The following is a 72,089-nucleotide window of genomic DNA, read 5'->3' on the forward strand; positions in this document are numbered from 1 at the left end:
GGTACATATGCTACCTCTGTTTTAATGGTTCCCTGTGTTCTCACTGCCATGCTGTGTCAGGCTAAATTTTGGGATGGTTCATATCCTACCACTATTTTAATGGTTCACTGTGTTCTCACTCTCATGCTGTGTCATCCTAAATTTTGGGGTGGTTCATATACTACCTCTATTTTAATGGTTCCCTGTTTTCTCACTGCCATGCTGTTTTAGGCTAAATTTTGAAGTGGTTCATATGCTACCTCTGTTTTAATGGTTTCCTGTGTTCTCACTGCCATGCTGTGTCAGGCTAAATTTTGGGGTGGTTCATATGCTACCTCTGTTTTAATGGTTCACTGTGTGATTACTGCCATGCTGTTGCCCAAAATTTGGCGTAATGGTGCGATTAGGCAGCCTCAGAGGCATCCATGCATGCTGCCCCTGCTTTTTGCTGTCAATTTCCGTGGTTTTTCCATCATTTTTTGGGGTTGACAGGTTTTCCTACAAATTTCCCTTTGCCAAGCTTGGGTCCCCTTCAAAAATGCTCGAGTTTCCCATTGCCTTAAATGGGGTTCATTACTCAAAACAAGCATCCAAGTATCGGGAAATATTCGTCTCGAGTAACGAGCACCCAAGCATTTTAGTACCCACTCATCACTGATGCAAACACCCAGGGCCGGACTGGGACTTAAAATCAGCCCTGGCACTTGAACCCAAGCAGCCCACATACTATATTCTCTCCAATATATTACGAACAGCATTGCCATGCTGCAGTGAATTCTGCTTCACTACTCCCTTAAATATGTGGGAGTAAGATATAACATAACCTTCTGTGGATTTAATGTTATGTACCGATTAAAATCAGCAGCATCAAATCCGCAATGCATTAGGTATGAACATGCCGTTAGTGAATCAGTGAGGTCAATACCAGGTACACAGCTGTATATCCTGGCATACAGGTGTGGGAGATATAAGAGATAGGGCCTTTGGTCCAGTTTAAACTTTTGTATTCATCCTTTTCCTTACTAGCTGAAGTGTCAGGGAGGCGGAGCCAAACCACAGCAGCACCATTTGCCCCCCCATGCCCCTTTCTGCTGTGACTGACTGACATACAGGATGGCGCTGTAGCTGTCACTATGACACTTTAGCTGTTAATAAAAAGGATTATTATAAAAATTTACACTAGACTAAAGGTCCTGTCTTTTATATCTCCTCCACACCTGTATGCTGGGATCTATAGTGGTGTAACTGGTATGTACCTCACAGATTCCCTTTAAGGGTACAAACCCACTTGACGTATTTGCTGCGTGAATCAGTCTTAAAAATAAGCAGGCAAAACGCAGGTTGGCTTTATACAATTGTTCTGCGTTAAAATACGCAATTGCGTATTTTTGAAGCATGAAGCTACATGCGTTTTTCACACAGGTTGTTAACAACTGATGCTTTGCTAACAACAAGCTTCATGCTTCAAAAATACGCAATTGCGTATTTTAACGCAGAACAATCGTATAAAGCCAACCTGCGTTTTGCCTGCTTATTTTTAAGACTGATTCACGCAGCAAATACGTCAAGTGGGCTTGTACCCTTAGGGTATAAACCCGCACACCGTGTAAGCAGCGTATTTACTGCTGCGATACGCAGCAAACACGCAGCAAATACGCAGCAGATTAGATCTAAATAACTGAACACAGCATCAAATCTGCACCAACAAATCTGCTGCGTATTTGCTGCGTATTTGTTGCGTATCTGCTGTGTATACGGTGTGTGGGTTTGTACCCTTAGGGTACAAACACACACACACACCGTATACGCAGCAGATACGCAGCAAATATGCAGCAGATCTGCAGCAGATTTGATGCTGTGTTCAGTTATTTAGATCTAATCTGCTGCGTATTTGTTGCGTATTTGCTGCGTATCGCAGCAGTAAATACGCTGCTTATACGATGTGTGTGTTTATACACTTAAGGGGAAATATATAGCCACTTTCTGCCAGAAACAGTGCCACTATCCTCTTCAGTTTGTGTGCTGTATTGCAGCTCACTTCCATTGAATTAAATAGAGCCAAGTAGTAATACCACACACAGCAGGTATGGTGCTATTAGTTTTGGTATGGTGCTATTTAGTTTTGGTAATGCAAACATTCAGTTTTGATGTGAAATCTGTTGAGATACTGTATGTGTGAAGCTGGCCTTAAAGAGAACCAATCATGGACGAAATTTTAAAAAATTTTATTCCTTAATTAGATGCAAATCATAATTTAATTGACATTTGCAAATATAATTAATTATTTTTATTGTCACGTTTTTGAATTATTCCCTTTTTACTTTCCTGTCTCGAGCCGGCTCTTTTCAAAAGAGCCGGCGCGAGACAGGAAACTCCCGTCATGCAGAGTGGCAGGAAAGGTTCCCATGATCCTTTGCCTGCCGCTCTGTTAACACACAGTGATCTCGCGCTATACAGCGCAAGATCGCTGTGTATTATCTAAAGTCCGTCTTTTCTAATCTATTTATGAAGATACAGACTGCCTCTGCAGTCTGTATCTTTATACTTTACCAGATCCTCTGTTCCCTGGCTGTTCCGGCGGCGCCGCCATCTTGATGACGTCACTTGCGTTCCAGCTGTGCGTTCCAGCGTGACGTCATGAAGATGGCGGCGCCGCCGGAACAGCCAGGGAACAGAGGATCTGGTAAAGTATAAAGATACAGACTGCAAAGGCAGTCTGTATCTTCATAGATAGACTTCATGAGGATACAGACTGCATTTGCAGTCTGTAGCTTTATACTTTACCAGATCCTCTGTTCCCTGGCTGTTCCGGCGGCGCCGCCATCTTGATGACGTCACGCTGGAACGCACAGCTCGAACGCAACTGACGTCATCAAGATGGCGGCGCTCACCGGAACAGCCAGGGAACAGAGGATCAGGTAAAGTATAAAGATACAGACTGCAAAGGCAGTCTGTATCTTCATGATTAGACTTAGGGAGAGATGTACTGTCATAATAGGGACAGTTATATTTAGGTGATTGGTTCTCTTTAAGAGGCTGTCTGGGCAGGACAATTATATATCAGAGAATTGAGGGGAGAAGAAAGGGGGCAAAAGGCCTGCAAATCCACAGACAGGCCTGTGATGTCACATCCCCAAACGTGAAACTGGCCCAAAGCAGCATAATACATAGTACAATACAGTCTCCTTTAGGAAACTGATCACTGATTATACACCTGTATATTCACACACAGAGAAATGCACATGATATAAATATGCAGACACACACACACACACTGCAAATGAGTGCACATTGAATGTGTACCTGTATATTACACAAATATGCACAATACATTGATATACAAAGATATAAACACGCACACACACACACACACACACACACACACACATATACAGTGCACACAAATGGACAATACACAGAGCACATACGCACACAGTACATAGTACACGCACATATGGACCATACATACAGTACACACATGGACCGTACATATATACATACAGTACACACACATGGACAGTACATATATACATACAGTACACACATGGACAGTACATATATACATACAGTACACACATGGACAGTACATATATATATATATACATACAGTACACACACATGGACAGTACATATATATATATACATACAGTACACACACATGGACAGTACATATATATATACATACAGTACACACACATGGACAGTACATATATATATATATATATACATACAGTACACACACATGGACAGTACATATATATATATACATACAGTACACACACATGGACAGTACATATATATATACATACAGTACACACACATGGACAGTACATATATATATACATACAGTACACACACATGGACAGTACATATATACATACAGTACACACACATGGACAGTACATATATACATACAGTACACACACATGGACAGTACATATATACATACAGTACACACATGGACCGTACATATATACATACAGTACACACATGGACCGTACATATATACATACAGTACACACATGGACAGTACATATATACATACAGTACACACATGGACAGTACATATATACATACAGTACACACACATGGACAGTACATATATACATACAGTACACACATGGACAGTATATATATACATACAGTACACACACATGGACAGTACATATATACATACAGTACACACATGGACAGTACATATATACAGTACACACATGGACAGTACATATATACATACAGTACACACATGGACCATACATATATACATACAGTACACACACATGGACAGTACATATATACATACAGTACACACATGGACAGTACATATATACAGTACACACATGGACAGTACATATATACATACAGTACACACATGGACAGTACATATATACATACAGTACACACATGGACAGTACATATATACAGTACACACATGGACAGTACATATATACATACAGTACACACATGGACCATACATATATACATACAGTACACACACATGGACAGTACATATATACATACAGTACACACATGGACAGTACATATATACAGTACACACATGGACAGTACATATATACATACAGTACACACATGGACCATACATATATACATACAGTACACACACATGGACAGTACATACATATATACATACAGTACACACATGGACAGTACATATATACAGTACACACATGGACAGTACATATATACATACAGTACACACATGGACAGTACATATATACATACAGTACACACATGGACAGTACATATATACAGTACACACATGGACAGTACATATATACAGTACACACATGGACAGTACATATATACATACAGTACACACATGGACAGCACATATATACATACAGTACACACATGGACAGTACATACTCACATACATACATACTTTTGTACACACATATAGATTTACCCTTTCTGCAGGGAGGGCCCACATAATGAAACCTCTTCAGTTCCAGGCCCTGCTGACATCTGCTGACAGTCTCTCCTCCTCCTCCTGTGTCCCGACACAGGGAAGAAGCATAGAGTGCAGGGGGCTGTGTGTGAGGACGCTCAGGGGTGGGGGAGGGGCGCTGCTTTTCTCCACAGTACAGTCTCCTGTCTGCCTGTCACGTGTACCAGGGTCAGGGACCATAACTCCACATCTACATCCCCCCCCCCCACACACACACACACCAAGTGCCCGGCCCTGCTCCTTCCTGGCCACCTGTAACACCAGCCCTGCCTCATGAAGAAAAAGCACAGCAGAGAGGACAGGTGTTTGCAGGGAGGCTGGCGCCCCCTGCTTCCCCCCTCACTACGCCATCTCCCGTACTTACAATCTCAGCTCCAGTGCACAGCAGCTATTATCTGCTGGAGCTGTCGGCATCCCCCTCCTGTGATCTCCAGGCTCCTCTGCGGCGCGGCCGGAAGATGACGTCAGCCGTCGGGTAGGGTTCAGCAGACGTGCCTGCGCGTGGCACGTCTGCTGTACAAACGATTTTAAAAGGGCGGAGCGGCCATAAAGCGGCAGCGGCCCTTAGGTGTTCTTGGGGGGCCGTTGAGGAGGATTGGGAGGCCGGGACCGGACCGGAACAGAGGCTGAGTGAATAGTGCGGCGGCTGGCCGCTCTGTTCACTCGGCCTCTGCAGAGGGCCGGTGCAGATCTGCGGGGGGACAGGCGGCCCACTGATTGGTAATCTGAACGGCCCAGCGGGCATTCGCCCGCTAGGCCAGATTACCAATCCGGGCCTGCAAACACCTCTGGAATGCATGGAAAGCAGGGAAGCAGTATTACTCCACTATCACAGGGAACTGTATTACAGGCATTAGAGATTCCCAGCGATAACACGACATGGAGAGAGAGGATCCCCCAGCAATAATAGCACTCCCTGTAATAGGTTATTAATATAAGAAAGCTATTTTCCTTGTAAAATAGCATAATTAAAACAAATAAATGCTTTTTCAATTAAATATACTGTTAATAAAATAAATAAATATATAAATAAATGTATATATATATGTATATGTATATATATATATATATATATATATATATATACTGTATATATATATAGAGAGAGTATATCTAATTGAAAAAGCATTTATTCATTTTAATAATGTTATTGTAAGAGAAAAATAGATTTCTTAGAACGAAAATTTGCTTTATTAATTAAATATTAAGTATTACATGGAACTGTATTAATCCCGGGGATCGCTAATACAGCTCAATATAATAATTTAGATTTAATTAAAACAGCAAATGTTTCTTCTAATTATGTTTTTTTTTATCACAATAGCAACATTTTGAAACTTTTTGTTTTATATGTCCGCCCAGCTTGCCTGGGCAGACATATAAGGAGCCTGAGCCGGCACACTGAACTCATGAAGAAAGAAGACCTCGGAGGGTGAGTAGAAAGCTCTCCCCTGCACTGTACCCATCCCAGCAAGGAAGGGGGGGGGTCACTTAACCCCTTCCTTGCTGGTATGGGTGCGGTCTGACATTAGTCTGGCCCCAAAGGGGTTAAGTGGGGACCCTTACTTAACCCCCTGGGGCTCAGATTGTTCAGTATGGCACCCAAAAGGGTGCCACACTGTAAGCAGCGATCTGTAAAGATGCTGCATACTGTAAGGTGCAAAACACCGCTCACAATGATGGGTGTTGTGCACCTGTTTGTGTTTTTCTCCCTTTTTGTTTTTCAGACATTGGTATCCTATGGATTACGGCGGATTCGGTGGACTATGTCGATGACCGGCTGTTGTTGGGATTTTTTATATAAAATGGTTAACAAGGGGTGTGGGGATGTTTTTATTTGAATAAAAAAAATCACTTGTGTCTTGTCTTTATTTCTTTACTATATAGACTAAGTAGTGGAAGCCATCTATTAGACTGAATCCATTACTAAGTCGGGGCGTTAGTCTTTGCTGGTATAAAATGGCTAACACTAACCCCCCCATTATTACCACAGTACCCAATGCCACCAGGGGTACTAGGAAGAGTCAGGTGCCAGTGGTCCCGGAGCATCAAAATTGGCGCTGCTGGACTGGGCGGCAGCAGGCTGGTAATATTAGGCTGGGGAGGGCAAAAAAAATGGCCCTTTCCACCCTGGTGTTACCAGGCTGCTGTTGTTTGGTTTTTAACCCAGCTGGTTATGAAAATAGGGGAAATCCTATGCGTTTTTTTTTTTTTAAATAAACAAATAGTTAAAAAAAAGCATAGGGTAACCAGCCGGATTAAAAACCAAACAACAGCAGCCTAGTAACACCAGGGTGGGAAGGGCCATTTATTTTGACCCTCCCCAGCCTAATATTACCAGCCTGCTGCAGCCCAGTCCAGTAGCGCCAATTTTGACGCCCCGGGACCACCGGCACCCGGCTCTTCCCAGTACCCCTGGTGGCATTGGGTACTGGGATAATAATTAGGGGGGGGGTGTTAGTGTTAGCCATTCTATACTGGCAAACACTAGGCCTCGACTCCGTATATTAGACAGCTTCCATTTCTAAGTCTATATAGTATAGAAATAAAGACAAGACACAAGTGAATTTTTTTTTATTCAAATAAAAACACCCCTTGTTGACCATTTTATATTAAAAAAAAATCCCAACAACCGCTGGTCATCAACGTAGTCCACCGAATCCGCCGTAATCCACAGGATACCTATATTTGAAAGACAAAAAGGGAAAAACACACAAAACAACACACAAACAGGAGCACAACACCCATCATTGTGAGCGGAGTTGTGCACCTTACAGTATGCAGCTTCTTTACAGATCACTGCTTACAGTGTGTCACCCAAGGGGTTAAAGGAGGATGCAGTGCATCCCCTTTAACCCTTTGGGTGCCATACTGAACAATCTGGCATCCAGGGGGTTAAGTAAGGGTCCCCACTTAACCCATTGGGGGCCAGACTGATGTCAGACTGCATCGATACCCGCAAGGAAGGGGTTAAGAAACCCCCCTTCCTTTCTTTTAATGTTGCTATTGTGATAAAAAAAAAAAAATAGCATAATTAGAAAGAACATTTGCTGTTTTAATTAAATCTAAAGTATTACATTGAGCTGTATTACCGGCATTAGCGATCCCTGGCATTAATACAGTTCCATGAAATACTTAATATTAAATTATTAAAGCCAAATTTTGTTCTTAGAAAGCTATTTTTCTTTAACAATAGCATAATTAAAACAAATAAATGCCTTTTCAATTTAATATACAGTAAATTTAAATAAATATATATATATATATATATATATATATTTTTTTTTTTTTTTTTTTTTATTAAGAGTATATTTAGCTGAAAAAAAGCATTTATTCATTTTAATTATGCTATTGTACAAGGAAAATAGATTTCTTAGAACCAAAATTTGCTTTATTAATTAAATATTATCTATTACAGGGAGTGGTATTATTGCCAGGGATCGCTATTGCTGGTAATACCAATCTCTGTGATAGTACGGTAATACTGCTTCCCTGCTTTCCCAGGGAGCATAAACTTTATTAAAACAGCTAAACAATTGTTTAGCTGTTTTCGTAAAGTTAATTTATATTTGAATATTCAATCACATATTCGATCGAACTCGAATCTTTCAAACAGTGCAGTATTCGAATAGCTATTTGATCGAATACTGTTCACTCACCTCTAACTATGACAGTGCCACATTTTAATGAATCAGTCAAAAAATATGGGAACAAAATACACACCAATCTTCATTAGAAGAGTCACACACATTAGACCCCTTATGTCCTCCATAGACTTTATGCCGCTGATATAACAATGTCCACTGCTGTCCAAAACAAAAATTGATTTGTTTTAAATTTTACATTTTCCCATTTTTGCCACTGCCACAAAAACAGCTGTTGTACAAAATATTTCTTTGTAATAGTCCAACTGTTTTATTGTAAATTTGAACAAATATTCTTGTGAATTTTTTACTGCTGTGCTCATCTCTGCTTATAACTATAATTCCTATCCAACATTAGAGACCATGTGTTTGTTTACTCAGAAGAATAGCACATTGGTTGAACGGAACAATATTAGTTTATTTAATAATATTATTTTCTGCCTTTTATAACATAAAATATATGATGAAGGGTTAGGTAATAGTATTGTGGTAAACACCTGTATCATAATCGATTTAAACTAGATAGTGAGGGAAGGGAGGGCAACTACAAATGTAGTGAACAAGAAGTGCAGGCTAACCAACGTTTGAGGAACTGCTTTAACTAGCGTAATTTACTGTAACAGGACAATAACATAGCCCTTGGCTGCGCCTATAGCTCGCTTAAAGTTGTAATTGTTATAGGTATGTACCGTGTCCTGGTGCGCTTAATACTGGTGTTGAACAAGCCAGTGGGCTCTGGTGTTTTGGGGTGACTTGTCACAGTGGACAGGAGTGGTAACACCCTCCCTCGGACACATAATAATAATAATAATAATAATAATAATAATAATAATAATTTTTATTTATATAGCCCCAACAGATTCCGCAGCACTTTACAATTCTGGGGGTACATACATAGACAGAAATCAGACATTACAGAGATATACATATACTGTAGTTATCCATGCAATAGGAGTGAGGTCCCTGCTCGCATGCATGAGCTTACACACTATCGGGAGGGGGTTTGAGACAGTATGGCAGAGGGGCAAAGTGCATCATTGTTCTTATGGTCCGGCCATCTTTATAAATAAGGCAGTGCAAATAAGGGTGGGTGAACCTGTCACCAGCCAATGCCTGCATGCACAGGTCTAAGTGCTTAAATGCTTGGTGTGTGTGTGTGTGGGGAGTTGGGTTTTAGGGTAGCAGTCAAAATTAGGGAACCTGGTAAGCCTGCTTGAACAGATGAGTTTTGAGGGCACGTTTGAAGCTTTGTGTATTGGAGGTGAGCCTGACAGTCTTGGGTAATACATTCCATAGAACTGGTGCAGCTCGGGTGAAGTCCTGGAGACGGGAGTGAGAGGTGCCGATCAAGGTGGATGTTAGCCTTAAGTCGTTACAGGAGCGTAAGGCACGGGTAGGGCAGTAGACAGAGATGAGGGAGGAGATGTATGGAGGTGCAGCACTGTGGAGAGCCTTGTGGGTGAGCAGGAGGACTTTGTATTTTATCCTGTGTTTAATAGGGAGCCAGTGTAGTTACTGGCACAGGGGGGAGGCATCTGTATAGTGGATGGACATGGAGATGAGCCTGGCCGCTGTATTAAGAATGGACTAAAGAGAGGAGAGTTTAGAGGAAGGAAGGCCGATTAGTAAGGAATTGCAGTAGTCTAGACGGGAATGAATAAGAGCTACAATGAGAGTTTTAGCAGATTCGACAGGAAGGAAGGGACGGATTTTAGAGATGTTTTTTAGATGCAGATTACAGGAACGTGAAAGAGATTTAATATGAGGAGTGAAGGACAGATCCGTGTCAAATATAACCCCAAGGCAAGCGGGCTTGTTCTGTAGGGGTTATGGTTGCACCACAGACAGAGATGGAGATGTCAGGTGGGGGATGGTTAGCAGAGGGGGGGAAGACAAGAAGCTCAGTCTTAGCAAGGTTGAGTTTAAGGAATAGGGAGGACATAGCGTTAGAGACGGCAGACAGACAGTTACTGGTGCCTTGGACCTTTGGTAGAACTCGTGTAAGGGGGTCGGGTGCAGTGTCAGAGATGACCACTTCAACAATTCCTAACTGTACTTAACATTTTACAAACAAAAGACAAAGTTTTCAAAGAAAACAAGTGATAATCTGTTTAACTAGTTGACAATTTTATTTAAAAGCAGCCAAAATTTCAATATTTTATCAGTTTAATTATAATGCTGAAGACGTCTAAAAGAACCAATTCTGGGGCTTGTGGCTCCCCAATCAGTGTATCTTCTGTACTCTCCAGGTCTCAGATAAAACTGACGTCCTCTATAATTGGGTTCTTCATAAAACATCCAATATCCATCATATACTTGGCAAGAATAGATATCATGGTGGCGGAATCTCTCATACACATGAGGACAGTCATCATGGAAATCCATCATCTGACCTCTGAACTCTTCTTTCTCATAAATTCTGATTCTGAATGATCCTTGATGCTGTTTGAAGAAATATACTGTTACCATGCATAAATCCTTTTGGCGGAAAGTAGAAAATCTTGATTTTCACACTTAGAGGCAATACACACTTGGTGATTGCTGTTACTTAAAGTCTTATATTAGTGTAATGGTTACAGTGTGTAGAAGTAGACCCTTGGTGAAGTTTCTCCGAAGGAATGCTCTTAACCATCCTAGCAATACCCTGACCATCCAATCACATATCTCCAAACTTGCGCACCAATGGCACTTGTCCCTTTAGCATAGTCAAATGATAGTTCCACTTCTACTGACTTAATTGCAACAGAAGGATAATTACAGATACTAATCCTGTATCTGTAGCTCGCTCACAATCTCTGAGTGATCTTTCTGGGAGGATCTATCTCCAGATCTCATCTCACACTTTCACATACACACTCTTCACATGGTACCCTACTGGTTATCAACTTGGCCTTTCTCTATCTCTTGCAGCCAAACCAGCATGCTCCTCATTCACCTCCCAGACTACTAGGCCTCCACTTATTCTTGTATTAAGTCTCATTTTATTCTTGCCCTTGCACACTTCCACGAGGTGCCATACGTACATGGTTATATGGACACACCTCTGCCCCACCAAGATGCCTTGCAATGCTTTTAATGCTCCAACGTCCATTGCCAAGTCATACATAAGGCTTTACAAAAACTACTTCCCACCTAGCACCTCTTCCTTCTGCAGGATTCTGGAAACACCATTATTGGTCTTAAAAACAATTTGTGGATAATGTTAACGGCATGAAAAACGGCCGTTGTATTTAGATTGAGTGTCGAAAAACGGAAAATAGAGAGTGTCAAACAGCGGCCGTTGCTGCACTAAAAACAGCATTGATTTCAATGCACTACGGCCGGAAATAATTGACAGCCGTTGTTCAATACACTGTGTGCTTTGATTTAAATGCAGCACATTATTTTATGACAAGAACTGCTTTTGTTTTAATTGCTAACGTTCTTTTCATCTAAAATATGTTGCATGAACTTAGCCTAAAAGTGTACCTGTTGTTATACAAAACTTTTGACATGTCATAGAGACATGTCAAAAGTTTTGACCGGTCCAGGTTTTCATGTCAGACCCATACCGATCAGGAGATAGAGCAGGGAGAAGACGTGCGTCCACTCTCCACTCTGATTTTAAAAAAAGAGTTGGACTGATAATGGACTCCTATAGAGCCCAACTCTTTTCTTTAACTCAGTGCTGCAGCTGCGGTCCTCTCCCCGCTCTATTGATCAAAACTTTTGCAGAAGAAGAAAGGGTTCTCCAAGCTATACTACCCTTTTAGATCAACAATATTTGTAACATTTTGGTTGGCAGAAATTTATATTCTGATCAAATTATAGTCCAAGGATAAAAATTTCAAGAGACTGACCTGAGGGCTTATACGACCAGACCTAATGGAGTCATTATAACCCATCCACTGCTGGAAGTCAGGATATTCTCCTCTATGGAGATAGTACTGGTGTCCTCTGTAGTTGGGATGTTCATACAGGATCCAGTTTCCACTATCTACACGAATAGAGTTACACCGTCTGAAGTATGAGGACAAGTCGGAGCATTCAGAGTTACACTCATAAGAGCGGCCCTGGAAATTCCTGTCCTCATAAAAGATAATCTGTAAAATTAAAATGTAATATAAGCATAACAATAATTCAAATAGAAGCAATCAGAATTAGACCAATTAGACCATGAATATGGCTATGTTCACCCCACGTTTTTTCAGCTCTGTTTAAAATGACAACCGTAATTTTGAGTCTAAAATAACGGATGTCATTAAGCAGCCTGTCCTCCCCTTAGTACAATGATGGCTGTTGTTACATTATTCTAGTTTGGGTTTACTAATTGTCCTTTGGATGTGGCTTAATTGAAAAGTCCATTGAATTTAATAGTAAAAACGGAGAAAGAACGGTGTGTGAACAACTAAGAAAAAACCTCCGCTGTTTGCTAAAGAAGTCCAAAAATAATGATCATGTTCATTATTTTGACGTCCACAGTAAAAACGTCCGTTATTCAATACATTGTGCACATTGAACGTTCGTCTTTCCATTGACTTCAATGCATTGCCATTACAGTCAGTTAAATAGCGGCAATAACGGACTTTTTTTAAATATCAAAATCAGCCACCTTTTCTCTATTTTTGACGTTGTGTGAGTATAGCCTAATAAAGCAAACACCAATAATTTGATACATTAACCATGTCACTACTTACTGCTTACATAAAAATTCTACACCATATTGTAAAAATCATTCACATGTTCTGTAGTTGCCAATGCTATGCATAAGCTCATATTTCTATCATATTATTGCTTCACTTTGTGTTGACATGGTGAACTGTGAACATGGAAAACAGTAAAAGTGTCATGTACAATTTGAAGTGGAATCTTAAGACATATACAGGGGTTAGTCGTCTTAAAATTGATAGCTTTACTCCTTTCTCCAGGCCATCTATATGAGATTGATGAGGATCTGTTCTGACCACCAACTGCTAATCAACTATTTAAAATGTTTACTACCTGTTTGACGTTTGCTACTGCTCGCCATTGCACTCTTCATGGTGTTAGTAGCAACAATGCCAGGTACCTCAGTGCTAGCCTTTGGTTATCCAGTGGTTATCCAGGATTAGAAAACCATAGCTCCTTTCTTCCAGAAACAGTACCATACCTGTGCTCAGGTAGTGTGTTTTATTACTAGCCAGCTTTATGCAATCCAATAAAGCTGAACTGGATTACCACACAGAAATTCATGATAAGGGCGACTTCTGCTTAAACACAAGGTGACCAGCCTAATGAAGTACTGTAAAGAAGAACTGTGCAACATCCTTCTGTTTTATATAAAACACTACTAAATACTACTACTAGATAATTTCTTACCTTTCCCATTTTGTTTTACGTGTTAGCTGATTCTGTTCAGTCTTCTCCGGTAACTGGCAGAGGTCTATATATACCTCCCCTATTGTATAGAGAACTTGCTGACCTTTTGCCAACTAATTGGAATCAGTAGCTGTGTGCCCCTAACTGAAGTTTTGTTCGTTAGGTCTATTGTAGAATATATGCTTACTAGAGATGAGCGAACACTACTTGATCCAGTAACTATTTGGTGGAGTATTGCATTATTCCATAGATTGGTTTTCGATTGAATATCCAAACGAAGATTTGAATCTTAACGAACTGCATTTAACAAACTGAACTTATATTAAGTAAATATAAACTAAAAGAGGTAGTGGTAATAACGATCGCCAGCAGTAATACCGCTACAAAGATTTACGCATCGGCTGTTGTTATTAACATCCATACAGAACAAGGAATATTGAGATGATGAATTGTACATCAAAACTGTGGGTGATAAAGTTGTGCAGATGTACATAATTCATCACCTCAATATTCCTTGTTCCGTATGGATGTTATTAACATTATGAATGACAGACTGGAAAGACAGCGTGCACCCGTCAGCCTACATCTACTAGTTCTTCTGTCACCAACCTGTCTATGCTAAGTCCTCACTAGTTTGGCAGAACCCACCATCCAGCAGGCCTGCGAACTCCTTACCAGATCGGCAGAATCCACCATCCAGCAGTCAGAGCACAAGACAGACAGCAGAGTGTGGTGAGAGTTAAAGGGGTTATCCAGTGTGGGGACACTTTCTGGGGGGGACCGGGGAGGAGGTGGCTGAAATAAAAGACGTCCACTCACCTCCCCGGTTCCAGCGGCGGGTCACTCATCGCGGCGCTCCGGTCCCCGGTTCCTGGACGCTTCCTGGTGTCTGACACCGCCCGAGACGCTACGTCTCAGGGCCGCTCAGCCACTCAGTGAAGGAGGCGGGATCCGTTTGAAGTCCGCTCAGATCCCGCCTCCTTCACTGAGTGGCTGAGCGGCCCTGAGACGTAGCATCTCGGGCGGCGTCAGACACCAGGAAGTGGCCGGGAACCGGGGACCGAAGCGCCGCGATGAGTGACCCGCCGCTGGAACCGGGGAGGTGAGTGGACTTCTTTTATTTCAGCCACCTCCTCCCCAGTCCCCCCCAGAAAGTGCCCCCATGCTGGAGCACCCCTTTAACCCCTTAGTGACCGCCATGCTGCCTTTTCACGGCGGCCACTAATGGGTTTTATTCCGATGCGTACGCCTTTTAACGGCGGGCGCATCGGAATAAATTACCGCCCGGCGGCGGCTGCAGGACGGGGGATCAGCGGTCAGTGTGACCGCTGACACCCTCCTGTAACTGCCCGGAGCGGAGGATTCTCCGCTCCGGGCAGTTTAACCCGTTAAATGCCGCTGTCAAACCATGACAGCGGCATCTAACGGGTCCCGTTGGATCCCGGACGGCGCCGTGGTTCACTTACATGATCGCGATGTCCCGCGGCGCCGTCCGGGGTCCCGATGTCTCCATGGTGATTCCGGGGTCCTAATGAAGGTCCCCGGGGTCACCATGGAGATGCCTCATGCTGACAGGGGTGGCCGCGGCTATTGCCTGTCAGCATGAGGCATGATACAATACATTGCAGTACATCAGGTACTGCAATGTATTGTATCAGTGATCTAAGTATTTTACACTAGTGTACAGTAATGTACACTAGTGTAAAAGTAAAAAAAAGTGTGCACCAAACACAACACAGCCCCCCCCCAGCCCCCCCCAATAATAAAGATGCATTACATTCCCCATACACTATAAAACATTACATAAAAGTGATCAAAAACACAAATCCTATACATATTTGGTATCGTTACGTCCGTAACAACCCAATCTATAAAACTATATCAATAATTATATCGCACGACACACGCTGTAAAAAAAAAATAAAAAAAACAGTACTAGAATAGCTGTATTTTATCAATCCACTTTAGAAAATACGTCATAAAAGAGATCAAAAAGTCATATACATATAAAACTTGGTATCAATAGAAACTACAGATCTTCCCGCAAAAAATAAGCCCAAAACCAGCTCTGTCGCGCAAAAGATGAGAACGCTATGGATCTTGCAATGCAGGGACAGTTTTTGTGGGTTTTGGCTAGGAAGATAGTTTCTATTGCGCCAAAGCGGTAATAGTTAAAAAAAACTATACAAATGTGGTATCGCCGTAACTGTAGCGACCCAGAGAATACATGTATTATGTTATTAGTGACCGCCGATACGGATTTTTACGGCAATCACTAATGGGGTCTATTCTGCTGCCATCAGCTCTTTATGGCGATGGTGCAGAATAGTGCAGCGGCGCCGGTAATGCCTGCAGCCCCCTCCTCTCAGCTATCGGAGGTAGCTGAGGGGTTGGGGGAGAGTGTGGGGTCAGTCCCGGCCAGTCCACTCACCGGTGATCGCCGTTATTATCAGTATAAAGGCGGCTACCGGTAACGGGCATTGCCAGCGCAGCTGAACGCTTTCATCTCTTCTCACCGTGAATCCACAGTGAGAGGAGATGAAAACATGTCCCCCCATCCCCAGAATTAACCCTAGTGACCTGGCCACTGACCCTCCCCTCCCAGGGCGGCCATCTGATCCAAGATGGCCGCCGTCATCACTGTGAACAGACTCTGTTCACAGTGATGGATTCCTAAAAATGATCCAAGCTTCATTCTCTCCACCACCGGAGGTGGCGGAGAGCATGGGGCAATGATCGGTGACCACCCGGTGTGGTCCTAGTACAAGTGATCAGCGGTATATACTATATACCACTGATCGCTTGTTCCAAATGGTGCCGGCACTTTTTTACGCCTGTCACCAAAGTCAAGTGCCCTGGATTACCCGTAACCACCCTGGATTACTTGTAACCACCCCAGATTACCTGTAACCACCCCAAATTACCCATCACCACCCCAGATTACCCGTAACCACCTCAGATTACCCGTAACCACCCCAGATTGCCCGTAACCACCCCAGATTGCCCGTAACCACCCTAGATTGCCTGTAACCTCCTCAGATTGTCTGTAACCTCCCCAGATTGTCTGTATCCACCCCAGACAGCCCATAACCATCCCAGACAGCCCATAACCATCCCAGACAGCCCATAACCATCCCAGACAGCCCATAACCATCCCAGACAGCCCATAACCACCCCAGACAGCCCATAACCACCCCAGACTGCCTGTCACCACCCCAGAATGCCCGTAATCTCCCCAGATTGCCCGTAATCTCCCCAGATTGCCCGTATCCCCCCCATAGCCCATAACCATTCCAGACAGCCCGTAACCACCCCAGATTGCCACAGACTGCCTGTAACTACCCCAAATTGCCTGTAACCACCACAGATTGCTCGCAACCACCCCAGATTTCCCGTCACCACCCCAGATTTTCCGTCACCACCCCAGATTGCCCGTTGCATCCCCAGATAGTCAGTGAACACCCCCAGATTGCCCGTCACCTCCCCAGATAGCCAGTAACCACCCCTAGATAGCCAGTAAACACCCCAAGATTGCCCATAACCACCCCATACAACCAGTAACCACCCCAGATTGCCTGTGACCACCCCAGATTGCCTGTGACCACCCCAGATTGACCGTAACCACCCCAGATTGACCGTAACCACCCCAGATTGACCGTAACCACCCCAGATTGGAACAGACTGCTCGTAACCACCCCAGATTGCCCATAACCCCAACAGATTGCCTGCTGCCACCTCAGATAGCCAGTAAACACCCTGAGATTGTCTATTACCACCCCAGATAACCAGTAAACACCCACATATTGCCTGTAACTAAAATGACACTCCTTCTCTTCTGAGCCCTGCTGTGTGCCCATACAGTGGTTTATGCCCACATATGGGGTACCATTGTACTCAGGAGAACCTCCGTTACAAGTTTTGGGGTGCTTTTTCTCCCTTGTTCCTAGTGAAATTGAGAAATTTCTAACTAAACAAACATGTTATTGAAAAAATTCAATTTTTTTTCATTTTTACGGTCTAGTTTTGAATACTTTCCTCCAATACCTGTGGGGTCAAAATGGTCACCACACCCCAAGATAAATTCCTTGAGGGGTGTACTTTCCAAAATGGGGTGATTTTGGGGGGGAGGGTTCTATTCTGTAGACATTACAGGGGCACTGCAAACGCACCTGGCGCTCAGAAACTTCTTCAGGAAAATCATGCACTGAAAATGCTTGGCGCTCCCTCCCTACTGAGCCCTGCTGTGTGCCCACACAGTGGTTTATGCCCACATATGGGGTACCGTTGTACTCAGGAGAACCTGCCTTACATATATTGGGGTGAGTTTTCTCCCCTGTTTCTCGTGAAATTGAGAAATTTCAAACTAAACAAACATGTTATTGGAAAAATTCTATTTTTTCATTTTTACTGTCTTCTTTTGAATACTTTCCTCTAATATCTGTGGGGTCAAAATGGTCACCACACCCCAAGATGTATTCTTTGATGGGTGTACTTTCCAAAATGGGGTGACTTTTGGGGGGGTTCTATTCTGCTGACACTACAGGGGCTCTGCAAACGCACCTGGCGCTCAGAAATTTCTTCAGCAAAATCTGAACTGGAAATGCTAATTGGCGCTCCTTCCCTTCTGAGCCCCGCTGTGTGCCCACACAGTGGTTTATGCCCACATATGGGGTATCGTTCTACTCAGGAGTACCTGCCTTACATATATTGGGGTGAGTTTTCTCCCCTGTTCCTCGTGAAATTGAGAAATTTCAAACTAAACAAACATATTATTGGAAAAATTCAATTTTTTCATTTTTACTGTCTTCTTTTGAATACTTTCCTCTAATACCTGTGGGGTCAAAATGGTCACCACACCCCAAGATGTATTCTTTGATGGGTGTACTTTCCAAAATGGGGTGACTTTTGGGGGGGTTCTATTCTGCTGACACTACAGGGGCTCTGCAAACGCACCTGGCGCTCAGAAATTTCTTCAGCAAAATCTGAACTGGAAATGCTAATTGGCGCTCCTTCCCTTCTGAGCCCCGCTGTGTGCCCACACAGTGGTTTATGCCCACATATGGGGTATCGTTCTACTCAGGAGTACCTGACTTACATATATTGGGGTGAGTTTTCTCCCCTGTTCCTCGTGAAATTGAGAAATTTCAAACTAAACAAACATATTATTGGAAAAATTCAATTTTTTCATTTTTACTGTCTTCTTTTGAATACTTTCCTTTAATACCTGTGGGGTCAAAATGGTCACCACACCCCAAGATGTATTCTTTGATGGGTGTACTTTCCAAAATGGGGTGACTTTTGGGGGGGTTCTATTCTGCTGACACTACAGGGGCTCTGCAAACGCACCTGGCGCTCAGAAATTTCTTCAGCAAAATCTGAACTGGAAATGCTAATAGGTGCTCCCTTCCTTCTGAGGCCTGCTGTGTGCCCATACAGTGGTTTACGCCCACATATGGGGTACCGTTCTACTCAGGAGAACCTGCATTACAAAATTTGGGGTGCATTTTCTCTCATGTTTATTATGAAAATGAGATACTTTAATCTTAACAAATATATTATTGGAAAATTTCTATTTTCCATTTTTTTCCGGCCTAATTGTGAATACTTTCCTCCAGCCCCTGTAGGGTTAAAATGCTCATTATACCCCTAGATTAATTCTTTAAGGTGTCTAGTTTCCAAAATGGGGTCACTTATGGGGGTTTCCAGTATACAAGCCTCCTAAATCAACTTAAAAAAAGAACTGGTCCCTAAAAAAATCAGTTTTGGAAATTTCATGAAAATTTGATAATTTGCTGATACATTTCTAAGCCCCGTAACACCCTAAAAAAGTGAAATATGTTTACGAAATGAAGCCAGAATAAAGAGGACATATTGATAATGTGACTTACTAACTAATTTTTGTCATGTGCCTTTTTTTTTTAGAAGCAAAGAATTTCAAAGTTCGTAAAGTGCAAAATTTTCAAATTTTTCATTATATTTTGATGTTTTTCACAAAAAACACACAAGACAGTGACCAAATTTTGCCACTAACATAAAGTACCATATGTTACGAAAAAACAATCTCAGAATCGCTAGCATACGTTAAAGCATCACTGAGCTATAAGCGCATAAAGTGAGACAGGTCAGATTTTGAAAAATGAGCCTGGTCATTAAGGCCCAAACAGGATTGGTCCCTAAGGGGTTAAACACCAACCCTCTTTACTTCCTATTGTATTGTGCTTAAAAAAACATAACCCATCTCCTTAACATTGACTGTGTTTAGAGCGCTGAGGCAGGCCAGCATGGACGGCGCTGTTACTGGCGTGTATAGAACCAGATTTGGAATACTTTCAATGTTTGCACAGTAAATATATATATATATATATATATATATATATATATATATATATATATATATATATATATAATATGTCTGTATATACAAGTGTTCCTATTCAGCTTCAACAAAAGTATCTATCAGCATATTCAGCTGCAACCAAATATAGTGAGCTAACATAGTGTTATTTCTGTCATTCATAAATTTACCGGCTATTCAACTTTATAGTAGTTCCAAATTGCAGGTAAATGTATGAATTAAATTGTATATTTTTATATTTATATTTACATTTTAGTTTTGCTATTGTAAACTAAAAATAGCAAAATTAGAAGGAAAATATGCTGTATAAAGTAGATATAAACTAAAAGGACTGGCATTATTGCATTAGACGGGATTCCCTTACATTACAACACGAAAGTCCTATTAGTTTATATTTACTTAAAGCGTAACTGTCATGTTTCTTTTATTGCAGAAATCAGTAGTATAAGCGATTTTAAGAAACTCTGTAATAGGTTTCATCAGCCAAAAAAGCCTCCTTCTGTACTCAAGAAGCAATCTCCCAGCCTCCCCCCCTGACTTCTTATCTGTGCATTATCAGGCAAACACGTCTTCATTACAGAGAAGCCAGTGAAGACAGGCTCTGCTCTCTCCATTGTAAGCTATGAAGGGGGGAGGGGCTGAGGGAGATGAGGGAGCAGGAAGAGGTGACATGAAGGTCAGCTGTTTGTAGACTCTCTGGGCACCTAAAACGCTAAATTCAGGTGTCAGAAAGGTCAGTGCTTATCTATGAACTTACTGAGAGAAGATCGCAGGGTGTTGTGCTTTGCAGAAATCCTCTGTGCTCAGTCACTCCTAACAGCCCCTCCCCTCTCCATAGCCACATAATGGAGACAGAAATCCTGCTTCATTTGATGTGAGGGGGGAGGCTGGGAGATTGCTTTTTCAGTACAGAAGGAAACTCTTTTGGTACATAAAACCTATTACAGAGTTTCTTAAAATCGCTTGTACTATTGATATTTAATGTTTTCAGAAAAATGACCCTGAAATGACAGTTACGCTTCAATACAGCAAATTTTCATTTCAGTTTTGCTTTTGTAAATGAAAAACAACAAAATTAGTATGACAATTTGCTGTATTAAGTAAATATAAACTAAAACAGGTAGCGGTATTACTTATCGCTAATACCGCTACCACTGATAGTGGCTAAATAATGTGATTTGGGTGTGTTAGATGCACCCAGGCACGTTTCCCCTGCTATCCCAGTTGCATTCCAGAGGTGTTTGCATCATTTTTTGAGGTGTCAATGTCGACTTAATGACCTCCAATGATCAAATTTAGGTTTCCAGGCAATGAGCATGCATCTCCCATTGACTTTAATAGAATTCAATATTTGGTCGAATTGTCGAGGATTATGGAGTATTCAAATTGAATTTTAAAGCCTTCAAGCATTTTACTACTGGTTCATCTCTAGTGCTTACTCTTTTGCCTTAAAAATTTCTTATAGCCTAGTATAGGAAATGACAAGAAAGCTAAGCACATTTTTTTTTTTTATTGCATATATGTTCTCAATGGTTGTACACTCCCACTGTAGTATTTATTACTGACTGTAGTATTTACTATTGACAAATAAAAATAAAAATAAACATAAATTTAAAACAAAAAAACAGATCTACTAATGTGATACCAATTATTGAGGACACCATTTATTTTCAAACCCTATGATATTATAGTTTTGTACAATAGTGAAAATTGAGAATGACTTTTATTGGCAAGTAGCTGTTATTTACTTTGAAAAGTGCAAATATGTTGCTAAATCCCTGATATTTTATATGAGGTTCTGTGCCCCCAAAGGAATTGCACTTTTTTAATTCACTACATAACACAAGGAGACAGTGTCAGTTTAGAAGATTTGGAGTTTTGGTTTAGGAGATACAGACAGTAAATACATATTTTTAATTGAAACCTAAATAAAGAGATGATTTTTATGGTGCTGAGAAGTGGGAAATGTAATTAGTTTTTGGCAATCTGAAATTGCTGTCTAAGAAATTGCTGTGTCCTCCAGGATTTTAATACATGACGGCTTAGTGTGTTTCTTCCATTTTCTAATAATTGTGTGAACAGTTGATGCTTTTGCATGAAACTGCTTGCCTATTGTCCTGTAGCCCTTCCCAGCCTTGTTCACATCTACAATTTTGTCCCTGGTGTCCTTGGACAGCTCTATGTTTTTAGCCGTGGTGGAGAGATTGAAATATGAATGATTGAGTGGACTTTTTTTTTTTTCTACAGGTAAAAGGTTCAAACTGCAGGGTAGGAGGAGCTTTTTATAGAAAAACTAACAGGTCTATGAAAGCCAGAATTCTTGCTGGTTGGTAGATCATCAAATATTTATTTTACAATAATTATGTGCAATATAACGCACATTAATTATTTAAAAATAATTTAATGTGATTTTCTGGATTTTTTTTTTTAATATATTCTGTCTCTCACATTTGGGCTATTTACACTCCATTAGAGACTGGTCTCTGCCCGGATCATCCGGGACGGTACTTAAGTGCCAGCCGGATGATCTGTCCAGCCGCGGAACTCCGATGCGGGCGCATCAGCGCGCGCCCGCATCAGAGCTTTCCATAGCACACAGTGAAGCAAGCAACACTAATTAATGTAATGTAAGAGAAGAAAAATCCAGGCTGTAATTACATATTATATGAACAAAACACAACAATCACTGAACTCAGGGAGAACAGCGAAAAAATCCAATGAAGTACTCATTTACGAGTCTCCACTGATTGCCCCCTACAAAATTTGAATATGCAAAGAAGGGGTCCGTGGAGCCTTAGTTGCGTGTCTCAAAACACGGGAATAGCCAGATATCCCTCTCTCCAGAGAAGGAAGCCCATTGCCAAGGGGTGCTTTCTAGTGGGGAGAGCACCAAACAACCCTGATACGTAGTTCCACAGGTCCTCACTCTGTTGCGAGCTTTGGGGCCTAAATAGGGAAACATCAGGGTGGCCCCTGAAAGAGGGATATCTGGCTATTCCCGTGTTTTGAGACTCACAACTGAGGCTCCATGGACCCCTTCTTTACATATTATATGAAGAAACACTGGGTAACATTGATGTAGAAAAGGACTTAGGAGTTAATTTATCTATAGCAACCAATATCAGGCATCTGCTTCCAAGATAAATAAGATTAGGGAATGCATCAAATGGCATTGATGCACGTGACAAAGAAATTGTTCTACCATTGTACAAATCTGTAATCACTCAGCATATGGACATATGGACAATTGTAGACAGCTTTCGGCACCAGTGTAAAAGAAAGACATCATGGAGCTGGAAAACTTGGCTCAACCTAAATAGGGTAGTGTGAGTTTTATGTCTATGTGTGGTATTTCACCACAGGCGATATTACACCAGGAATGCTCCTCCACTGTTTATATCTTTTGATAGATCATGTCTTTTAATTTGATAGCAATTTTTCGCTATGCTGGTTGTTCTGTTTTCAGGATGTAAATTGGGCCTTTGTATTGCTTAATTCACGCACATTAATCTTAGGAACACAATTGTTACTGTCCTTTTTTTTTTTTTTTTTTTTAATTACAGGCCATATTTTCAACAATTTACTGCTATATGTCAAAATATAGCCATATAGGTATGATCATTTTAGATTTTATTTTTCTTAAAAAAAACACCACATGTTTTAAGTTGTAACATTTGGCCAGAGAAACTTAAAACATATGTATTCTGACATTTGATGTGATGTGTAAAATCTAAACTACTCACACACTGGGGGATGGTTACTGGCTTCCTCTCTGTCACATTTCTTCCCCCTTTGGCTGCTCTAGCTGCCCCCTGCACTGTTCTCTGTTGCTGCTGATTACATCTCCAGCTTCCTGTTTGGACCAGTGTCTGTGTGCTGCATATTCCTACAGTCCCCACAATGCCTTGTTTCCCTGGCCTGCCTTTGTAAACCTCCCACCTCCTCCTCCCACCCACAAACATGCCCACAACCCCGCCTTCCATCCCTAGCTCCTCTATTCCTCGCCTCGCTCCATCTATCCCCTTCCCACTGCACAGCTTAGTCCCCTACACAAGCAGTAATGGTAAATACTGACAATCCAGCCCCCTTATTTGGGTGTCCAGTGAATAAAAACTGCAGCCACCATTGTCTACTTTTAATATGGCCTGATGCTGAGGGTTGTGGTTGTGCAACCTGGAGTTGCACAGCTTGAAAAATTACTACCAGCATCTTGTCCAAGAGACAATGATGGTGGTAGTAGTTCTGGAAGCTCTGCAACTCCAGCTTACACACATACAACCCCCACCATCATGCAGCTGCAGATCTCCTTCACAATTACTCAGAAGCAGAGGAGACCTCGGGTACCAGATTCAGCTATAACTCATAGTCCAGCAGCTGACAGCAAGCAGCAACATCTTTCTGGAGCTTGAACTCGGCCAGGATCTTCCAGGGAGGATTGAAACAAACCCTTTCAGCTCCAGAAAGATGCTGCTGCTTGCTGTTAGCTGCTGGACTATGAGTTATAGCTGAATCTGGTGTCCGAGTTCTCCTCTGCTTCTCAGTCATTTCGGAGGAGAATCCTGTAGCATCAGACACCAGTGATCTACTAGCAGGCATCTGGCATTGAAAGGGTGCCAAATGCCTCCTATGAGATCTGTGACAACTGATGCTGCAAGCAGCTGCCGATCTCCAGGATGACTGAGAAGCAGAGGAGACTAAGATCGTGAAGAGGAGGGAGCCCAACAGATAATATAGTATGTATTCTAAAACTGAGCGGGCAGAGGAGGAGTGGGGCAGGCAGAGGAGGAGTGGGGCAGGCAGAGGAGGAGTGGGGTGGGCAGAGGAGAAGTGGGGAGGGCAGAGGAGGAGTGGGGCGGGCAGAGGAGGAGTAGGGCGGGCAGAGGATGTGTTGAGGGGCGGGTTTCCCTGTGACAGAGAGAAAATACATCACGTCTCAATATGGCACCTGTGGAACAGCACTGAAACGTGATGTGTTTCCTTCTTCCTGAACTACAGAACTTCCTGTGTGACTTTGATTCTTTGAAAAACGGGTAACATTACAGCTGTCCTAATGAGTGTAAATGGCAATGTTATATAACTTTCCTTTGTAAGTGCAGTGTTAAATTATGTAATTTGCCCGGAGTACCCCTTTAAGTCAACTTTACATGTATGTCTACTTATGAGAGCTTAGGCTTGATAAAAAAAAATGTCAATCTAATGTACAATTATATGTAAGGAAGAGTATTTTAGCACTATTAAACAGCCCTTTTAAAAGAAGGTTGTTTTGGATGCAAATACTCTTTAAGTTGAGATGACACCGCAGATAAAAATGATAAAATAACAATAGATTTGGAGTTCTTCAAGAATATTAATTCATAATGTATTTATTTTGTTTTCTACAATACAGTCATCTTTTTACTTGCATCTAATATCCATGTAATGTTTTAGGAGACAAATGCCAGGATTTCAGTAATTTTGATGGATATGATGGATGCGTCTGAAGGAGCCAATTCTGGGGTTTGTGGCCCCCCAGTCAGTGTATCTTCTGTACTCTCCAGGTCTCAGGTAATACTGACGTCCCCTGTAGTTGGGCTCCTCATAGAACATCCAGTATCCATCTTGTACTTGGCAGGAATGGATGTCATTGTAGCGGAATCTCTCATAGACATGAGGACAATCTTCACTGAATTCCATCATCTGACCTCTGAAATCTTCTTTCTCGTAGATCCTGATTCTGAATGATCCCTGATGCTAGTAATATTAAAAAAGATAGATTTACATATATACACTCAGAGACTAACAATGAGCTTTTTAAGCTACTAATTGTAAAAGCCACAGTAGCCTTTTTTTTTTATTACAGAAAAACACACAAAGATGCAATATAAAGAATATGGTAAAATATAAAATATATCCTTGTGTGGTGGTTTAGTAAAAGTAATAATCAAGCTATACTTACCTGACCTGCCCCCCCTCTAGTTCTCCTTGAGGTGTAGAGGTCCCTGGTCCTCTCAGCTTTTTATTCCTGTGATGTTGCGGCTGTGCAGGATCTGTCCCCTTTACTGAGGTCAGACACGGCTAAGGCCACTGAATGGCTGAGCAGAGCAATTTCTGCATGGAAGCGATGTCAAAGGAAGCAATAATAAGCTGAGAGGACTGCAGTGACTGCATAAGTGGGGGAGAGGGACGGGTGAGTATAGCTTGTTTATTATTTTTTCTTACACCACCAGCCAAGTGAGAATTTATTTTACTCCAACACAAGTCCTTTGTAGGGCTCATTGGGTTAATATAGTGAGATATGTAAATATGTATCCTATATTTATAAACACCAACCAGACTGCTGCTTTTAAAGTAACCTACAATGAGCAGTCAACAATAGCAAGTATAACAAAATTAGTTGAGATGAGAATACTCCTTTAATAAAAATGACTTATTACAGTGTTTATAGAGAAACTAAAATGGAAACAACTGACCTGAGGGCTTATGCGACAAGATCTAATGGAGTCATTATAACCCATCCATTGCTGGAAGTCAGGATACTCTCCTCTGTGGAGATAGTACTGGTGTCCCCTGTAGTTGGGGTGTTCATATAGGATCCAATTCCCACTTTCTACACGGATGGAGTTGCAGCGTCTAAAGTATGAGGACAAATCTGGGCATTCAGAGTTACACTCATAAGAGCGACCCTGGAAGTTTCTGTCTTCATAGAAGATGATCTACAAAAATGAAATAAGCATTATATTAAAATTGAGTACAATACAGTCAGGACCGTGTCAGCTTTACACAGGGGTGTATATATTACATCCATATTTACATATTCGTGGCAAAACTTAGAATACATAGTTTAAATATGCTCTGTACAATAAATAACTGATTCCCAATACCACAGTGCTAGTAAGAATCAAATACTATATACCCCCCCCCTCTTTACGGGCTTCTCCAATAACTGTTATGAAACCAGCTAATGCATCATGTATGCTCTGTGATATAAATCAGATTACAGTGCAGACAGCACATTCTCCTCTTTAATTTTTGTAATAGAAATATTAACTATAATTGGGAGGTTTGATAAGCGGGTATCAATTTTGTTCCTGGACCTAATATCCATATTACTCTTTACTACTACTAACCTTTAATAATGATAATTATTTTTATAAAAAATGATTGTACTGGCACGCCATTGAATGAGATACAAAACAAAAATGTTTCTGTTTAAGCCAGTATCAAAATATACTGTAAAATGAATAAATAGCATAAAAAAGTATAGTGTAGTCATTCTGTAAGAAAATATAAAAAAAAATCTTACCTTTCCCATTTTGCCTTAAGAGCCTTATGATCAACTAATCACTCTTAGTTTCTACTGTTAAATATCTGGCGGGTAGAGGCCTTTATATACATCCTCTAATGCATTTAGAACGTGCTGACATTTTGCCAGCTAATCAGAATAGAAAGCTTTGTTTCCATCACTGAAGATTGTTCAGCATTGTTGTAGTATTTTTGCTTATACTAAGTTTCAGAAGCTTCTCCCAGACCACTACACAGAAAGCTTTAACAAATGCCTTCATGCTAAAAGACAAAGTTGTGGAAGGGATGGTAAAATGTGGTAGCACATTTCAGTACACCAGCTGTTTCTTTAATTTCTCTGTAAAGGATGAATGTGAAATGCGTATTTTGCTGTTTTGCATATAATTGAGTCTACTGTTTCTACTGCTTTAAATGGGCTCTGTCATGAGAAAAAAACTTTTGACTTGTCAAAAAGACTGATACCACGACTGATCAGGAGAACAAGCTGGGAAAAATATGAGCATCACAAATTCACTCCCAGCTTTGCGTCATTTTCTGACCTACATTATAGACTTCCATTATACGGTTGTCCAGGTCATATAAAAGAAAGCCGGGAGCGAACATGCTGCGCATTGACTTCTCTTCGCTTGTCCTGATCAGTCACAGTATCAGTGCATCCAAAAACTAAATCAAGATCCTCTGAGCCTCTTTCACATAAAAATATATAGAAGGAATCCAGAGGAAATAAGGGAACATTTGTGGTTTTCTTTTTTCTTTTAATAAGATCTAAAAATTAGTTAACTAGTAAATTAGTGAGCACTACTGAATTTTTTCAATAGTGTATGAGTGACCATATGATATTAAACTGCATTCAATGTGACATTTGTCATTTTGCTATATTCATATTTTTATTCACCCATCATCATGTAATGTTTTAAGTTTGTAAAGAGTCAAGAAGTTACAAAGTGCAAAGAGATTGGTATATAAATCAGAAGCACCACCCACAAGCCATGCCTTCTGTTAAGTAACATAATCTAACAAACATATCATAACAGTGCATACATAAAGGCATAGGACATTGTGTACAACTAGATCAATACAGATGTACAGGCAGTATATGAACAGTATCAATTGTGATTTCAAATATACTATGACATGTTCAATCACTGGAATACACCTGGGTGTATGTAAAGGATGGGACCCTACTGTCAGGAATCTATCTAAAACCTACAGATAGAAATAACCTGTTGCGGTACGAGAGCTTACGCCCTAGGAGAATGGTGGAGTCCTTACCCAGAAGTCAGCTGTTGAGGGTATGTAAGATCGTGGATGAAACAACTGAAGTGACCCACTGGTTTGAAGAGATGGGTAACAGATTTATTAGCAGGGGTTACCCAAGAAAATTATAATAAAAGTAGAGAGAAGTATCACACAGGTGACAATTATTGTGAAAATACAAATAGAACAAAAAATGTGCAGAAGAGGATCCCATTCATAACAATGTTCAGTGAACAAAGTCTATTGCAGAAATAAGGAAACATTGGGGTGTAATAATACGTTTTGTTTCCAGAATGATGTTCCCCTCTTTCAGTTCCCCCTCTCTTCTCATATAGGAGAGTGTGACCAGGAGGCTAATATATGTAGTTGTTTTATTGTTCATGGAAAAATAGCTAGTAGACTTAGGCTATGTTCACACTACGTATATGTCCGGCCGCATATTTTCCGCGGCTGGACATATACGTATGAAACTCCGGCCGGGACTTTACGCAAGTTGCGGCCGGATACGTACGGACTGCAAACTTACGCTTCCTGAGCGCTCTTCGTACCGATCTGACAGCGGTCGTTTACTTGGAAATCTTCGCCTAGCCCCGGACACCCCACAGAACCTTTTGGATCGGCACAAAAAGCTTTCAAAATTAAGAAATCACCACTACGTACGGGACCGCATGTAACGCTACTGGCGTAAGTTACGGCATTTCCGTCCCGAAACAATGGTCTGGTTCATTTTTTACGCGCCGCATACGATACGGGCGTAAGTTCGTACGTAGTGTGAACTGTGCGGCCGTAGATCGTATACTTTACATTGTACGCAAACTACGTAAGTTTCCGGCCGCTTATTCACGGAACGCGCTACGGCCGGAAACTTACGTAGTGTGAACCTAGCCTTATACTGTATACCCTGGCAGTTACAAACCAGCCAATCAGCTTTAATTTTACAAGAACAGTTAGGAAATGGAGTCTTTAGACTCTATGAATAATTGTCCTTAGCATTCAATCAGATTTTAGCTTTCATCTTTCCAAAGCCTGTTTTAAAAAGAAGACATCACTCTGATCGATTGCTGTGTTGGTTACTGCTCCACTGTACCTCCAAGGCTATGTTCCCATGATGGGATTTTATCTGGAAAATTATTTGCAGCCATCATTTTTATTAGACGGACACAAATAATGAGACAAGCGAAGCTTTTGTTTACTTTTGCAGCAAAGTCTGGGTTTGTCTGAACCAAATCTTAAAAGAATCGCAATAACAGCTTATTGATTGCAGCTATAATATTGAGACTATAGAGGCACTATTGACATGAACGCCACCTCAAAATTGTATGTTTTTTTTTTTGCTGCAAAAAAATAAGTTTTTAATGTCCAATTGACTTCAGTGGGAGAAGTGTCCAGACCTCAATTTTGAAAGCAGGACTTAAAATGAAGTGACATGTCACTTTTTAGGAGGTTTTGTGCTTTTGCCAGGCATTAAAATGCGCTTTTTCAGCAAAACCACTCTGAAAAACTTATCAAAAATTGTGCCAGAAAAGTGTTTTAAAGGACAACTCCCACAATACAATTTTTCCAAATAAAGTAAACCAATTGTGGTATATAACTTTCTGTCCTACCAGACACTGTTTGCGCTTTAAATCGCAGCTTTCTTGGTCCCCGTCAGCAGCCCGGGCTCCGGTTCAAATTTCCTCTCACTTCCAGGTTTCGGGAGCGTAGCGCGTGATGACGTCACGCGACGCGTCCCATAACCCATTGCGGTTCAATAGTAGTCCTATTGGCTGTCCCAGTACGCCCCCTCATCTTGTATTCCTCCCCCCTCATCTAGTATTCCTCCCCCCATCTCTAGTATTCCTCCCCCCTCCTCTAGTATTCCTCCCCCCTCCTCTAGTATTCCTCCTTCCTCAAGCCCGCCCCTAGAAAACTCCCTAACGTACTTATAGTAATGCACAGCAGAATTCTCTTCTGAGCATGCTCGGCCGGGCAGTTTCCATTGGACAAAAGAGATCACATGGCCATTCTCTTTACCAGCCAATCGGAAAGCGCCTGTGACGTCATCGGGTGACGTGGGCGGGGGGGGGGCGTTCAGAGGAGATGAAGCACAGCCCAGGGGGTGGAATCAGCACAGTGACGTGGGCAGGGGGGCCGGTCAGAGGAGATGGAGCACAGCCCAGGGGGTGGAATCGGCACAGTGACGTGCTCGTCACCAAAATGGCGGATCCCGGGCTACACGGTGACGACGCGGCATACGCAATTCTACAGACTTGATACTTCCTGGTGTGGGTGAGTGTTACTGAAAACACTGTAATGCTTGCAAATCGATAATAGAAGTACATTGCAGAGTTATATAACTTTGCAATGTGCTTTTATTACTGAATAAAAGATTTTCATGGCACTTGTCCTTTAAACAACCGTGTAAACAAACCCTTAGAGAGTCTTACTGCAGGAATCAGTAATTAGTGGTAGTTGCGGTCTCAGTGACTCGCAGGGCCAAAGGCAGGCAGGCTTAAGATTTATTTAGTCCTTACTTGCCCAAAACAGGTATGGCTGCATTAGCATCAGTGTAAGTGACCCCACAGGGCCTAGGAAAGAAAGTTGAAGGTGGTGACACCAGCAGCACTCTCTTGGATCCAGTATTGCCTATAATTGTCAGTTAATTGTGGAAGCATTAGCAAAAGCAGCACTCTTTTTGACCCAGTGGGGCCTAGAAAAGGAAATAGATGGATCCTGCCGATTAAAGGCTACAAGTTCGGCTACTGGCTAGTGTGGAGCTGGAACTCTATGTTAACCAATCCAGGACTGCAGGCTGGCTGGTCAAAACATGACAATGAATCTTACAGGTGGCTGCACCCTGTTGCCACGAGTAGCAGATTATAATAGGTCATTTTCAGGTGGGCCAGGAGCTCCTTGGGGCCCATGGCCACCCAAACAGACTCATAATTTCCTTGGTGTGTGTGTGTGTGTGTGTGTGTGTCTGTGTGTGTGTCTGTGTGAGGAAAGGGGGTATTTTGTTGTAATTTGGGGTCTGAATTAATTTTGGGGTCCAGTGTCTGTATTTAGGGGTCTGATTGAGGTCTGGAACAATGTGGTGAATTGAATTACACCATGCTAATGCTGCCATAATTGGGGGGCCTAAGCTTGGTGAACAGCCCAGGGCCTATAGTTAAGTTAATCAGCCACACCTGCTGCTAACCCCACAACCTCTTGTGCCTCAGCCTCTTCCACCTTCACTTCTAGTTCTGATGCTGCCACTGATCATACTCTGAAAAGGGCCGTACGGACTTTGTACGTTTGGACATTTTGAATTTTTCAATAGGAAAATTAATTGTTGCTTCACATGGTTAAATTGAACCAGAATAGTTGGATGATTGCTTTATAATCATTCTTTTAAGAAAGCATTGAAAATGTCACAGGTGATTTAAAGTTTTAAATTGAATCAGGATAGGCAGGAAACTCATTTATAATCACATTTTGTATCATTAAAGATACTGCTTTTACAAAGAACTGAAGATGTTACCTGACAGGAGAGTTGGATGACTGGCGTATAATCATGTTTTTTATCCTAAAGGACAACATTTTTATAAAGCACTGAAAATGGCACCTGACTGGTGATTCAAAAGGTTAAATTGAATTGGGATAATTGGATGATTAATGTATATTAATTTTATTTTATCCTAAAAGAAACAGCTTTTAGAAAGCAGTGAATATGCCAACTGTCAGGTGATTCAAGGGGTTAAAATCACCCAGGAGAGCTGTGGTTACCATGTAATGTCAAACAAAGTGACAGGAGCAATTTTTACAGTTTTACAGATTACACAACTACTTTCCTCAAAAACTTTCTTATATCTCTAACTAATCAACCTTCTCTCTTCCTGCCTCTCTCTGCCTCTCTCTACCTCAACCTATCCCTTTCTCCACAATGTTCATGTGTTCAGTTCACTGATCAGGAGCTGAGTGGCAGGCTGACGGCATGTTCCTATATACACACTGAAGGAGGAAGTGTGACATTGCAAGGGGGTGGCTTGCAGACAATTCTCCAGCTGCAATGAATTATGGCTAATCCCTTGCACCCACGCTTTTGATGGGATAATTGTACGGTATAATGTGCGTTTACCATCTGTAAAAACTTGTTCCAAATTTTTCTGCCTTTAGGATTATCTAATGAGGTGTACTACCTGCTACTGCCAAACAAAAGTAAAAAATAAAGCGGCAGATTTATCAAAACTTTTTCTTTCATACTCTTTTCATAAATCATATTGGAAGCTGTAGATACAGTACAGAACACAGTGAGAGAGTGCTGCACACTATGCAGGGCCGGCGTCAGCACCTGGCATACTCGGGCAAGTGCCGGGGCCCACAGCCGCCCAAGGGGCCTCCGACACTTGCCCAAGCAGTGAGACAGACCCCCGCCGCATCACCGACCCCCGGGGGAGCGGGTGCTGCCGACACCAAGTCCGGGGGAGGGCTGGAGGGGCTGGGGAAGGACCTGCCGTGTTTGCTGCACTGGGGAAGGACCTGTGGTGACGTCATAAGGGGGCGGGACTGAGAATGGGAGAGGCTGCATATGGATGAAGGACCTGTGGTGACTTCATAAGGGGCGGGGCTGATAACGGGAGAGTCTGTATATGGATGAAGGACCTGTGATCATTGTCATGTGACATGAGGAGGCGGGGCTCACCAATACCTTCCCTTTGTATGCTGTGAGTTTTAGTCCTTCTCTTATATCTCCTTCTGTAATGGCCTCTGATCTCCCATAATAACAGGCTGTCCATGCTGGGAGTTGTAGTCCTATTATATCTCCTCCTGTAATGTCCTCTGATATCCCATAATAACAGGCTGTCCATGCTGGGAGTTGTAGTACTCCTCTTATATCTCCTCCTGTAATGTCCTCTGATATCCCATAATAACAGGCTGTCCATGCTGGGAGTTGTAGTACTCCTCTTATATCTCCTCCTGTAATGTCCTCTGATATCCCATAATAACAGGCTGGACATGCTGGGAGTTGCAGTCCTATTATATCTCCTCCTGTAATGTCCTCTGATATCCCATAATAACAGGCTGGACATGCTGGGAGTTGTAGTCCTATTATATCTCCTCCTGTAATGTCCTCTGATATCCCATAATAACAGGCTGGACATGCTGGGATTTGTAGTCCTATTATATCTCCTCCTGTAATGTCCTCTGATATCCCATAATAACAGGCGGGACATGCTGGGAGTTGTAGTTCCCCCTGGTATACCTCATGTAATGCCTCCTGATTGTAACTCCATTCTGGCCTCCTCTATAGTGAACAAGCTAGAATACAGACTCCAGGGGGACGACTTCCTTCTAGCACCTCCATTCTAGTCTATTCTAGCATGGATGCGATCTCACCAACAGGCGCAGAGCGATGATGTCATCACGCCTGCTGGTGGATCCACAAGGTGCACACAAGGGAGAAGAGGACCCATCCCCCGCCCGGATTAGTGAGTATGATTTTATTTTTTTATTTTCTTGTGCTGAGGGAGATCAGGGGGCATTTCTATGGGGCAGATCAGGGGGCATTTCTATGGGGCAGAGCAGGGGGCATTTCTATGGGGCAGAGCAGGGGGCATCTACTATGGGGCAGAGCAGGGGGCATTTCTATGGGGCAGAGCAGGGGGCATTTCTATGGGGCAGAGCAGGGGGCATTACTATGGGGCAGAGCAGGGGGCATTTCTATGGGGCAGAGCAAGGGGCACTACTATGGGGCAGAGCAGGGGGCATTTCTATGGGGCAGAGCAGGGGGCATTTCTATGGGGCAGAGCAGGGGGCATTACTATGGGGCAGAGCAGGGGGCATTACTATGGGGACAGAGGGCATTATTGCTATATGGGGGGCACAGCACGGGACCTACAAACCTCCTTACTTTACTGCACATGACACCAAACAGTGGAGTTACTACTGTATAGGAGCCTATGGGTGGGAAAAAGGGAAGGAAGTTGCTGGAAAAGTGCGGAGCCTAACATGTTTGTCTGACAGGTCCCGAAGAGATGAATTGTAGCTGGAAGAAATCATCATGGAGGTCTGGGCAAGATGGAGAGGAAACGGAGAGCGATCCCCTCAGATCAAAGAAGACGTCATCTGTGAGTTACTGGATTACGTTTTTTTTCGATATTTTGTCAAACTTTATTTGGTAGGTGTGCCCCGAGGTGTGCTATACAAAGGGGCCCGTTGAGGCTCTCTCGCCCAAGGGCCCACAAAAACCTGGAGCCGGCCCTGATACTATGTCCTGCACGGTTGACAAATATGTTTCAGGCATTTGTCTAGACACATAGAACAAACAGAATCCTGCTTCTAAAGTATAGAAGGAATTTCTAATAATGGCCGATAACAAAAAAAACTGTATCTATATTTCCTATGGATTCATTCCTGTAATAATGACAGATAACAGAGAACACCACACCATTAAAGAAGCAGTTCACTTTTTATTTTTTTCGCCCCCCCGGGTAGCCGCTGTCATGTATACTTACAGAAGATGATCGGTGTCCCGTTCCCGTCGGTCAGTTCCGTCCCGCGGTGCCATTCACATCGGGCGCGCGCTCACTTCCGCCGGCTGCTGCGAGTCCTCTTCTCTGCCCAGTGATTATATGCCGGAAGTCACTCGCTTCCATGCATTCTCTATGGAAGCGCGTGACTTCCGGCGTTCAAATCACAAGGGAGAGAAGAGGAGTCACAGCGACGGCGGAAGTGAGCGTGCGCCCGATGTGAACGGCACCGCGGGACGGAACTGACCTACGGGAACGGGACACCGATCATCTTCTGTAAGTATACTTGACAGCGGCTACCTGGGGGGGGGAGAAAAAAATAAAAAGTGAACTGCTTCTTTAAGCAATTGCTGTGTGCTTCGAGCAAGAGCATAACCTTTAGGGAAACCTTCATATACACCCAGTGTACTTACATGTCAAATTTAAGATCAGACAGTTATTTGGATACCTATTAAAGATAGGATGTGATACTGGCAGACAACTAAGAACAACGGCACGCAAGTGCTATACATGTCTGGCAAGGTCTGTGAAAATCTCTCTGGTAATATTATGAACTTATATACTAAAGTTGACATCAAAATGTCAAAACATTATGATGTCTCAAGAGGACAGAAGGATAGTGAAATGAATTGAGTCATATTATGACCACAACTAATATCCAAAGTTACCATTGTGTGCAGCACGGACAGCAGCTAAATGGGCTGGGAATGACTCAAACAGGTCCTGGTAGGTTGTCACAGTTTATCTGGAGCCATGCTGAATGCATTGCATCCTACAGCTACTGGATAGCCATTGGGGGAGGAACTACAGAGTAAACATGACTGAGGTGGTGATTGGGAGCCCCCTAGATCAGCCAGGGACTGATGTAAATTATGGCTATGATGTGTTGCTATATTGATTTCCAAACTTTCAACAGATAACTTTAAAAAGAAGCCATCTATATGCACGTATATATCGATAAATGGTGTATGGTGTACATATACACATAAATTAGGCGAAAAAAGAGATTTAAAAATATATTTTATTATTTTAGTAAGGGTCAGATTTTAAACATGCTCTCACGTTGATACACTGAAGGATCTTTTTAATTATCTTCTTTTCCTTGACTTTAATGTTTCAGCTTAAAACAAATGATGGATATGTCCAAAATAGTATATAACATTTTGGCTTGGTTAAGAAGATTTGTATGGACTGAAATAATACTATAGGATTTCCTTTTTTGTAGGTTAGTAGAAATGATGCACACGCCTTAGAGAGCCAATTCTGGGATTAGAAGCTCCCCATTCGGTAAATCTTCTATACTGTCCAGGTCTCAGGTAATACTGGCGTCCCCTGAAGTTGGGCTCCTCATAGAACATCCAATATCCATCATGCACTTGGCAAGAATGGATGTCATTGTAGCGGAATCTCTCATAGACATGAGGACAATCTTCACTGAACTCCATCATCTGACCTCTGAAATCTTCTTTCTCGTAGAGGGTTATTCTAAATGAGCCCTGATGCTGATAAAACAAAATAGTTAAAAATGTTGAAACATTGTTCCTATTCAACTTAGTAGAACATTGTAGTTGTCTATTAGATAATTTACATTGGCATACATAGAGGATAGGAGCATGGCAGCAAAGAGTATATTTGACTTCCTTCATGGTAAAAGTAAAACAACCTATACCTGGGCTCTCATTCTAAATCTAATTCCCCAAACCAAGGTTTGCCAGCAATTCAGTTTCTCTGAAACCAAAATCAGGTTTTTACTGTATAATAAAAAAAAGAACATAATGGAAAGCAGAACTGGGACACCAAGGCAACAATATATATACAGATACAGATTTTCCTGTTGAATATGGTCATATTTGCTGTGTAAGTTTTCTCTAGTAACTATGACCTGTGTGAAATTAAATAGTGTCACTAAAGTAACAATAAAATAATATTCTGCAATACAAGCAATACCTCTAGAGGAGAATATCTTCTGTAATCTGGCATGTGTGGAACATTAGAAGGCTTATGAAAGAATTACTATATGTTTTATCTGTTTATAAAGTTAGCTGAACCTTTAAGAACTGACCTGAGGGCTTATGCGACAAGATCTAATGGAGTCATTATAACCCATCCATTGCTGGAAGTCAGGATACTCTCCTCTATGGAGAAAGTATTGGTGTCCTCTGTAGTTGGGGTGTTCATACAAGATCCAGTTTCCACTTTCTACACGGATAGAGTTGCAGCGTCTAAAGTATGAAGATAAATCTGGGCATTCAGAGTTACACTCATAAGAGCGACCCTGGAAGTTTCTGTCCTCGTAGAAAATAATCTGTGAAATTAAAAGGTCAATATAGACATATTAATAACCACATAGCTACATAAACAAATTACTTTTTTTTTTAACTAATGTTAAAGTTAAAGGGTACTAAATGCATTTTGTAGTACAAAATCATATATCAATTTCTTACCTTGCCCATTATGCTTTTCTTTTATCAGTCTGACTACCCAGCCTCAACTGCTAACTGACTGGATGGAGATAGTCCTTATATACATCTCCTGTTGCATAAGGGACATACAGAATTTTGTGCCAACTAATCAGAATGAATAGTTTTTTTATTTACACTATGGAGTTCTCACTGTTTGCTTTGACTTTTGTTGTAGTAATTTGCTTTCACTAGAATTCAAAAGCCCAAAGCAGCCAACTATACAAAACACTTACACTAAAAGCATTCTCTTCTATCACATGACTAAATTAGTGTAACACATTGTACCTTTTGTTAGACACGCATAACTATAACATAAAACATCAGGGAAAAAAACACTAAAACAATAACACGAACATTTATACAAACACTAATGTAATTTGTACATTAGTGATTAACGAGTACTAAAATGCACGGGTGCTCATTACTCGAGACAAATATTTCCCGATACTCGGGTGCTCGTTTTGAGTAACAAACCCCATTGAAGTCAATGGGAAACTCGAGCATATTTGCAGGGGACCCAAGCTCGGCACAGGGAAGGTTTTGGAAAAACCTGTCAACCTCAGAAAATGATAGAAATGGACAGAAAACAGCGGCGGCAGCATGCATGGATACCTCTGAGGCTGCCTTATTGCACCATTACACCAAATTCTGTGCAACAGCATGGCAGTGATCACACAGTGAAGTATTAAAACAGAGTTAGTATATGAACCATCCGAAAATTTAGCCTGACACAGCATGGCAGTGATCACACAGTAAAGGATTAAAACAGAGGTAGCATATGAACCACCCCAAAATTTAGCCTGACACAGCATGGCAGTGATCACAGAGTGAAGGATTAAAACAGAGCTAGCATATTAACCACCCCAAAATTTAGCCTGACACAGCATGGAAGTGAGAACAAAGGGAACCTTTAAAACAGAGGTAGCATATGAACTACCCCAAAATTTTGCCTGACACAGCATGGCAGTGAGGACACAGGGAACCATTAAAACAAAGGTAGCATAGGAACCATCGGAAAATGTAGCCTTACACAGCATGGCGGTGAGGACACAGGGAACCATTAAAACAGAGGTAGCATATGAACCACTCAAAAACTTAGCCTTACACCACGGAACACCATGGAAATGGACAGGAAACAGCAGAGGCAGCATGCATGGATGCTTTTGAGGCTGCCTAATGGCACCATTACACCAAATTCTGGGCAACAGCCTGGTGGCCAACCTCAAGACAATAGTGCTGACCCAGATCAAGATGGGCGAGGCACATGCAACCACGGTCAAAGGCCTGAGGGTCACTTTGAAGGTCAAAGGCCTTGGAGAGTGTTCCCCTGCCAGTGACAGACATACTTACTGCTCCCCTCCTCCTCCCTTAATAACTTGTCTTTTTAAGTTACTAGACTTACCTGGGCTGGGGCATGACACCCCCTGACTACCTTAGCAGTTGGGGTAAGTTTCCCTGTATCATGTGACTCACCACTTCTCCTCACCACTTATTTGATCTAAAGTTTGATTTTGAGTTTGATTTTGAATTTGAGTTTGAGTTTTAATTTGAGTTTGAGTTTCATTTTGAATTTGAGTTTGATTTTTAATTTGAGTTTGATTTCGAATTCGAGTTTGAATTTGAGTTTGAGTTGGAATTTGAGTGTGAATTTGAGTTTGAGTTTGAATTTGAGTTTGAATTTGTGTTTGAATTTGCGTTTGAATTTGCGTTTGAATTTGAGTTTGAATTTGAGTGGCTCAGTGGTTAGCACTGTAAACCTGCAGCGCAGGGGTCCTGGGTTCAAATCCCACCAAGGACAACATCTGCATAAAGTTAGTTAATTCTCTCCACTTGATCACATGACACCCACTGACTACTTTTGCAGTTGGGGTAATTTTTCCTGTATCATGGGACTCACCACTTCTCCCCAACGCTGATTTGAGTTTGATTTTGAATTTGAGTATGAATTTAAGTTTTAATTTGAATTTGAGTTTGAATTTGAGTTTGTATTTGAGTGGCTCAGTGGTTAACACTGTAACCTTGCAACGCTGGGGTCCTGGATTCAAATCCCACCAAGGATAACATCTGCATGAAGTTTGTGTGTTCTCTCCATGTGATCACCTGTTTACACTGCTGCGGTTTCAATAGTGGTGTACCCTGAGGCCCCGTAAGTTGCAAGAAGAAGCTAGGGAGTGAATGTCTGTGGTAGGCTTTGAAAAAAAAAAGACCATAAAGTGGCCTTTACCGGCCTTTAGATGAGGCAGGCATGGAACCTCTCAAAAATTAGGCCTGACACAGCATGACGGTGAGAACTAAGTGAACAAGGTAGATAAGGCAGGTTTGGAACCTCCCAAAAATTATGCCTGACACAGCAGAGTACCGAGGGACAGCCACCGCTATGAGGTTCCTAAAAGCCTGGGGCCTTGGCGGGGGACTGACAGAGCCAGCACGTGACACAGGGGAATGAGCAGGGGTATGACTTGCAGTCACTCAAAGGCCTTGGTTCCACTGAGTGGGGTGTTTAGCACTTATATGCCTGCACATGCTGGTAGTGGGTAGGCTTGTAGTGGTTGCTCCCCTGCTCATCCTGATGTGGCACAGGTTGCACACTACAGTCCATTGGCCATCCGCAGTTTCTTTAAAAAACCTCCAGACTTGCGAACATCTAGGCCTAGTCACGGGAGTTTGACTCCGTGAAACAGTTGCTGATCTACTTGCTCTGGCCCTGCTTCTCCCTCTACCCACCCCTCTTCCTCTTCCAACCGATCCTGTGGATGAACTTGCCTCCCACTCAGAAGCACGGTCTTCACTAGGCTTATCCACCCAGCTCGGGTCAGTCACCTCGTCCTCATCCACCAGCTCTTCCTCCAATTCCTCACTCTGCTCCCCACTTTGTCTTACAGCCATGACAATAACCTCACTGTCTGACAACCGGGTCTTATCGTCATCATCAGACACCTCTTCAAACCCCACTTGCAAGTCCCCACTGTTATCACCCACTGACTCCGTGAGTTGTAAAGTTTGGGCATGGGGACAGATCAACTGCTCCGGTTGCTCAGACTCAGGGTATGGTCCAGCAAAGAGTACCTAGGAGCATGTTGGATCTGAATCCCTCCTTTCCCTGGAGGGACCAGGCTGTGGGAAAGGAGGCTGAGCTGCTGGAGCAAGGGTTCCACTCCCCTGGCTAGCGTGGGTGGACTGCGTTGAAGACTGGGTGGTGGATAAGTTACTGGACACATTATCTGCCATCCACATGGTCACTAGAGATGAGCGAATCGGTTGGGCCGGTATGGGATCCGGTTCGGATTTTTCCCAAAATCCGAGTCCGATTGGATTTGGATTTTTGGAAATCCGCTCCGATTTTTTTTCTTGCTTTCTAAAATGGCAGCCGCCATTCTAGAAAGCAGGAAGTGTTCGGAACACATCCAATCAGCAGGGATCTTGCACTAGCCCATCCCCTATGTGACGTCGGTATTGCTTCAAGAGGAGCGGTCACATGACCGCACCATGCAGTGTGTAGAGAGAGAGAGAGGAAGCAAGCTGCTGCTGCTGCTATTGTGTACTACAGACTACTGAAAAGATATTGTGGAAAAGGAAAGATTAGGAAAGCGGAAAAGAGAAACATCTAGTGATTGAGAGAGAAATATAGAGAGGGCAAAAGTTAGATAGATTAGGCATAGGACAGCAAAGGGTGCACAGAAACAAAACGTGAATTTCTATACTTGGACCCTTCTGATTGATAGTGTGTATATCACATCCATCTTATCCTGAGAGACAAAAGTACCTGGTGCAGGTGTATAGCATTATATCTTTAAAAAAGTGCTATATATATATATATATATATAGACAATTTCTATACTTGGACCCTTCTGATTGATAGTGTGTATATCACATCCATCTTATCCTGAAAGACAAAAGTACCTGGTGCAGGAGTATAGCATTATATCTTTAACACCTTGCCTCTAAAGCCTGTTTTAGCCTTAATGACCAGGCTCATTTTTCAAAATCTGACCTGTCTCACTTTATGCGCTTATAGCTCAGTGATACTTTAACGTATGCTAGCAATTCTGAGATTGTTTTTTCGTCACATATGGCACTTTATGTTAGTGGCAAAATTTGGTCACTACTTTGTGTGTTTTTTTGTGAAAAACATCAAAATATCATGAAAATTTTGCATTTTATGAACTTATGAAATTCTCTGATTCTAAAAAAGGAAGTCATAGCACATAAATTAGTTACTAAATCACATTACCAATATGTCTTCTTTATTCTGGCATAATTTGCTTAACACATTTTACTTTTTTAGGGTGTTATGGGGCTTAGAAATGTATTAGCAAATTATCACATTTTTGTGAAAGTTAGGGACCAGTTCTTTTTTTAAGTTGATTTAGAAGGCTTTTATCCTGAAGACCCCCATAAGTGACCCCATTTTGGAAACTACACACCTTAAATAATTAATCTAGGGGTATAATGAGCATTTTAACCCTACAGGGGCTGGAGGAAAGTATTCACAATTAGGGCGTAAAAAAATCGAAAATTAAAAATTTCCAATAATATATACGTTTAGATTAAAGTTTCTCATTTTCAAAAGGAACATGAGAAAAAAAGCATGCCAAAGTTTGTAACGCAGGTTCTTCTGAGTACAACAGTACCCCATATGTGGGCGTAAACCACTGTATGGGCGTACAGCGGTGCTCAGAATGGAAAGAGCGCCAATTAGCTTTTTTAATTCAGACTTTCCTGAAGAAGTTACTGAGCACCAGGTGCGTTTGCAAAGCCCCTGTAGTGTCAGCAGAATAGAATCCCCCAAAAGTCACCCCATTTTCGAAAGTACACCCCTCAAAGAATTCATCTTTGGGTAGGATGAGCATTTTGACCCCACAGGTATTAAAGCAAAGTATTCAAAATTAGACAGCAAAAATGAAAAACCCGAATTTTTCCAGTAATATGTTCGTTTCAGACTTTCCTGAAGAAGTTACTGAGCACCAGGTGCGTTTGCAAAGCCCCTGTAGTGTCAGCAGAATAGAATCCCCCCAAAAGTCACCCCATTTTCGAAAGTACACCCCTCAAAGAATTCATCTTTGGGTAGGATGAGCATTTTGACCCCACAGGTATTAAAGGAAAGTATTCAAAATTAGACAGCAAAAATGAAAAACCCGAATTTTTCCAGTAATATGTTTGTTTAGTTTTAAATTTCTCAATTTCACGAGGAACAAGAGAAAAAATGTACCCCAAAATTTATAACGCAGGTTCGCCTGAATACAACGGTACCCTGTTAGAAAAATTCTATATCTGTACTTATTTTCTTATCTACACTATATTTGATAGGTTAATCATACTAAAATATATTCATAGAATAGTTATGCGCTAATGAAACTTAAGTGATTGCGCCCAATCCTAGGTATTGAGAAGCTTATAGAGGCAATATACATAATTGACATGTATACTATGTTATCGAGGAGGTATATAATGGGTTAAGTGTTGAACTTTAAAGAGATGTTAGATTGTAAAAGGTGCAGACGTGTATAAATAAAGCTAAAATGCCTGATTGACCGCTCTTTGCACCTCTAGACAGGAAGCTTAATGCCCTGTACCTCTAGAGACAGAAGTTACACCTGTTCTTAGGCTAACCGCAAATATCATGTATAAAATACAAAGAGACGGTGTACTTCTTGCACTTGGTGGAAGCACTTTGTGGAAGCTGGGTGCCCTTGTTAACAAGTAATAAACATTATCCTCAATTCAGATCATCCGTGTCCCGTGGTTGATAGACAAAGAAATTCTCCTGACATCTTGGTCCTTCGAGCCGGAATCCAACACCTCTTAGCCTCGTCACGGTATGGGCTGAACACCGTATACGGGAAAAAGTCCACAATCTCCAGGACTTTTTGAACACCAAGCCCTCCAGCCTAAGATCGGTTGCAAACTGAGGCCAGTCCAATTGCCACTGAGGCAGGAGTGACGGATTTGAAAAATAGCTGGAGAATTTGGGAACGAGATCATCTGAATTCTGGTAAGAAACATTTTTTATTTTTTAAATTAATTTGATCAAAAGAGGAACGTGTGACCAAAGGATCATCATTGAACATTGGACGGTGACATTGTGGTGGCCCAGGGTTAGTCAGGCTTGTAACAACACATAAGTTTGAATAGACTGTGTGTTGAAACTGTAAGGTCAAGGACTGTAAAGCCTAAGGGATGAGAGGCAGCCTAGGTTAGTGGCTTGTGACAACACCTAAGTTTGAATAGACTGTGTGTTGAAACTGTAAGGTCAGGGACAGTGGCTTGTGACAACACCTAAGTTTGAATAGACTGTGTGTTGAAACTGTAAGGTCAGGGACTGTAAAGCCTAAGGACTGTAAAGCTCTCTGTGCAGCATGTTAAAGATAAGCGCTGAGCTCTGAAAAATTTGTTCCTCCAAAATTGAACGTAGAAAAATTCTCCAACCGACATGTCCTTATTGCCTAACATCCATAGTATTAATTAGACAGCTGTTACAAATACCAACACCTTGGAAGTTAGCCTTAATTTGTCCTGAGATAAGGAACAGTGTATTTAAGACAGTAGGAAACTGACAAAGCTTGACCCTTAAGGTCCACGGTGTTCCCTCAGAATCATCACTCGGGGTACCTTTTCATACCCTGAAGAGAGATAAATTGTATACACCAAAGGAAACTCCAGACGGTAATTTTTTATGCCAAGGAGTGTCCAGTGAGATCGAGGAGGATCTAGATTGTTAATGTGTTTTGGGCCCTTTGTCTTGTCTGTTAAATTGGTGAAACTCTGTTCCGTGTTATTGAGTTTAAATCTGTCCTGTCTTTTCGCGTAGACCTCAAGGCCAATGGAAACGACATTTTTTGTTTAGTCAAACATATGAGGCTCTCTGAATGATTTATGTGTATGAATGAAAATGAGGATTAAATCATAAAATCCTGCGTGTATAAGGGAGCCCATTAGGTGTGGTTTCGGTCTACTGAGCCCGACAAAATTGTGATGAAAACAGTCAAACACATTACTAGTTATTCCCCATCCACCTCTTCGAGTTAACCCTATTTTGTTTGTTGGTCGTTAAATGGGTGAGTGGATGTGAATTGTTTTGAAGGTTTGGTCCTTTTGTGTTGTGTTTCCTTGTTATCACATCTTATTTGTTTTGTTTCCTCCTGGAAAATATTTTTGATACAAAAGACGTCTTCTAGACCTAAGACATACTCCGTGCACGTAAAAAGGTATGGTACCTAGGAAAGTGGAATAAGAGTAATAACCAATATAATATATACTGCAGTTTTTTTTTCCGTATTGCTTTATATTTTGTTGTTTTATAAGATTGAATAAGTTTAAGATTATATAGTGAATACTTAGGGTAATGCAGAACTGATTCCAATTTGGTTTCCTTGATTAGAGGATATTTAAGATTAATTACCACATTTATTTACTAAGTGTAAGGAAATTTTTTGTTGTGAAATGGTAAAATGATGTATGTGATTTCCTCTATGTAACACCTGAAAGTCTAACCCTTGAATCCTACATCATTAGGACGGATTGTGTGATTGAAAAATAATAAAGTCTAAATAGATAAATAAGTAATTCCATGGTTTCACCTAGTGGTCAGAAAAGAATAAGAAGGTTACAGACATATACATATTTGACCTACTTATAATCTATATTTTTGTAACCCGTTAGTCATTTGGGCTGATACAGATTGCAGAGACAATGGAAAGTACAACACTGTCTGTTTCCTTGGAAAATGCTTATTATGTTGAGGAGTACTTTCCATCCAAAAACAATGTACAATACAGCAATCGCACATCCATAAGATATAGAGATGTATGCTTCACAATGATCTACTCGCTGTTCTGTTTACTGGGAGTCATGGGAAATGGTCTTGTAATCTGGGTTGGGATTTTTAAAATGAGAAAGACGGTCACAGTGTTGTGGTTTCTTAGCTTGGCCCTAGCTGATTTCACGTTTTTATTGCTGTGCCCCTTGATGTATGTACAAATGTTTTTTGGGTATAAAAAACCCGACATTGTGTGTAGGGTAATTGATTTTTCATTGTACCTCAACATGGGAGTCAGTGGTCTCCAGATTACAGTGATCAGTGTAGATCGATGTATCTGTGTAGTGTTTTCAGTATGGTGTCAAAACCACAAGAGGCCGAAACCGGCTTATACCATTGTTCTGATAATATGGATGATATCTTCTGCTTGGTCTGTGGTTGCTATAAGGTATTCAAAAGCAGCTGATATTAATGGTAGAAATGTATGTATAGTTGATATAAATGAGTCCAGTTATGCAAGGAAGACAATTTTACAATTTGTGCTCTCTTTTCTCTTACCTTTTATCATTATTGTTTTTTGTTACATTGTGATGGTTTGGCGAGTTAAAAGGAGAAACAACACTGTGTCTTATCTACCTCTAAGGACTATTGGAGCTGTAGTGCTGGTCTTCTTTGCCTGTTGGTTCCCCAGTCATCTATTTTTTCTTATCCTTATATTTGGGACAAGCGTATCAATTTCTTATGTAGATGATTCTGTATATTTATTCACCATACTCCTTGTCATCCTTAATAGTTGTATTAACCCTATCCTCTATGTTTTTATCGGTCGAGATTTTAAAGAAAAGTTGTTTGGCTCCTTCCAGGCTAAGTTGGAAAAAGCATTTATAGATACTCACAGGTCAGGCCTCGTGAAACAGGAAAAGTCTATGCCACATCGAAACTTTGAAACTTAGATTAAGACATAAAGGAAAGAGAGAAGAAGAAAAATATTGAATGGGCTTAATAGAATTTAATGGTATTATATTTTTTGCAGAGACTTGATAGCAAAATATTTCTGCTAGCCTGGCTTATTATCATTGTTATCATCATTGATTTTTGTAAACAAGTAAATGGGGAACCTCATGAGAGTCTGCAATAACATTCTTTTAATGAAAGTTTGTAAAGTTTTAAGTAGTGCAGTGCAGGGGTGCATATATGTATGTGTGTATTCCTATTATGTGTCTATATTATTATTACTTTAAACATTGGAAATTAGATGGTTGACACCATCTGTGCGTTCAGCTAATAATCCTAAAATGATAGAGATATTGTCTGAGGGCAGGAATAGCCTCAAGCAAAGATTTATAACAAGTTTTAAGCTGAAGATGCGGATGAGATGTTCTCTCAGATACACCGACTGAATGCTTAGGACAATGGGGGTTTCTAAAACTTATGAGTCTTTTTAAGGCTAATCATTATAAGGGTAGTGATAGTACATCTATTGGCATAAGAGTCGGTGTTCCTGGGGGAGCATGATGCTTGCATCAGGGTACTAGTAGTTATTATTCTATATGGTAAGTGTTTAAAAAAAAAAAACACTGCATAATAAGAAATGGTAAATGCTTAGAGCATTTGTGTAGTATCTATGTTGAAAAGGCGGTTGGAATTGCATAAGGGAAGTGGAAAATAAGTGATATAGGTTATATGTCATCACTACTAATAAGTATAAATTATGTTATAAGATGTTCCAATATTGACCCATGGATAGAATCATGTGTCAACAGGAGGGATGGTAGTGTTACAGTACATCCACAGTGTTCAGTACTTAAAAATAAATTTTTACTATTAGAAATTTTGTTTAATTTGTAACTTTTGAAAGAAATTATCCATAGGAATGTGAGACTCATGATGACGAGTACAATATAACTGGTAGATTTGCCCTATGCAATAGATGCTAGGAAGACTGAAGGGGCAAAAGGGATGCCTCACCTATGACAACACAAGGTAAACGTCCTGCTGGGCAGCAGAAGATGAGATTGGTCACTGGTACCGGGTAAAGTAGGAGAGAGGCTGCATAAGCAGCAGCCGGTACCAAGAAAAATGGTTGTCCTCCAGTAATCGTTTGGCTACAAGCCCACTCAGTTGTCTATTAGGCAAAAGTCAGGGCTCTCTCCCAGGTATATAGCGTTAATTTGGAAATGTCCAGCCTAGGGGGTCAAAAATGCAGTTTGAGAAGTCTTCCCTTACTTATTATGGGCAGACATGTTAAGAACCACCGGTATAAACCCAGATGGGAAGGTCCATATCAGATCCTACTCACTGCTCCCACCACGATTATGATAGCAGAAAGAATCTCTTGGATCCATCGGTCACATTGTAAATTGGTGAGATTAGAACAGGAAGGGAAAGAATAGAATCTGTTCGCAGAAGTCCACTACAAAGGGAGGTTATTCAGAAGGGATAACCTGTCTCAACCGAGAAGGGTGATTGTTCAGAACAATCTGTGGCCGAAGAATCCAATCCAACTTCCCTCTCCCTTCCCTCTCCCGGTGAAGAGACAGATTAGGAATGTATCTATTAGGGATAGTGATATGTGTACTCCAAGAGATAGTACAGGGTAAACAGGTGGATCCAACTAGTTATGGTAGATAGGAGGAGAACAGAGATCTGAAAGGCCTTAAAGTTGTTAATACCACTTTTATTGAAGGCCAAGAAGCCACAATACAGATTGATTTTTGTACTCTGTTAAATGGTTACTGCAAATCCCAAGGTCAAACTATGCCCTTATGAAAGGTAGATAAGTATATGTGTGTTATTGACGACCCAACTGATTATGATAGCGTATGGTGCAAAAAGTGGATGTCAGCCTGGTGGACTACCAGAGAGAAACCTTATAGTAACTCTTTTAGTTTTCGTGACAAAGATTTGTATAACAGATTTTCCATAAAAAAGAAAAACAAGTCCCCTTGTACAACGTCTGATAATTGCAATGAATTACTAATCACATTAAAAAACCCAAAGAGGTCAGATCAGGGATTATATGCAATAGCGGCAGATGCTTCAGGGAAAGACCCTGTAGGACATCTCTTTATCATCATACAAGATGTAAAAACCAATACCAAGGTAGAATCCAAAGTAGAGATACCAGGAGGTGCCACCATAGAAAAAATAGGCCAGTTTGTTAGATTCACCAACTTGACATATGAAGATAGATTAACACTAGAAGTAGGATATGAGGAAAAGAATGAATGGTTGGAGTGGATCAGGTATACGGCAAGAAGCTTTAAAAAAGAAAATTGCATAGCTTGTGCAACAGCTAGACCACACCTTGGTACAGTCCCATTTCCATTGAACAATCAGAACGATCCTGAGGGACTACGATGCATGATAAAATTATATGTTAACAGGTATAAACTCACTGAAAAAGAGGAGAAATGTAAAACTCTGTCGCTTTTGTTCCCACCAACCAACACATTGGACCTACCACCACAGGTAATTGCTTATCCTGGTAACGATACTTGTTTTAGTCTTCCAGGGAATGGACACAACTATGGGAAGCTCCATGATAAATATTGTAGAGAAAGAATTGATGTCTCGAACGATCGGAACTACTTGCCCATCTGGCCAAGCTGACTAACCCCGAGGTCTGACATGTGGTTATGTGGGGATAATCGACTACATGCTGGAATCGAGCAGAATTCTCAAGGGGATTGTGCCTTGGTACAGCTTGTCATGCCCTTCCACTTACTGTCAGAAGGTTGGCCAGAACAGGTGAGTAGAACCATGAGGCAGAAAAGGGACTCCCCCAAGGGGTCTTTCAATTCGAGTATCTACATAGACAGCATTGGAGTTCCTCGAGGTGTTCTGAACGAGTATAAAGCCAGAAATCAGATTGCTGCAGGGTGGGAGTCCATCTTCTGGTGGGTAACCGTAAATAAGAATGTAGATTGGATAAATTACATATATTATAATCAACAGAGATTTGTAAACAATACCAGAGGCGCAATTAAAGGAATAGCAGAACAACTAGGGCCTACCTCGCGGATGGCTTGGCAAAACAGAATGGCTTTAGATATGTTGTTGACAGAAAAAAAAGGTGTGTGTAAAATGATAGGAGGATACTGTTGCACTTTTATTCCTAACAATACAGCCCCAGATGGAAGTATCACAAGAGCCCTCAAAGGATTGACAGCCTTGTCCGATGAATTATCTGAAAATTCTGGATATGATGATCCGTTTACCTCTTGGAAGGAAAGCTGGTTTGGAAGGTGGTCAGGACTGGTAACTTCGACCTTAATATCCATAGGCATCGTTGCAGGTATCCTAACTACTTGTGGATGTTGCGCTATCCCATGCATAAGAGGACTCATACAGAGACTAATTGACACTTCGCTGACTAAAACGATGTATCAACAGATCAACCCTTCCATGTGTGATAACGACGAATGCGAACTCAAGGATGTCTAAATGAAGTATAAATTGGAAACCATATCTCATTATGGACATTTTATATTGAAAACATGACAATTCTACTTATATTTTGTATGCACAGGAGGGAATGTTAGAAAAATTCTATATCTGTACTTATTTTCTTATCTCCAGTATATTTGATAGGTTAATCATACTAAAATATATTCATAGAATAGTTATGCGCTAATGAAACTTAAATGATTGCGCCCAATCCTAGGTATTGAGAAGCTTATAGAGGCAATATACATAATTGACATGTATACTATGTTACTGAGGAGGTATATAATGGTGTTGAACTTTAAGTGTTGAACTTTAAAGAGATGTTAGATTGTGAAAGGTGCAGACGTGTGGAAATAAAGCTAAAATGCCTGGTTGACCGCTCTTTGCACCTCTGAACAGGAAGCTTAACGCCCTGTACCTCTAGAGACAGAAGTTACACCTGTTCTTAGGCTAACCGCAAATATCCTGTAAAAAATACAAAGAGACGGTGTAGTTCTTGCACTTGGTGGAAGCACTTGGTGGAAGCTGGGTGCCCTTGTTAACAAGTAATAAACCTTATCCTCAATTCAGATAATCCGTGTCCTGTGGTTGATAGACAAAGAAATTCTCCTGACAACCCCATATGTGGGCATAAATGACTGTATAGGCACACGGCCGGGCTCAGAAGGAAGGGAGCGCCAATTAGCTTTTTTTAATGCAGATTTTGCTGAAGAAGTTTCTGAGCACCAGGTGCGTTTGCAGAACCCCTATAGTGTCCGCAGAAGAGAACCCCCCCCCCCCCAAAAGTCACCACATTTTGGAAAGTACACCCTTCAAAGAATTCATCTTGGGGTATGGTGATTATTTTGACCCCACAGGTATTAGAAAAAAGTATTTAAAATTAGACAGTAAAAATGAAAAACTCGATTTTTTCCAATAATATGTTTGTTTAGTTTGAAATTTCTCAATTTCACGAGGAACATTAGAGAATCCGCACCCCAAAATTTGTAAAGCAGGTTCTCCTGAGTAGAACGGTACCCCATATGTGGGCATAAACGACTGTATGGGCACACAGCGGGGCTCAGAAGGGAAGGAGTGCCAATTAGCTTTTGCAGTGCAGATTTTTCCGAAGAAGTTTCTGAGCGCCAGGTGCATTTGCAGTGCCCTTGTAGTGTCCGCAGAAGAGAACCCCCCCAAAAGTCACCCCATTTTCGAAAGTACACCCCTCAAAGAATTCATCTTGGGGTGTGGTGATCATTTTGACCCCACAGGTATTAGAGGAAAGTATTCAAAATAAGACAGTAAAAATGAAAAACTCGAATTTTTCCAATAATTTGTTCGTTTAGTTTAAAATTTCTCAATTTCACAAGGAATGGGAGAGAAAACATACCCCAAAATCTGTTACACAGGTTCTCCTGAGTAAAACGGTACCCCAAATGTGGGCATAAACCACTGTATGGGCACACAGCAGGGCTCAGAAGGGAAGGAGTGCCAATTTGCTGGGGCAAAACCGCAGCTAGTAATAGTTATTAGAATAGCGCAGTTACTAAAATACAATAAAAAAATGAGATTACGGGTAATCTGAAGGTGGATACGGGTAATCTGGAGGTGGTTACGGGCAACCTGCGGTGGTTATGGCAACCTGCGTTGCTTACAATCTGGGGTGGTTACGGGCAATGTGGGGTGGTAACGGGCAATGTCGGGTGGTTACGGGCAACGTGGGGTGGGAGCGGGCAACGTGGGGTGGTTATGGATAAACTGAAGTGCTTATAGGTAATCTGGGGTGGGTACACATAATTTGGGGTGGTTACAGCAATCTGGCGTGGTTATGGCCAATCTGGAGAGGGTCACTGGCAATTTGGGGTGGTTACGAGCAACGTGCGGTGGTTAGAGACAAAATGCGGTGTTATAGGCAACGTGCGGTGGTCAGGGGCAACGTGCGGTGGTCAGGGGCAACGTGCGGTGGTCAGGGGCAACGTGCGGTGGTAAGAGGCAACGTGCGGTGGTCAGGGGCAACGTGCGGTGGTCAGGGGCAACGTGCGGTTGTCAGGGAAAACGTGCGGTGGTCAGGGGCAACGTGCGGTGGTAAGGAGCAACGTGCGGTGGTCAGAGGCAATGTGCGGTAGTTACGGGCAATCTGGGGGGTTACGAAAAAATCTGGAGGGGGTCACTGGCAATTTGGGGTGGCTACGGTCAAGGTGCGGTGATTACGGGCAACCTGCGGCGGTTACGAGCAAACTGGGGTGATTATGGACAATCTGCAGAGGGTCACTGAAAATTTGGAGTGGTTACGGTCAAAGTGTGGTGGTTACGTGCAATCTGGAGCAGTTACGGGCAACCTGGGGGGGAAACGGGCAACCTGCGGTGGTTAGGGGTAATCTGGGAGTAAACTGCAATTATTACTATAATAAAAAGTGTGTTTTATTTTATTTGTATGTTTTTCACTTTTTCACATTTACACTTTTTCACTTGTGCTTTTACACATTCATTTTCACTATATTACTATGATTACTGTGATATTTTCTAATTGATCTCTGTCACTTTAAATTTTCAGAGCTGACTGCTTCTCACGCGCATGCGCACATCAAAAGCAGCCAGGCCGTCGAGGAGGACGGACCTCCGTGGATCCGGTGAGTATATGGGGAAGGGCGGGTGACTGGGGGACGGGGGGGACTGGGGGGGGGGGGCGACTTGGGGGGACACACAGTATCACTTTTTATCCCCTGTAACCAATTATTTATGGTGACAGGGGATAAAAAGTGCTTCTTTGCACTGGGAACAGGCGATCAGCGATATATAGTATATACCGCCGATTGCCTGCTCCGGGACCCCACAGGGTGGTCCCCGATCACTGCCCCATGCTCTCCGCTACCTCCGGTGGTGGAGAGCATAGGGCTTTCATTCATTTTTTATGTCCATCGCTGTGAACAGACAGTCTGTTCACAGCGATGGGGGCGGCCATCTTGGATGTGATGGCCGCCCAGGGAAGGGGGGGGGTTAGTGATTGGCTACTAGGGGGCTGATCTGCGGTCTGATTTATACTTATTTCATCTCCCCCCACCGTGGATTTACGGTGGGGGGAGATGAAATGCAGCGGCGGCGCCGGTAATGGCCGGTACCGGAGGATCGCCGCTATAGCGGTAAAAGCGGCGATCCGCCGGTACTGGAGAGGGTAGAGACCCGCCAGGGGGAGCATCAGCAGTGGCGGCGGGAGGAGGCAACATGCCACAGCCCCTTCCCACCGCCCGATCGCCGCCATTTTTCAAAACTCCCCATATACGCTGCGGTCGCATCGACCGCGGCGTCTATGGGGTTAACTCCCCGGGGGAGCGCGGCTCCCCTCCGGGCAGTGGCAGCAGGAGGAAGCTGTGTGACACAGCCTCCTCCTGCTGCCTGATCTTCTATAGGGTCAGCGGGGGGAGGCAGGGAAGACATGACGTTTGGGAAACATCATGTTGCAGGAACTACCTGCTTTACATGATGTTTCCCAAACGTCATTTTGCGGCAAGGGGTTCAAAAAGTGCTATATGTATACACAATTTATATACTTGGACCCATCTGATTGATAGTGTGTATATCACATCCGTCTTATCCTGAGAGACAAGAATACCTGGTGCAGGTGTATAGCAGAATATCTTTAAAAAAAAAGGGCTATATGTATATAGACACTTTCTATACTTGTCCTATATATTACAAGTCCTATATATATATATATATATATGTATATATATATATATATATATATATATATATATATATATATACAAGTCCTATGTATTACAGAAAATACTGTTCTCATCTACCAAGTGTAGCAATCAGAATTTGAATATAAAGTCATGGCACAGCGGCAGCAGGAAACCTCACAAAGCGTTTCAGGCAGAGGGCAGGGCAGAGAGTCTTGCTCAAGGGGCAGAAGAGGAAGTAGCGCAGGAAGAGGGTCCAGTGGCAGGCCTGAGCTTCCTTTATCACACCAGGGTTGTGTCCACACATCTAATTCCACAGTCCTGGAGTGGCTGGCTCACACTTCGACGTCCACAAGGATAAGTAGTGAGACAGCCAGCCAGGTATCTGTGAGTACCTCGGACACGACCCTGACTTAGCACAGGCACGCAGCAATTCCCCCACGTCCTCCATCTGACATCCTCAGCAACATCCCGCTAACTTTTGACCCGCCGCCTGCAAGGGAACTGTTGGCGTCTATGAGCAGCCAACTGCTATTTGATGATGATGATGATGAGCACGTGGGGGAAGAGACAGGGGACAATCAAGTGCAGGGCATAGCTGTGTCGGAGGCGATATCAGAGCAGGCCCATGTTAGGCCTGGGAGGAGAGCAGTAGGCAGTAGACGAGAGAGGGCTGGACAGGAGCCTGATGAGGATACTATATAGGAGAAACAGTAGACCGGCACTACACCAAATCACCATGCATAGTCACGTAGCCGAAAGCCTATATAACGGGGTGCTCTCTCGGGGAATGCAGCAGCAATATAGTACAGTTCCAACAAGAGAGAAAACTATCTGTCGGAAGCTTTACGGCAACTAAATGACACCAGAACATACACCAAACTCAATCACAACCCCACAGAAAAGATTAAAACACGGTTACAGACATTCCTACACATTAGTGTCGAAAAAGGAGTATTATCTAAACAAAAAGCTGCTAAATTAATGCCCATTACACCTAGACCCCCCATATGGTACCATTTTACCGAAAATTCATAAAGGCATCCTTCCACCCCCTGGCCGGCCCATCGTGTCTGGGGTGGGCTCAGTTACTGAGACTCTCTCCAGATACCTGACTGGCTACTGAGACCAGCCCTTGAGAGTGTCCCAGCGCTGGTTAAAGACACCACCCAATTCCTGACAGCCCTAGAAGGGCTTATTTTTAACAGCAACATGATTTTGGGGACAATCGAAGTGGAAAGCCTGTACACCAGGATCCCCCAAACACTCGGTGTCCAGACCATACGCGAACTTCTCTCCCTTACTGAAAGATCCGCTGAATACATAGATTTCATATGTGACGGGTTATTACTTATTCTGGAAAATAATGCTTTCACTTTTGGTGAAGACTGGTACATACAAAAAGAGGGTACTGCGATGGGTACTCCCGTCGCATGTACCCTTGCCAATCTCTATCTTGCCATTCTAGAGAAAAATATGGTCTTTAATGTAAATAATCCCTTTTCACATGCCATTAAATGTTTTTTCAGATTCGTGGACGACATATTTGTATTATGGGAAGGTACAGCTGAGACCTTTTCTGAGTTCATAACATATCTCAACTCCAATTCCATGAATATGACATTTACATATAAGACAGATGTTAAGCAAACAGAATTTCTAGATGTTTTAATCACAGTGCTTGATGACCATCTAGAAACTACCTGCTTTAGAAAACCCACCTCTACCAACGCTTTTCTGCATTACAACAGCTACCATCCTGCCCATACCAAAAAGGCTGTACCGTATGGACAGTTTTTAAGGTTAAGACGCATTAACAGTACTGATGCTACCTACCTTACACAATCCCAGGAACTTCTGGAGCGATTAACTCTTAGGGGCTACCCTAAAGCAGACTTAGTCTGTGCTAGAGATAGAGCCCTTAAGATATCACTAAATTCATTCATGGCATTGGAAGAAGAAGAAAAAAAAAAAAATAAAAATATAGAAGTCAAAATCACACACACAATAAGGAAGATTCCACCACACGCTTCACCTTTTCTTTTAGGTTTAGCCCAATGGCGAATACCATACGAGACACCATTAGGAAACATTGGTATCTAATTACTCAGGATCCTATACTAACTAAATATTTTTCTAATACTCCTCTCATAACTTTCCGTCACTGTAAAAACCTCAAAGATGCCCTAGTGAGCAGTAAATTCAAAGATAATATAAATAGAGAGAAAAACTGGCTAACTACAACATTACCTGCCGGTAATCACAAATGTGGCAACTGCAATTGGTGCGACTATTTCTACAATTGTAAAAGCATAACTTTGGGAGGTGTCTTCTTCTCTATCACAGACATGATCTGCTGTAAAACCAAAAATGTTGTGTATGCTATTGTTTGTAGTTGCGGGGTTTTCTACGTGGGTAAAACCAATAGACCTTTGAATAAAAGGTTCTCTGAACATATAAGGTCTATACGAACCAAGAAAGGGGTCCCACGGCTCATACAACACATAGATGAAACGCACCAGGGTGATATTCGCCATCTCAAATTCATGGGACTGGTACGTGTTTTCCCTCAAAATGGCAGAGACACTAACAAGATTTTACTACAAAAAGAAGCGAGAATTATTATGCAAGCAAACGCACAAAATGAATGCGGTCTTAATGAACGTATCGATCTAAGCATGTTCTTATGATTTACTATGATTTACTGTCCCCGTTCTCCATAACAGAATCTGTATCTTCACAGTAACTGTTTTTAACTGTTGTACGTACACACTCTGTTTATATTTGTTAAGTCATATTACTTGTAGTTACATTCTCTCACCTGTAGTCCGAGATACTATTTAGGTTTGCAGGTGAGCGAGTGAAGCAGTGTCTGAGGAAGCGCGCATGCGCGCGGGAAAGGGCCTTCACACTATCAGCTGCTGTTCGGCGTCCCATGCTGTCTGCTACACTCCCTGGATCATGTTTTAAAAGCATTCAATAAAGAAGATTTTATACGGTGAGTGCCTCTCCTTTTCTCTCTTGTTGGAGCCTGATGAGGATGATAGCATCATTCTGGAACAGGATTATGCTACATCGGATGTTAAATGGGATCCACGGCAGGATTTGGCTTATTCGACGGATTCGTCAATCGGTAATCCGTCCGCCAGCAGGCCTGCCACAACTAAAAAGCAGGCAGGCAACAGTAGTCGGGACAAGCAGATGACCACTGGGGAAACCTCCTCCACTGCAGGTCCTAGTATCAGCGCCCGCCCATCCTCGCAGCCTGTCGGTACTAGACTCTACACCTCGCCTGGGTGGCAGTTTTTTTAAAAAGTGCCCGGAGGCAGGGGCGTAGCTAATGTCTCCTGGGCCCTGGTGCGAGAGGCCAACTTGGGCCCCCCCCCCCTCCTTTCACGACCAAGTGATGCTATTGTTGTGTGTGTGTGTGTATATATATATATATATACACACAGTGGTGCCTTGGATAATGATCATAATTCGTTCCAGGACCGTGCTTGTAATCCAAATCCACTCTTAAACCAAAGCAAATTTTCCTATAAGAAATCATGTAAATGCAGACAATTGGTTCCACGCCCCAAATATATTTATTATTCTGTACTGTACAGTAATGGAGAGGATGGGAAACACAAGGGCTGATAGAGACTGCAGGGAGCATGAAGGAATGAGCAGGGCAGATGTGGGCACATACATGCAGCACTCTCTGTCCGGGGAGAGAGGGGTTACAGCTATGGAGAGATTACCCCCCCACACAGTCCTGTCCCCTGATGTAAGCCCCAGCCTGAAGGGGATCTGCTATGATTTGGAAGGTGTTTAGAGTACAGTGCTGTGGACCCCGCTATGCAGGCCATGCCCCTTCTCCACTCGCGCTCCCACCCAATACAGGAAGTTCTTAAACCAAAGCAATGTTCTTAAACCAAGTCACAATTTTGAAAAACTGTGAGCTCTTAAACCAAAACGCTCTTAAACGAAGTTACTCTTAAACCAAGGTACCACTGTATGTATATATATATATATATATATATATATACACACACACACACACACACACCAAGACAGATATTACCTATTACCGCCATACTGTTACCGACCAAATCCTGTATACTGAGACCAATATTACCAGTAATACCAGTATATAGGGAGGAAACATTACCGCCACACCACAACCACTACCATCACCACCATATTGTTACTGACCAAATCCAGTATACTAAATCACCTCATCCAGTCATATAGAGGTGGCCCCAGCTCTACACAGGCTCTATACACCATATACATTACTGTGCAGTTATATCAGGTGACTCACAGGAGACGTCTTTTCTGATCGGAGTTCTTTCCTTTTCATCATCTTCTCCATCCGTCCTGGGCCGTTATGAGAACTTCTCCAAGCCACGAATCCACAGAATCTGCCAGACAGACATATTAGGCTCCACACTCTGACACCATCTCCATCTCTCTACACACTGCACATCTGTACTGTCCCCTTTACACCCTCATTTAGTGGATAGCCCTGACTCTATGTGACCTCCTAATAATATATGCCCCCCTCTGTGTATTCCCTCTCCCCCTATGTTGCCCCCCCAAATAGATGGCCCCCTCTACCCCCTCCCTTATAGATGGCCCCCTCTACCCCCTCCCTTATAGATGGCCCCCTCTACCCCCTCCCTTATAGATGGCCCCCTCTCTCCTCACCCTCCCTTATGGATGGTCCCCTCTCCCCCCACCCTCCCTTATAGATGGCCCCCTCTCCCCCCACCCTCCCTTATAGATGGTCCCCTTCCCCCCCCTCCCTTATAGATGGTCCCCTTCCCCCCCCCCCTCCCTTATAGATGGTCCCCTTCCCCCCCTCCCTTATAGATGGTCCCCTTCCCCCCCCCTCCCTTATAGATGGTCCCCTTCCCCCCCCTCCCTTATAGATGGTCCCCTTCCCCCCCTCCCTTATAGATGGTCCCCTTCCCCCCCTCCCTTATAGATGGTCCCCTTTCCCCCCCCTTTATAGATGGTCCCCTTCCTCCTTCCCTTATAGATGGTCCCCTTCCCCCCCCCCACCCTCATAGATGGCCCCCCTCTTTCCCCCCACCCTCATAGATGGCCCCTCTTTCCCCCCACCCTCATAGATGGCCCCTCTTTCCCCCCACCCTCATAGATGGCTCCTCTTTCCCCCCACCCTCATAGATGGCCCCCTCCTTCCCCCCACCCTCATAGATGGCCCCCTCCTTCCCCCCACCCTCATAGATGGCCCCCCTCTTTCCCCCCACCCTCATAAATGGCCCCCTCTTCCCCCCACCCTCATAGATGCCCCCCTCCTTCCCCCCCACCCTCATAGATGCCCCCCTCCTTCCCCCCCACCCTCATAGATGCCCCCCTCCTTCCCCCCCACCCTCATAGATGGCCCCCTCTTTCCCCCCACCCTCATAGATGGCCCCCTCTTTCCCCCCACCCTCATAGATGGCCCCCTCTTTCCCCCCACCCTCATAGATGGCCCCCTCCTTTCCCCCCACCCTCATAGATGGCCCCCTCTTTCCCCCCACCCTCATAGATGCCCCCCTCCTTTCCCCCCACCCTCATAGATGGCCCCCTCCTTTCCCCCCACCCTCATAGATGGCCCCCTCCTTCCCCCCACCCTCATAGATGGCCCCCTCTTTCCCCCCACCCTCATAGATGCCCCCTCCTTCCCCCCCACCCTCATAGATGGCCCCCTCTTTCCCCCCACCCTCATAGATGGCCCCCTCTTTCCCCCCACCCTCATAGATGGCCCCCTCCTTTCCCCCCACCCTCATAGATGGCCCCCTCTTTCCCCCCACCCTCATAGATGCCCCCCTCCTTTCCCCCCACCCTCATAGATGCCCCCCTCCTTTCCCCCCACCCTCATAGATGGCCCCCTCCTTTCCCCCCACCCTCATAGATGGCCCCCTCCTTTCCCCCCACCCTCATAGATGCCCCCCTCCTTTCCCCCCACCCGTACAGGCTGATAAAAAAACCTGACATCGCGCTCCCACGTTGATTCTCACTCCTCCTGGTCTGTCCCCGGCTGCTGCGCGGCTGCCGGGGGTGTCGCGTCTTATCCCCGGCAGCGCGCGCATCCCAGAACTCCCTGCGCGCCGGAAACCGGAAGTCAGGGCCCAAGGCGCGCAGGGAGTTCTGGGATGCGCGCGCTGCCGGGGGTAAGACGCGACACCCCCGGCAGCCGCGCAGCAGCCGTGGGAAAGACGGAGCCAGACTCTTGTGACCGCAAGCAAAACAATGCTTGCGGTCACAAGAGTGATTGATCGGGGGGCCCCGCGGGCCCCCCTTGTGGCGGGCCCGGTCGCGGCGGCGACCCCCGCGACCACGGTGGCTACGCCACTGCCCGGAGGATACCTATGCGGTCATCTGTCGCCTGTGCGACAGGCACATTATAAGAGGCAAGAGTTGCCATCCTGGCACCAGTGCCATGGCTGCCCATATGAAACACCCTCACCTTTCCACCTGGGAGAAATGGGGTGATAGTGGGTCACAGCAGGCCCAGGCAGAGCAGCGGTCAACAGCAGAAGGAAGCAGCAGTAGTCAGGGGGGCCTTTCACAGAGTCAGACCTCCTCTGTGGAAGGGAGTGTGGCATCGCTCTCTTCTTCGGCTGGTGGCCCCTGTGTTGCTAGCAGTAGGCAGCCTGGCATCATTGAGTCCCCATAAAGGAGGAAGACATATGCACCCAGAAATCCCGCAGCAGTCAAGCTGAACGCCCACTTGGCCACGTTGCTGGTGCTCCAGACTCTGCCGTTTAAAGTTGTCCACTCTGCACCTTTACGTGAACTGATGTCGTGTGCGGAGCCACGGTGGAAGGTGCCGAGTCAACACTACTTTTCCAACACAGTTATCCAGGCCATGTATAGCTATGTTCGCGAAAAGGTTGCTGACTCGCTGAGCCATTCATTTAGCAGACATGTACATTTAACCACAGACATCTGGAGCTGTAATTACGGGCAAGGGCAGTATATGTCCATTACTGCTCAGTGGGTAAATGTTATATGGCCGGCGGACCTCCAGCAACTTGGCCAGGGAAGGGCGATGACACCACCCCGTTGTCACAGCAGGGTTCCTGTGTCATGGTCCTCCTCAACCTCCTCCATGAGGTCCAAAACCTCCTCAACCGCCAGTGTTCCTCCCTTGTACCACTTGGGTGTAGCATGGAGGTGTCAAGCTGTGCTGCATCTAGCCTGCCTGGGTGAAAGGAGACACACAGGGGAAGAACTGCACCGCCTGCTCGAGATGGAAATCCTCTCCTGGCTGACTCCACGCCATCTTAAAGTTGTGACGGTGGTGAGTGACAATGGGAGCAACATTCTCTCCGTGCTGCATTGAGAAGGTATGAGGCATGCCCCGTGTATGGCACATGGTTTAAACCTAGTTTAAACCTAGTTTAAACCATAGTTACACACTTTCTAAAGTCTTCATCCCATTTACAGACTGTGCTGCCAATGGCTCGAAAGTTGTGTAACCATTTTAGCCATTCAAGTCGCTCTCACCACATCCTCCTTGACCTGCAGCGGAGGAATGGTCTTCCCAATCATCATCTCATTTGAGATGTAGCCACGCGGGGGAACTCCACCCTTCACATGCTGGACCGCCTCTATGAGCAGAGGAAGGCCTTGACTGATTTCCTCTTGATGCAGGTGGACACGGCAACTCCCCTGTGTAACCTGGAGCTCTGCCAGTGGTAGCTCATGCTGACACCTGCCACTTGCTACGACCCTTTGAGAAGGCCACCTTTATGGTCAGTGGGCAGGACACAGGACTGAGCACCATCATACCCATGCTTTATGTACTGGAGCTGATGCTGATGCGACTCAGTGGCGAGGGGGAAGAGGTCTTGCCACTGTCGCAGCCTGGGTCGCTGCAGGAAGGCTTGGCGGAAGAGGAGGGAGAGGAAGCTGAGGAGGAGGACCTAAACGCACAGGAACTCTTAGGGAAGACAGGTGGAGGAGAAGGAGATGAGCCTTCCTGCCAGACCAGAGGGGGGCCAGAGGAGGATATGCAGGGCTATGAGGAGGATGAGGAGGATGGAGGCAGTACCCATTGGCAGCATTTCCCACTCCCTGGTGGAAATGGCTAAACGCATGTTGATATGCTTTAGGGGCTGACCCACACTTGCAAAGGATTCGTCAACGGGATGAGTTCTGGCTGGCCACACTACTGGACCCACGGTATCGCAACAAGTGTACGAATTCATTCACCCTTCCCAACAGGAGGAAAAAATAAATTATTATAGAGAGGAGCTAGGTGCACAGTTAGTGGCAGCCTTTGGAACACAGCGCTCTCATTCACGCCATTCCCACAAGGGCCACACCAGCAGCGCTGCCTCCTCCACATCCTCCTCTAGCAGCTTGGGTGGCATGGCATGAGCAGCGGCACCAGTCTGAGCCTGATGTCTATGATGCACGCTTTCATGCAGCCACAGGTGGGGGTAACAGGGGCACCCGCACAGCAGCAGGACATAGCAGCACACCTCAAACAGCAAGTCCAGGTGTTTTTGGACTCTACATTGCCACCTAACGTCCCCGAACCCCTGGACTACTGGGTGGGAAAATTAGATGTCTTTCCACAACTTGCTGAATTTGCTTTGGACATACTCTCCTGTCCGGCCAGCAGTGTGTCATCCGAGCGAGTTTTCAGCACAGCAGGTCATATTGTCAGTCCCAGGAGAACAAGATTGTCCTGCGATAGTGTGGATTGTCTGACTTTCATCAAAGAAACGCCACATGGATAGATAAGGACTTTTTGACACCTGTTCCTGATACCACAGAGTAGGATTTGGTCCTGTTGTCACCAAAATGTAGGACCTTTTCTGCATCTATTATGGCCTATATGTGAACTAGACCTTACTGGTCATTCCACCATTCCTTCTAGGCATCTAGGTTGACTACTGGTGTGCCTGCCCTTGCTTCCTTGTTGGCTACAGCTGGGTCTTAACTGGCATCTAGGTTGACTACTGGTGTGCCTGCCCTTGCCTCCTTGTTGGCTACTGCTGGGCCTTAATTGGCATCCATGTTGACTACTGCTGCTCCTGCCTGGAGTCCATGTTGGCTCCTGCTGCTCCTGCTTTGCCTCCATGTTGGCTACTGCTGCTCCTGCCTGGCCTCCATGTTGGCTACTGCTGCTTGTGCCTGCCCTCCATGTTGACTACTGTTGCTCCTGCCTAGCCTCCATGTTGGCTACTGCTGATCCTGCCTGCCCTGCATGTTGACTACTGTTGCTCCTGCCTGGCCTCTATGTTGGCTACTGCTGATCTTGCCTGCCCTCCATGTTGGCTACTGCTGATCCTGCCTGGTCTCTATGTTGGCTACTGCTGCTCCTGCCTGGCCTCCATGTTGGCTACTGCTGCTCGTGCCTGCCCTCCATGTTGACTACCGTTGCTCCTGCCTAGCCTCCATGTTGGCTACTGCTGGGTCTTAACTGGCATCTAGGTTGACTACTGGTGTGCCTGCCCTTGCCTCCTTGTTGGCTACTGCTGGGCCTTAATTGGCATCCATGTTGACTACTGCTGCTCCTGCCTGGAGTCCATGTTGGCTCCTGCTGCTCCTGCTTTGCCTCCATGTTGGCTACTGCTGCTCCTGCCTGGCCTCCATGTTGGCTACTGCTGCTTGTGCCTGCCCTCCATGTTGACTACTGTTGCTCCTGCCTAGCCTCCATGTTGGCTACTGCTGATCCTGCCTGCCCTGCATGTTGACTACTGTTGCTCCTGCCTGGCCTCTATGTTGGCTACTGCTGATCTTGCCTGCCCTCCATGTTGGCTACTGCTGATCCTGCCTGGTCTCTATGTTGGCTACTGCTGCTCCTGCCTGGCCTCCATGTTGGCTACTGCTGCTCGTGCCTGCCCTCCATGTTGACTACCGTTGCTCCTGCCTAGCCTCCATGTTGGCTACTGCTGATCCTGCCTGCCCTGCATGTTGACTACTGTTGCTCCTGCCTGGCCTCTATGTTGGCTACTGCTGATCTTGCCTGCCCTCCATGTTGGCTACTGCTGCTCCTGCCTGGCCTCTATGTTGGCTACTGCTGCTCCTGCCTGGCCTCCATGTTGGCTACTGCTGATCTTGCCTGCCCTCCATGTTGGCTACTGCTGCTCCTGCCTGGCCTCTATGTTGGCTACTGCTGCTCCTGCCTGGCCTCCATGTTGGCTACTGCTGCTCCTGCCTGGCCTCCATGTTGGCTACTGCTGCTCCTGCCTGCCCTCCATGTTGACCACTGTTGCTCCTGCCTGGCCTCCATGTTGGCTACTGCTCCTCCTGCCTGGCCTCCATGTTGGCTACTGCTGATCCTGTCTGCCCTCCATGTTGGCTACTGTTGCTCCTGCCTGGCCTCCATATTGGCTACTGCTGATCCTGCCTGCCCTCCATGTTGTTTACTGCCGATCCTGCCTAGCCTCCATGTTGGCTACTGCTGCTCCTGCCTGGCCTCCATGTTGGCTACTGCTGCTCCTGCCTGGCCTCCATGTTGACTACTGCTACTCCGGTACTGGCCTCAAATCACTATTGCTGGACCTCCACTGGCCTCTAATGACTACTGCTGCTCCTTCACTGCATTTGTGACCTTTTTCCTGCATAGACCCTGTAATGGTGAGTTTCCTGCATAGACCCTGTAAAGGTGAATATTGAAGTCTAAAAAAAAAAAAATGACTTTGGGATATAAAAAAGATAATGATGTTACTGACATGTAGAGCATTAAATTCAACCAAATACACTACCCCCGTATCATATAGATGCTTTAAACTATGAAATCCGAAGAAATACGAAATTTGGTCAAACCGAACTTTCCGAAAAAAATCCGAAAGTCCGGTCAGACCAAACTTTTGAAAAGTTCGCTCATCTCTAGTGATCACCTGTTCACACTGCTGCGATTTCAATAGCGGTATACCCTGAGACCCCGTAAGCTGCGAGAAGCAGCTAGGGAGTTAATATCTGCGATGTGCCACTGCTCACCCTGCTAACCTTCACATGGACCCTCTTAGAGCTTCCCAATTCCCTTGATTATTTCTAAGATTTTTCGACACCTTCATTGGAGTCACTTGTGTTAAATTAAGTTGATTGGACATTAATTAGGGTGCGTTTACACAGAGAGATTCATCTGACAGATGTTTGAAGCCAAAGCCTGCAACAGACTGTAAACAGAGAACAGGTCATAAAGGAAAGATTGAGATTTCTCCTCTTTTGAAATCCATTCCTAGCTTTGGCTTCAAAAATCTGTCAGATAAATTTCTTTGTGTAGAGGCACCCTTAGAAAGATACATGCCTGTATATATAAGGTCCGACAGCTGACTATGAATAAACAAACCATGAGGGGAAAATAACCAAAAGTTCAGTGGCCCCCACAATTCTTAAATAAAATAGAAACAACCATGACTCTTCCTAGAGCTGGCTAAGTAATCAGAGAAGAAGGGTCTTTATAAGAGAGGAAACAAGAACTCAATGGCCACTCTGTGGGGAAACATTAGAAAATTCTAGAAGGTCAGCTATCAACAAAAGACTACCAGTCTGGTTGTTTTGACAAAGTAGCCAGAAAGAAGCCTTTCCTTGAAAAAACACATGCAAAGCCCATCTGGAGTTTGTTAAAAAGCACCTAAAAGAGTCTATTACATCAACAGATGTTTGGCCAATTTATTTGCCAGATTTTTGAAGCCAAAACCAGGAACAGACTATAAACAGAGAACAGATAATAGAGGAAAGACTGGGATCTCTCATCCTTTCAAATGCATTAGTGGCTTTGCCTGAAAAAATCTCAGGTGAGAGAAATCTGGCTAGTGGGCAGGGTAATTGATACACAGGCTGCTTCAGGGACGGATAACTTTTACCATAAACCCCAGGCTGTTGACCAAGCCTGTGCCCCCCCCCCCCCCCCCCCCCTCAATCTTACTGTAACTATGGCAGCACTAGCATGGTGCTCGTATTACAGGATACATAATGTCATATTTACCATATAGCTGTAAAGTTTTATGAAAAATAATTATCAGGCAGCACTGAACTCACTTTTTATTTTCCAAACTATTTTCATTTTTCTATTTTAGTGGCTAAATACCTTAACAGAGGCGTCATTGTCTCCGCTCCCTGCTGTTTCTTCCTGTAAATCAGTGTAATGTTATTCTATGGCACAAGGCTGGAGATGGGTGTCATCAAGAGGTTAAAGCATAACAAAGTACTATCCCCGCTACCCCCCCAGTAGCCAACATGGAGCCAAGGGCAGGAGCAACAGTAGTCAACATGGAGGCCAGGCAGGAGAAACAGTATCCAACATGGAGGCCAGTCAGGAGCAGCAGTAGCCAACATGGAGGCCAGTACAGGAGCAGCAGTAGTCAACATGGAGGCAAGGGCAGGCACAGCAGTAGCACCTGCACCAGGTATTTTTGTCTGTCAGGATATGACGGATGTGATATACACACTATCAGAAGGCCCTCTCTACATTTCTCTCTCAATCACTAGATGTTTCTCCTCTCCGCTTTCCTAATCTTTCCTTTCCTTTCCTACAATATCTTCTTAGTAGTCTGTAGTACACAACAGCAGCACCAGCAGCGTTTTGATAATCACGAGCTGTGTGCACTGCAGCCAATAACAACCTCTTTGCTCTCTGTGCAGACTGTGTGGTGCGGTCATGTGACCGCTCCTCTTAAAGCAATACTGACGTCACACAGGGGGTGGGCTAGTGCAAGATCCCTGCTGATTGGATGTGTTCCGGGCATCACGGGAAAGTGCTTTTCCCGCCCGTAACACTTCCTGCTTTCTAGAATGGTGGCTGCCATTTTAGAAAGCAAGAAAAAAAAAATCGGAGCGGATTTCCAAAAATGTTTTTGGAATAATCCGAACCGGATCCCATACCGGCCGAACCAGTTCTCTCATCTCTAGTGGTGACATCATAGTCACATGTTAATAGTCATAGTCACTGATGGGGGGATGTGGCCGGGATGGGGGGATGCTCCGGGGATGCGACGGCGGGGCTGCGGGCACCAGGGAGTTAAAGCACATATTCACAGCGGGATGTTAATCCCGCTGCGAATATGTGCTATCATAGGGGTGAATTGATACCGGATCCGCAGAAGTGAGATCCGCTGTGGATCCCGTAGGTGTGAAGGCACTCTTATTATAATTCGCTACTGGGCTGCAAAATAGCATGAACACAGAAGGAAGAACTGGTCACCATGGGCTGCACAGATTTGTAGTATACAGTCTTGGTCACACACTGGAAAGGCAAACTAGATCCAAGGATGCAAGCTGAAAGTGAAGTCAGGAAACAGGTTTAGGTCAAACTGAAAAATAACCACATGCAAAAGTACACTTTCCCTGGAACACAATGGAACCTCTGTTTAGGCAAGTTGGAAGAATAGAGAAGAAATCAGGCGATACTTTTTGGAGGCTGAGGCCTGATTTCTTCTGTATTCTACAGATTTTTTTGGTTAACACGGTACAACAATACTCTATAGGTAAGTTGGAGTAAGTCTGAGTGCCTGATATGGCAGGTGAAAGAATGGCTTTGGAAGGGCAAGAATTCGAATCTGCACAGTGTTGGAGTTCAGGAAAAGTGGTACATATATCATGTGGAGCTTAACACCATCATCGTCATCATCTGTGCTGGAGAAGTGATTCCTCACTACAAAAGCAGTAGTGCTGTAACTGTGTATACAGTAATTATTTCTCTAGATATAAGTATACTATTAATGCAGGCAGTTTGTGAACAATATTTATTACATTATTTTGGCACTGTATACACTGTTACGTTTTTTTTTTAAATGTTTTATTCGGTTTTCAAAAGAAAAAATGCATAGATGCATAACATTATTGACAATATTGCAGATACAATAAACATCCAACAACAGTGCAGCAGAACATAAAATGGGGAACGACTACAATCGCCTCACTTCGGTAGTGACGTTTTCAGGGGTGAGGGGGCCCAAAAATGCACACAGGAACAAATTGGCAAGTGACACAAAACGAAAATAGATCCGCAAACCTTACATTAGGGCTGGGACTAGTAGTCATACATTCTCAATGGATTTTCAGGCGACCTAGAGTCCCTGCAATATCCGCCTTGCAGTACCAGTCTGTCAGGCGAAAAGGTCTAACAATGTCAGTTATTTCGGATTGGGAAAAATGTGTAACAATAAAGGTGCGCCACTTCGGGAAGAAACGCTTGGTTCCTTTATTTTTGTGGCGCTCTGTGTCGATTCTGTCTACCCCCAGGTATACTTTAAGTTGGGCTACTACCATGGGCACATCTGGGGGAGAAGAGGACAGCCAGTTATGGAGCAGACAACGGAGAGCCACCACTAGAACCACATGCACCAATTGGGGAGTGTATCCAATTACATCAGCGTCATCTGGAGGTCGGGGCTGGTGAAAGAGCATCACTTGGGCGGTTATCTGTAATCTAATTTTCCAGTGATTGTGGATATAATCACAGACTTGCTGCCAGAATTGTGCTGTAAGGGGGCAAGTCCAAACCCCATGCCATAAATTTGTCAGTGGTGTTTGGCACTTGGGGCAAGCAATGATTCTATCCGGAAAATTAGGGGAGGGCAAGATATTGAAACCATAAAGGGTGTTATGCGCGAGTTTAAAATAGGATTCACGCCACCTCTCGTTAATTATACATTGTCTGACCCTCGCCCAACCTGCCAAGATGGTGTCTGTGATGTCAGGATCCTGTGTCCACCGCTCCCATGTCTTGAAAAGTGAGGTTCTATCAGGCCTTTTGATGTGCACGTCATTGCGAATGGCAGTGTAAAGACATGAGATATATGCTTTGCTAGGTGCTGACGCTATTGCGACGTCTAGGGTATGTGTACCTGCTTCCTTAGAGAGATCTAAGAGCCTAGTGCTGCAGAAGGCATAAACTTGGTTCACCTGCAAAAACCAAGATGGGGGGAGGTGGAATTTAGATTTCAGTTCCACTGGCGTGAGCCACTTGCGATGCTCTCTATCTATCAAGTCCCCAGCCTTTGTGGGACCCCGGTCCACTCCCTGTTGCAACCAGAGCAGCGATTGCCCTTGAGGAAATTCCGGATGTCCGGTTAAAGGCATGTGTTTTGAGATGAGGAACGGAAGGCCAAAAGCCTTGTGCACCTCCTTCCAAGTGACAATAGTGTCCCGGAGCAAGGCTGAGTGTTTGACCTCAGGTGGTAATTTAGAATAAAAGGTGTGGCTGACCAAATCCCATGGGCGGGCTAACACCTTTTCCAGGAACACATTGGAGAAGAAGGAGGAGCCGTGTATCCAGTCCAATACGTTTCTGAGAAGGCAAGCTAGGTTGTAGCCTCGCACGTTTGGGAAATTCAATCCCCCCTCTGCTTTACAAAGCATCAATTTGCCTAGCGCTATTCTTGGACGCTTCCCTTTCCAAATAAACTTAGTGAACGCCCTGTGGAGCCTTGTAATGCTTTATGTGTCATGAGAAGGGGTTGGGTTTGTAGTGGGTATAATAATCGGGCAAAACTAATCATTTTAAGTAAATGACATCTGTGAGACAGGTTCAGGGGGAGACCTTCCCAGCCCCTTAGTTCGGTCACTATTTTTTTTTATCAAGGGCTGATAATTGAGATTGTAAAGGGAACCTGTAGTTTTTCCTATTTTAAGGCCCAGGTAGGTGACATAAGAGGAGGCTATTTTTATCTAGAACCGGTGAACATTAGCGAGCCAAGCTGGTCTAGACTGTCCCAGGGGTAAGATAATACTTTTCGTAACATTCACTCTGTATCCTGAGAAGCCCCCAAAGTAATTAAGGAAGTCTATGATACCGGGTAAATGTGAGGCAAGCTTGTTAAGAAAGAGCATAAGGTCATCTGCGAACATCGCCAATTTGACCGTTTGTGCCCCCACTTTTATCCCCTCAAATATATCAGTGTTAAGTAGGTATCTAGCTAATGGCTCTATAGCCAGGTCAAAGAGGAGGGGGGACAATGGGCACCCTTGCCGCGTCCCCTTCTCCAATGAGAAAGGAGCTGACAGGACACCATGGGTACTCACGCTTGCAGTCAGGCCAGTATACATGCCATCAAGAAAGGTACGAAAGGCTCCCGTTATGGCAAATCTGTCCAACACCATCCCCAGCCAGTCCCACCTCACGTTATCAAATGCCTTCTCCGCATCTAGCGTGAGAAGGGCCGGTTGTTCTCCTGGCTGGGGACGGTGCTGCACTCGGTCAAGTACTGCTATTACTTTCCGGATATTTGTCACCGCAGATCTTATACGTATAAATTCCACCTGATGGTCCCCTATCAGCTCCGGTAGGAAGGCAGCCAGCCTGTCTGCCAGTATTTTAGATATGAGTTTAATATCCTGGTTGATTAATGAGATGGGCCGATACGATCCTGGGTCTAGGGGGTCCTTGCCCGGCTTGGGGAGGACTTTAATGTAGGCCAGCTTGGCTTGCTGGGGAATGACCCTGGAATGAAGGATACCTGTATAATAAGACAGACAACCCAAAACAAAGTCCTGCCTAAATAAATCTACTGTGCAACCAAACCTATACACACAACCAAAGAAATTGCACAAATAATCTAGAAGTATAACAAATCCTTAATTACCATATACATTATATACATAATATTAAAAACTCAAAATTGCCATGGGGAATGACACAGATAACACTAAGGCCAGAGGGGGAGAAAGATCTCAGTGCGGTAAACCAACCAAATATATATATATAAATATGCTAAAGTGCTATAGTGTAATATGTGCCAATTACAACGCTGCCATCTGGTGGTCACTAATAGTAAAGTACAGGCAATGATGTTGAACGAGAACACCCCAACATAGAAGTGGACAGCTAAACCAGTACTATATAATCTATAGAGGAAAACAGGTACGTAATTCCTCAGCTGGCCACCAACTAACAGAGGAGCGCCAGAAGTAAAACGCCATATACAATTGCAGTTCATATGTGACCACATTCCAGCGTCCAGGCACCGCACACACACTGAGATCTTACCCCCGTCCGGCTCAGAAGCCCGACGCACGTTTCGCTCTCTTCATCAGGAGCTAGTGGAATCAATCACGATCATACATGTATATATACACATGGACAACCTCCATTATACACCCATTAGTTTGGTTGATACTCACAGTGACACAGTGTGGAGAGCCTAGGATGGGAGTGCCAAGATGGCGACTGCAGCCGGAAAAGGAACTATTGATGTCACGGGGACCAATCAGATATAGGGAGAAGAGAGAAGCACGTGACCGGGTGCATGCAATCAGCACACACACCCCTCCTCTTTCTTACTCGGCTCCCTCACTGATGATGTAAATACTAAATGGCAGGATTATGTACACCTGCTCCTAGCGTCGCTGGCATGTAACGCGATGACGTAATCACGTACAGCCACGCCACAACGCCATCACATGACCCAGGACCTCCCCCTCCTCTTAATCATAGGAAATCCTATTAACATGGAGGCATATGAAGTTGTAATTCTAAAAACGGCCACACGATGACACTGTTGTACCACCTCACTGCTCATATAGGAAACAGCACATATCTACATATCCAATACATATCCATAACTGGATTTTTACATCAAGGGACAATCTAAGACTTTTATTAAGCAATTTAAGACTATAGTCCTATTTTATGCATTAAACAATGCAAGGGCTACAGTCATATTACATCAACATACTCATGTGTGAATAAGGTGCAAAATCACATGTGTGTATGTGTTAAAAAGGTGTACAATGATGGTGTATATAATCAAACTAGAAACAAAATCTAGATATACTATACTGAAGTGATAGTGTAATTAATCAAATTAAAATATATATACTGTGTTATAAATACGAAAATTGATACATGATTAAATACCTAAAAAAAATATCTAAAAAATATATCCACTGATAAATAAACCATAGTAATAATTCATGTACTCAAGAAAATAGCTATACCATTCAAATTGATGGTCATAATACGTGATACCTATACAAATATATAAACACCTATAAAAATCCATAACATCATATAATACCTTATGCCTATACAAATACATCATAATACCTGAATATATAATTCATATATAATTCATAATAATAAAGTGCGTGAAAAAAGTAAAAGTGCGCAAGTGTGTGTAGTGACCGAAAAAGCAACAAAAACAAAAAAACAAACCAGTGAAGTGCATAAAAATCCTTATGAAATGCATATAAATATATTCATCATTATATCAAAAACCATGTGATGCAATATAACTGCTAAAAAATTCCCTTTAAAACCCCTTAAGGTAGGGTATCCCCTATCCGTAAAAACAGATTGTCCGAGTTTTTTATAATACACCAATGTGTATGGTATCAATCTCCATCGGAGGTATGTTAGAGACATGGATAAAATCTGTTTCTGATCCCGGCTCCACACTTACATGGAAATCCACCTAAAAAACAAAACAAAGAATAGTAACACTATGAGCATAGACAATGTATAGTGCATAAAACCGCATGTCATTGGGG

At 43.4% G+C, this 72,089-nt stretch overlaps 3 protein-coding genes across 4 annotated transcripts; 1 reads left to right on the top strand and 2 right to left on the bottom strand.

Moving 5' to 3' along the window:
* Positions 1 to 10,754: 10,754 nt before the first annotated feature.
* LOC138802132 (gamma-crystallin-1-like) lies at positions 10,755 to 13,938 on the bottom strand. Its single transcript, XM_069985289.1, has 3 exons — positions 13,930 to 13,938; positions 12,449 to 12,674; positions 10,755 to 11,051 (listed from the first exon to the last, which is right to left on the bottom strand). Exons 1-3 carry the CDS (start codon positions 13,936 to 13,938, stop codon positions 10,759 to 10,761), a joined length of 528 nt encoding a protein of 175 aa, XP_069841390.1. The 3' UTR covers positions 10,755 to 10,758.
* A 22,378-nt stretch (positions 13,939 to 36,316) lies between these two features.
* LOC138801055 (gamma-crystallin-3-like) lies at positions 36,317 to 58,029 on the bottom strand. Of its 2 annotated transcripts, none has more exons than XM_069983481.1 (3): positions 57,949 to 58,029; positions 37,376 to 37,618; positions 36,317 to 36,815 (listed from the first exon to the last, which is right to left on the bottom strand). In XM_069983481.1, the coding sequence occupies exons 1-3, from the start codon at positions 57,997 to 57,999 to the stop codon at positions 36,540 to 36,542; spliced, it is 570 nt and encodes a 189-aa protein (XP_069839582.1). In that variant the 5' UTR covers positions 58,000 to 58,029; the 3' UTR covers positions 36,317 to 36,539. The 2 variants fall into 2 exon arrangements, with proteins under 2 accessions (XP_069839582.1, XP_069839581.1); XM_069983480.1 differs by lacking the exon at positions 57,949 to 58,029 and adding an exon at positions 56,116 to 56,191.
* LOC138801026 (chemerin-like receptor 1) lies at positions 45,465 to 46,484 on the top strand. Its single transcript, XM_069983421.1, has one exon. The coding sequence runs from the start codon at positions 45,465 to 45,467 to the stop codon at positions 46,482 to 46,484; it is 1,020 nt and encodes a 339-aa protein (XP_069839522.1).
* Positions 58,030 to 72,089: the final 14,060 nt, after the last annotated feature.

The sequence above is a fragment of the Dendropsophus ebraccatus genome, chromosome 9 (assembly GCF_027789765.1).
Source record: "Dendropsophus ebraccatus isolate aDenEbr1 chromosome 9, aDenEbr1.pat, whole genome shotgun sequence".
Lineage (NCBI taxonomy): Eukaryota > Metazoa > Chordata > Amphibia > Anura > Hylidae > Dendropsophus > Dendropsophus ebraccatus.

What these genes read in the sequence shown, in the direction of transcription:
- LOC138802132 (XM_069985289.1), bottom strand. An exon ending in TAATGACTCCATTAGGTCTG is followed by an intron (nt 11,052 to 12,448) that starts GTCGTATAAGCC and finishes GCATGGTAACAG; the next exon opens with TATATTTCTTCAAACAGCAT.
- LOC138801026 (XM_069983421.1), top strand. Translation starts at nt 45,465, where the DNA reads ATGGAAAGTACAACACTGTCTGTTTCCTTGGAAAATGCTTATTATGTT.
- LOC138801055 (XM_069983480.1), bottom strand. Translation starts at nt 56,190, where the DNA reads ATGAATTTGAGATGGCGAATATCACCCTGGTGCGTTTCATCTATGTGT. An exon ending in GCCGTGGGACCCCTTTCTTG is followed by an intron (nt 37,619 to 56,115) that starts GTTCGTATAGAC and finishes TTAATTTCACAG; the next exon opens with ATTATTTTCTACGAGGACAG. An exon ending in CTTGTCGCATAAGCCCTCAG is followed by an intron (nt 36,816 to 37,375) that starts GTCAGTTCTTAA and finishes TTGTTTTATCAG; the next exon opens with CATCAGGGCTCATTTAGAAT.